Source organism: Phocoena phocoena, chromosome 11, assembly GCF_963924675.1.
Source record: "Phocoena phocoena chromosome 11, mPhoPho1.1, whole genome shotgun sequence".
NCBI lineage: Eukaryota > Metazoa > Chordata > Mammalia > Artiodactyla > Phocoenidae > Phocoena > Phocoena phocoena.
The window spans coordinates 76,230,138-76,302,226 of record NC_089229.1 but is presented as its reverse complement, the minus strand read 5'-3'; the positions used below and the strand labels follow the sequence as shown (position 1 = coordinate 76,302,226).

At 40.2% G+C, this 72,089-nt stretch overlaps 1 protein-coding gene across 1 annotated transcript; it reads left to right on the top strand.

Annotated features, from left to right (window-relative positions):
- Positions 1-23,945: 23,945 nt before the first annotated feature.
- Positions 23,946-33,161, top strand: RESF1 (retroelement silencing factor 1). Its single transcript, XM_065887932.1, has 3 exons — positions 23,946-28,878; positions 30,146-30,229; positions 32,995-33,161. The coding sequence occupies exons 1-3, from the start codon at positions 23,946-23,948 to the stop codon at positions 33,159-33,161; spliced, it is 5,184 nt and encodes a 1,727-aa protein (XP_065744004.1).
- Positions 33,162-72,089: the final 38,928 nt, after the last annotated feature.

Here is a 72,089-nt window from a genome sequence, read left to right as displayed (position 1 = left end):
TGAGCATTCATGTACAAGTGTTTGTACGGGCATACATTTTCAATTCGTGTATGTATATATCTAGGAGTTATATTTTTCTGTCATATCATATGGTAACTATTTTTGACCTTTTGAGAAATTGCCAGACTGTTTTTGATGAACCATATACATTCTCAGTAGTAACAGCAATGCATAGGAGTTCCAGTTTGTCCACATCCTTCTTAACACTTGTCTTTTTGATTGTAGCTATCATAGTGAGCATTAAGTGGCATCCTGTGATTTTATTAATGATGTTGAGCATCTTTTTGTGCATATTGCCTATTTGTATATCTTTGGAAAAACTGTCTATTCAAAACCTCTGTTAACTTTAAATTCAAGTTGTTTTTATATTATTGAGGTGTAAAAGTTCTTTATATATTCTGGATTCTACTTTGTTCCTCGTGATCATATATATGAGGGTTTGTTTTTGGATTCTATTCCATTGATCATTGTCTATCCTAGTTCAGCCCCACATGACTTTGTTTACTCTAGTTTTGGGGGTTTTTTTTTAGCCATTGGTATTAGTTATTATAATTAGTTGTTGCATAATTACCCCAAATATTAGTGGCTTAAAACAGCAAATAGTTATTATCTCATATAGTTACTACTATGGGTCAGGAATCAGGGAATGGCTTAGCTGAGTGGTTCTGGCTCAGGACTTTTCATGAGGCTGCTGTCAAGATATTGGCAGGAGCTGCATACAGTTTTTGAAGGCTTGACTGAGGCTCAGGGATTTGCTTCCAAGATGGCTCACTCACATAGCTGTTGGAAGGAGGCTGTAGTTTTTTGCCATGTGAGTATCTCCATATTTTGCCTGAGTGTCCCAGTGGTGTGACTGCTGGCTCTTCCCCTTCTCATCAGGTCCTTTCAGATGGGCAGCAGCATCATTGGAAACCACAGAGGTTCAAGGTACAAGGAAGGAAGCCTTGCGAGATCATCAGTACCATTAGAGAGAGTGCAAAAAAGCTAAAAAGCCTCTCAGTGTGATGTGCGGCCTTGCTCAGTGGTAGCTCTTCTTATTAATTTGCAATTACTATTTTAAGATCTGCTGGTAGTGGAGGTTCTCCTGCAGATGTGGGAGGGGGGCATGCTGTGGCTCATGGGGACAAGGACGTTGGCAGTAGCAGTTCTGGGAAATACCCATTGGCATAAGGCCCCACCAAAGAGCCTGTAGCAGTTTACTCTAGCTTTGTAGTTTAAAGTTTTGAAATTGGGAAGTGGGAGTCCTTCAACTTTATACTCTTTCTCAAAATGAATTTTAGGGTCAGGTTCTCAATTTCTGCAAAGAAGACATCTGGGACTTTGGTAAGGGTTGTAATGAATCTGTAGACCAATTTGAAGAGTAGTGCCACCTTGAGAGTATCATATCTTCCAGTCTATGAATGTGGGATGTGTTTCCATTTATTTAGGTCTTTAATTTCTTTTGGCAATGTTTTGAAATATTCAGAGTGTACAATTTTCACTTTTCGTTAAATTTATTCCAATGTATTTCTTTCTTTTTGCTGGTACTGTAAATGGACTTGTTTTCTAGATTGTTGTATAGAAATAAATTTGGTTTTTGTATATTGAGCTTGTACTAGGCGACCTAGTCAAACTAGTTCTATTAGTTTTTTATTAGTTGGATTCTTTACAACTTCCTATATACAAGATGATGCCATCTGTAAGTAGAGGTAGTTTTATTTCTTAATTTCCAATATGGATGTCTTTTATTTTTTTTCTTTTTGCCAAGTGCCATGGCTAGAACCCCTCCTACAATGTTGAATGGAAGTGGCAAGAGCAGATATCCTTGTCTTGTTCTGGATCTTGTAAAGGGAAAAACAGGCTTTAAAGCTGTGGCTTTTTTGTAGATGTCTTTTATCCAGTTGAGGAAGTTCCCCTTTGTTTCTAGTTTTAGTGTTCTTATCTGAAAGGGTGTTGGATTTTAGGATGCATTTAATTTCAGTCGTAGTAGATGCTTTTTCTACATGTGCTTGAGATGATCATGTTGTTTATGTCCTTTATTCTATTGATGTGTTATATGACATTGGTTCAACATAAAAAATTAAAAAATCAATCTTGCATTTCTGGGAAAGTACCAGTTGGTCATGGCATATACTTATTTTTATATGCTGTTATATTTGGTTCGCTAGTATTTTGTTGAAGATTTTTGCATCTATATTCATAACAGATTGTTCGGTAGTTCTTTTTTTTCTTTTCTTTTTCTTTTTGCCGGTACGCGGGCCTCTCACTGCTGTGGCTTCTCCCACCACGGAGCACAGGCTCTGGACCAGGCTCTGGACGCGCAGGCTCAGCAGCCATGGCTCATGGGCCCAGCCGCTCCGGGGCATGTGGGATCCTCCCGGACTGGGGCACGAACCCATGTCCCCTGCATCTGCAGGCGGACTCTCAACCACTGCGCCACAAGGGAAGCCCATGGTCTGTAGTTTTATTGTGATTTTATGTATTTATTTATTTTCTGGTTTTAGTATTGGCCTCAAAATTGATTTGGGAAGTATTCCCTCTTTTATGTTTTAGAAGAGTTTGTAGAGTGGGTTTTAAATGTTTAAATTTTTGGCATGAATCACCAGAAAGCCATCGGGGCCTAACCATTTCTTCTTGGGTTGCTTTTTGGTTACTAATTCAATTTCTTTATGGGTCTGTTCTGATTTCCTGTATCTTCTTGAGTCAGTTTTGGTCAGTGTGTCTTTTGGGATTCTCTGCACCCAATTCCAGTGGGTGTGTGTAGGGGGGGATCCCCACCGTACTACCAACAAGCAATTCTCTGGGGACATCAGTTGGGTGTTCTACAATTCAACTTGTTACCAAGTCCAAATTCCCTCTACTTGCTGCACGACAGGCCAGTAAATCGGGAGACGAGGTGTTGAGGCAAGGGATATGACTTAATTCCAAAAGCCGGCAGACGGAAAAGATGGCAGACTAGTGTCTCAAAAGAACCATCTTATCGGGGTTTGGATGCCAGTTTCTTTCATAGAACAGAGACGGGGAGATGAGGAAGTGAAGTAAAAAGGCCATAAGTTTTGCAAATATCCCCTGGAATGGCGAGCCTCAGGGAGGGGATGTGTTAATTTCTTCTTTCTTGCAGCCATCCACAGGTGGACAGGGTCTGGACACTTAATATTCAGGGGTAGGGTTCCCTGAGACAGGCCATTATGTATGGACATTATCCTTTTAGTGAAAAAAAGCAGTGGAAAGCAAAGGTTAAATAAAGTAAAAGAACCAGATCCAACATATAGTTAGATTTGGCTCTTACCTGTTACAAACTCAGTTCTGACACTATCTACCCAGAAATGCCAGCAGATTTCCACAGGTTGAAGCCTCAGTCCCACAAATTGCCTCACCCCCCACTTCACATGCACAAGCCTATATTGTCACCTGTGCTTCTGACTGGGTACAGATTGGAGGTTCCCAGGACCAACCCTCTCTTTTTTTTTTTTTCTTTACATCTTTATTGGAGTATAATTGCTTTACAATGATGTGTTAGTTTCTGCTTTATAACAAAGTGAATCAGTTATACATACACATATGTTCCCATATCTCTTCCCTCTTGCGTCTCCCTCCCTCCCACCCTCCCTATCCCACCCCTCTAGGTGGTCACAAAGCACCAAGCTGATCTCCCTGTGCTATGCGGCTGCTTCCCACTAGCTGTTTTACATTTGGTAGTGTATATATGTCCCTGCCACTCTCTAACTTTGTCACAGCTTACCCTTCCCCCTCCCCATATCCTCAAGTCCATTTTCTAGTAGGTCTGTGTCTTTATTCCCATCTTACCCCTAGGTTCTTAATGACGTTTTTTATTTTCTTAGATTCCATATATATGTGTTAGCATACGGTATTTGTCTTTCTCTTTCTGACTTACTTCACTCTGTATGACAGATTCTAGGTTCATCCACCTCATTACAAATAACTCAATTTCGTTTCTTTTTATGGCCGAGTAATATTCCATTGTATATATGTGCCACATCTTCTATTTCCATTCATCCGATGATGGACACTTAGGTTGCTTCCATCTCCTGGCTATTGTAAATAGAGCTGCAGTGAACATTTTGGTACATGACTCTTTTTGAATTATAGTTTTCTCAGGGTATATGCCCAGTAGTGGGATTGCTGGGTCATATGGGAGTTCTATTTGTAGTTTTTAAGGAACCTCCATACTGTTCTCCATAGTGGCTGTACCAATTCACATTCCCACCAGCAGTGCAAGAGTGTTCCCTTTTCTCAACACCCTCTCCAGCATTTATTGTTTCTAGATTTTTTTGTTTTGTTTTGTTTCTAGATTTTTTGATGATGGCCATTCTGACAGGTGTGAGATGATACCTCATTGTAGTTTTGACTTGCATTTCGCTAGTGATTAATGATGTTGAGCATTCTTTCATGTGTTTGTTGGCAAACTATATATCTTCTTTGGAGAAATGTCTATTTAGGTCTTCTGCCCATTTTTGAATTGTTTGTTTTTTTGTTGAGCTGCATGAGCTGCTTTTAATTTTGGCGATTAATCCGTTGTCAGTTGCTTCATTTGCAAATATTTTCTCCCATTCTGAGGGTTGTCTTTTGGTCTTGTTTATGGTTTCCTTTGCTGTGCAAAAGCTTTGAAGTTTCATTAGGTCCCATTTGTTTATTTTGTTTTTATTTCCATTTCTCTAGGAGGTGGGTCAAAAAGGATCTTGCTGTGATTTATGTCATAGAGTGTTCTGCCTATGTTTTCCTCTAAGAGTTTGATAGTTTCTGGCCTTACATTTAATCTTTAATCCATTTTGAGCTTATTTTTGTGTATGGTGTTATGGAGTGTTCTAATCTCATACTTTTACATGTACCTATCCAGTTTTCCCAGCGCCACTTATTGAAGAGGCTGTCCTTTCTCCACTGTACATTCCTGCCTCCTTTATCAAAGATAAGGTGACCATATGTTCGTGGGTTTATCTCTGGGCTTTCTATCCTGTTCCATTGATCTGTATTTCTGTTTTTGTGCCAGTACTATACTGTCTTGATTACTGTAGCTTTGTAGTATAGTCTGAAGTCAGGGAGCCTGATTCCTCCAGCTCTGTTTTTCGTTCTCAAGATTGCTTTGGCTATTCAGGGTCTTTTGTGTTTCCATACAAATTGTGAAATTTTTTGTTCTAGTTCTGTGAAAAATGCCAGTGGTAGTTTGATAGGGATTGCATTGAATCTGTAGATTGCTTTGGGTAGTAGAGTCATTTTCACAATGTTGATTCTTCCAATCCAAGAACATGGTATATCTCTCCATCTATTTGTATCATCTTTAATTTCTTTCATCAGTGTCTTATAATTTTCTGCATACAGGTCTTGTGTCTCCTTAGGTAGGTTTATTCCTAGATATTTTATTCTTTTTGTTCCAATGGTAAATGGGAGTGTTTTCTTGATTTCACTTTCAGATTTTTCATCATTAGTGTATAGGAAGGCCAGAGAATTCTGTGCATTAATTTTGTATCCTGCTACTTTACCAAATTCATTGATTAGCTCTAGTAGTTTTCTGGTAGCATCTTTAGGATTCTCTATGTATAGTATCATGTCATCTGCAAACAGTGACAGCTTTACTTCTTCTTTTCCAATTTGGATTCCTTTTATTTCCTTTTCTTCTCTGATTGCTGTGGCTAAAACTTCCAAAACTATGTTGAATAAGAGTGGTGAGAGTGGGCAACCTTGTCTTGTTCCTGATCTTAGTGGAAATGGTTTCAGTTTTTCAGCATTGAGGACGATATTGGCTGTGGGTTTGTCATATATGGCCTTTATTATGTTGAGGAAAGTTCCCTCTATGCCTACTTTCTGCAGGGTTTTTATCATAAATGGGTGTTGAATTTTGTTGAAAGCTTTTTCTGCATTTATTGAGATGATCATATGGTTTTTCTCCTTCAATTTGTTAATATGGTGTATCACCTTGATTGATTTGCGTATATTGAAGAATCCTTGCATTCCTGGAATAAACCCCACTCGATCATGGTGTATGATCCTTTTAATGTGCTGTTGGATTCTGTTTGGTAGTATTTTGTTGAGGATTTTTGCATCTATGTTTATCAGTGATATTGGCCTGTAGTTTTCTTTCTTTGTGACATCCTTGTCTGGTTTTGGTATCAAGGTGATGGTGGCCTCGTAGAATGAGTTTGGGAGTGTTTCTCCCGCTGCTGTATTTTGGAAGAGTTTGAGAAGGGTAGGTGTTAGTCTTCTCTAAATGTTTGACAGAATTCACCTGTGAAGCCATCTGGTCCTGGGCTTTTGTTTGTTGGAAGATTTTTAATCACAGTTTCGATTTCAGTGCTTGTGATTGGTCTGTTCATATTTTCTATTTCTTCCAGATTCAGTCTTGGCAGGTTGTGCAATTCTAAGAATTTGTCCATTTCTTCCAGGTTGTCCATTTTATTGGCATAGAATTGCTTGTAGTAATCTCACGATCTTTTGTATTTCTGCAGTGTCACTTGTTACTTCTCCTTTTTCATTTCTAATTTTATTGATTTGAGTCTTCTCACTTTTTTTCTTGATGAGTCTGGCTAATGGTTTATCCATTTTGTTTATCTTCTCAAAGAACCAGCTTTTAGTTTTATTGATCTTTGCTATCGTTTCCTTCATTTCTTTTTCACTTATTTCTGATCTGATTTTTATGATTTCTTTCCTTCTGCTAACTTTGGGGTTTTTTTGTTCTTCTTTCTCTAATTGCTTTAGGTGCAAGGTTAGGTTGTTTATTCGAGATGTTTCCTGTTTCTTAAGGTAGGATTGTATTGCTATAAACTTCCCTCTTAGAAATGCTTTTGCTGCATCCCATAGGTTTTGGGTCATCGTGTCTCCATTGTCATTTGTTTCTAGGTATTTTTTGATTTCCTCTTTGATTTCTTCAGTGATCACTTTGTTATTAAGTAGTGTATATTGTTTAGCCTCCATGTGTTTGTATTTTTTACAGATCTTTTCCTGTAATTGATATCTAGTCTCATAGCATTGTGGTCAGAAAAGATACTTGACACAATTTCAATTTTCTTAAACTTAACAAGGCTTGATTTGTGATCCAAGGTATGATCTATCCTGGAGAATTTTCCATGAGCACTTGAGAAAAATGTGTATTCTGTTTTTGGATGGAATGTCCTATAAATACCAATTAAGTCTGTATTGTTTAATGTATCATTTAAAGCTTGTGTTTCCTTATTTATTTTCATTTTGGATGATGTGTCCTTTGGTGAAAGTGGGGTGTTAAAGTCTCCTACTATGAATGTGTTACTGTCGATTTCCCCTTTTATGGCTGTTAGTATTTGCCTTATGTATTGAGGTGCTCCTATGTTGGCTGCATTAATATTTACAATTGTTATATCTTCTTCTTGGATCGATCCCTTGATCATTATGTAGTGTCCTTCTTTGTCTCTTGTAATAGCCTTTTTTTTAAAGTCTATTTTGTCTGCTATGAGAATTGCTACTCCAGCTTTCTTCTGATTTCCATTTGCATGGAATATCTTTTTCCATCCCCTCACTTTCAGTCTATATGTGTCCCTAGGTCTGAAGTGGGTCTCTTGTGGGCAGCATATATATGGGTCTTGTTTTTTTATCCTTTCAGCTAGTCTGTGTCTTTTGGTGGGAGCCTTTAATCCATTTATATGTAAGGTAATTATCAATATGTATGTTCCTATTCCCATTTTCTTAATTGTTTTGGGTTATTTATTGTAGGTCTTTTCCTCTTCTTGTGTTTCTTGCCTAGAGAAGTTCCTTTAGCATTTGTTGTAAAGCTGGTTTGGTGGTGCTGAACTCTCTCAGCTTTTGCTTGTCTGTAAAGGTTTTAATTTCTCCATCAACTCTAAATGAGATCCTTGCTTGGTAGAGTAATCTTGGTTGTAGGTTTTTCTCCTTCATCACTTTAAATATGTCCTGCCAGTCCCTTCTGGCTTGCAGAGTTTCTGCTGAGAGATCAGCTGTTAACCTTATGGGGATTCCCTTGTGTGTTATTTGTTGTTTTTCCCTTGCTGCTTTTAATATGTTTTCTTTGTATTTAACTTTTGACAGTTTGATTAATATGTGTCTTGGCGTGTTTCTCCTTGGATTAACTTGATTAACTCTTTCCTTTCCCATATTAGGGAAGTTTTCAACTATAATCTCTTCAAATATCTTCTTAGACCCTTTCTTTTTCTCTTCTTCTGGAACCCCTATAATTCGAATTTTGGTGCGTTTAATGTTGTCCCAGAGGTCTCTGAGACAGTCCTTAGTTCTTTTCATTCTTTTTTCTTTATTCTGCTCTGCAGTAGTTCTTTCCACTATTTTATCTTCCAGGTCACTTATCCGTTCTTCTGCCTCAGTTATTCTGCTCTTGATCCCATCTAGAGTATTTTTCATTTCATTTATTGTGTTGTTCATAGTTGCTTGTTTCATCTTTAGTTCTTCTAGATTCTTGTTAAATGTTTCTTGCATTTTGTCCATTCTATTTCCAAGATTTTGGATCATCTGTACTACCATTATTCTGAATTCTTTTTCAGGTAGAGTGCCTCTTTCCTCTTCATTTTTTAGGTCTTGTGGGTTTTTACCTTGCTCCTTCATCTGCTGTGTGTTTTTCTGTCTTCTCATTTTGGTTATCTTACTGTGCTTGAGGTCTCCTTTTTGCAGGCTGCAGGTTCGTAGTTCCCGTTGTTTTTGGTGTCTGTCCCCAGTGGCTAAGGTTGGTTCAGCAGGTTGTGTAGGCTTCCTGGTGGAGGGGACTAGTGCCTGTGTTCTGGTGGATGAGGCTGGATCTTGTCTTTCTGGTGGGCAGTTCCACGTCTGTTGGTGTGTTTTGGGGTGTCTGTGGACTTACTATGATTTTAGGCAGCCTCTCTGCTAATGGGTGGGGTTGTGGTCCTGTCTTGCTAGTTGTTTGGCATAGGGTGTCCAGCACTGTAGCTTGCTGGTCATTGAGTGAAGCTGGCTGCTGGTGTTGAGATGGAGATCTCTGGGAGATTTTTTCTGTTTGATATTATGTGGAGCTGAGAGGTCTCTTGTGGACCAGTGTTCTGAAGTTAGCTCTCCCACCTCAGAGGCACAGCACTGACTCCTGGCTGCAGCACCAAGAGCCTTTCATCCACACGGCTCGCATCACAAAAAGAGGAAAAGGGGAAAAAATAATAAATCTTGCTCTCAAAGTCCTCCTCAATTTGGGATGATTCGTTGTCTATTTGGGTATTCCACAGATGCAGGGTACATCGAGTTGACTGTGGATATTTAATCCGCTGCGCCTGAGGCTGGCTGCTGGGAGAAATTTCCCTTTCTCTTCTTTCACAGCTCCAGGGGGTTCAGCTTTGGATTTGGCCCCGCCTCTGTGTGTAGGTCGCCGGAGGGCGTCTGTTCTTCCGCTCAGACAGGACAGGGTTAAAGTAGCAGCTGATTCGGGGGCTCTGGCTCGCTCAGCCCGGGGAGGGGGGGGCGGGGAGGGGTTAGGATGCGGGGCGAGCCTGCGGCTGCAGAGGCAGCAGAGGCCAGCGGGACGTTGCACCAGCCTGAGGCGCGCCGTGCATTCTCCCAGGGAAGTTGTTCCTGGATCCCGGGACCCTGGCAGTGGTGGGCTGCACAGGCTCCCGGGAGGGGAGGTAGGGATAGTGACCCGTGCTCGCACACAGGCTTCTTGGTGGCAGCATCAGCAGCCTTAGCGTCTCATGCCCGTCTCTGGGGTCCTCGCTGATCGCCGCGGCTCGCGCCCGTCTCTGGAGCTCCTTTAAGTAGCGCTCTTAATCCCCTCTCCACTCTGGACCCCACGGCCACTGGCTGGTCCACTGGGTTCAGGAAATTCAACAGGAACCCTGGGAGCTCCTCAACGTCTGCTAGTATTGGAGGGTGTCCTGCAGAGGCTGGGGGTGGCGCTGTTTCACCGTGGGGAAAAGGACACTGGCAGCAGAAGTTCTGGGAAGTACTCCTTGGTGTGAGCCCTCCCAGAGTCTGTCCCCAACCCTCTCCTTGAACTTCAGACACCAGTCTCAAGCCCAGGTTGATACCTGTATTTCTGATTGATTGGTAAGAGGTTCTAAGACCCCCCCCCTCTGTTCAATTAATTTGCTAGAGAGGCTTACAGAACTCAGAGCAACATTTTACTTACTAGATTACTGGTTTATTGCAAAGGATATTAAAGGATACTGTTACACAGTACTCAACTGAGTAAATTTGAGGAACTAATTGGCTTTTTTCAACAATTCATGAATTGAGAGTAAATTGGAGCTCCAGGAGCTGTACAGAATGGAAGCCTTTTATAGAAACCGGGGCCAGAGAAGGAGGTTATTAGCAAAAGAAAAGAAAGTATTGTTTCAGGCAAGGTTACCTCACTAGTTCTGACCAGGAAATTCCAGAAACTTAAGTCCTGGGAGATATTGAAACTGCAATTAAATCTTAGTTTGCTGTCCTGGGGGCAAGTGGCTCCAACCTAGGGCCTGTTTTCTTTTTTTTTTTTTTTTAACAATAGGAATCATCAACCAGATGGAAGAGATGTGTAGGGTGAAGTACATGGGGGGAAGGGATGTGGAGCTTCCATGCCACTTCTCCCCAGATCATGTGTTCATCAACCCTGAAGCTCCCCAACCCTGTACTTTGCGGTTTTTATGGAGACCTCTTTACACAGTCATGATTGATTAAATCACTGGCCATTGGTGATTGATTCAACCTCCAGCTCCTCTCCCCTCCTGGAGCTGTCAGAGTTTGCAGCAGAGAAAGGTTTATTGCAAGGCCATGCAAGGAGATGAGGAGGCTCATGCCCTGAAAAGTCTTGAGCTCCCTGAAGGGTTTCAGCAAAGCATTTTTAAAGGCCAGGTGATTGGGGCGGGGCTCTCAGGGTATGTGATCAGCTTGCACACAATTCTCTGATCGGCTGATGGTGAGGCAGCAGGGTGGTGTCACAGGGCTTAACCTTATCAGTCCCTCGGTTCCAGAAGGCCTGGGGATACGTGCTCATGATCATCATGTAGTTTGTCCAACAACTCAGGAAATTTGCGTCAAATACTATTATCTAGGTACTTCAGAGAGGAGCTAAAGCAGAGGATATGGGGGAAAGCCTGTCGCAGGAAGGCCCCATAGGGTCCTGCTGTGTTACAGAATCATCTGGTTGGTTCTCCTGGCAACCAGCCTCCATCCTTAGGTGCAGTCAGAAAGTCACCTCAGTGACATAACAAGACACCTTTATCACTCTCACTAAGGAAAATCCGAGGGTTTTAGGAGCTTTGTGCCAGAAATGGGGATGAAGACCTAATAATGTATTTCTTTTTATAAATTACAGTATCACAGGGGTTTGTCCTTTTCATCCAAATGATCTGAATATACTGGCATACAGTTGTTCATAGTATCTCTTTTTAAATGTAAGGTTGGTACTAATGTCCTTATTCCTGAGTTTAGTGTTCTCTCTTTTTGTATTCTTGTGGCTAAAGTTTATGATCGCAAAGGATACAATATAGGACCAATGGCAAAAAGATGTGCATAGGCAAAGTCCATAGAAGTCAGGTGTGCGCTTCCAGATTCTCCCTCCATTGAGAGCTGCATGGACATGCTTTCTCTGCAGCTGGAGACTGCAGGAACACATGGTCTCAGGAAGCAATTACATACAGTAAAAATTCTTAAAGACCCTAAAGAACATTTGTTTATGTAGGTTACATCAATATTTACTGCATTAAAGACTGAAACAGGAATTCTTAAAAACTATTTTATTTAAAAATAACAGTAGGACTTCCCTGGTGGCGCAGTGGTTAAGAATCCGCCTGCCAATGCAGGAACCACGGGTTCGAGCCCTGGTCCGGGAAGATCCCACATGCTGCGGAGCAACTAAGCCCATGTGCCACAACTACTGAGCGGGCGCTCTAGAGCCCGCGAGCCACAACTACTGAGCCCATGTGCCACAACTACTGAAGCCTGCACGCGTAGAGCCCGTGTTCCGCAACAAGAGAAGCCACCACAATGAGAAGCCTGCGCACTGCAATGAAGAGTACCCCCCACTTGCCGCAACTAGAGAAAGCCCGCACTCAGCAACAAAGACCCAACGCGGCCAAAAATAAATAAATGAATAATAATTTTAAAAACCACAGTAAATCCTTACATGTTAATATAAATGTTTTCCAAAACAATACAAAACACTAGTGAAAAGAGTGGCATTGTTTTGTATTTTTGCAAATCTCTTTAATGTCTGGTTAATAGTTGGATTCTTACATCTGCTTCTGCATTCAGTTTCTTGCTACATGTTACTTTAGTTGAAGTAGTTGAAGGATGTTTATTGGATGACAGAAATTCATCTTCAGTAGGTCACTGTTTCATTATGCTCCTAAAGATTCACTGCTACAATTTCTATCAGTTTTTACATTTTCCTTCTATATGATCATGTCATTGGGCAAAGTGTTGTGGCTAGGGTGGCTTAGAGCAAGGGATTATTTACTTTACAACTGAGTGATTGGCATTCCTTCTCATCCAGCAAAACTTGAATGGCTCCCCTATGCTGGTGGGGAAGGAAGACAATACTGATCATGGGGGTAGGGGGCGCTCAGAAACCATTAATCTAATTTACTCCAGACTGTTGCCACCATCTTCAGTATAACTACAGGCCAATGGAAGACCTTAATCTAAGGACACTTAGAAACTCAGCAGCTGCTGACTTTGGGAGTGGATGTCCTTGGAGCTGTGTCCTTGGGCAAAGGCCTGAATACCTCATCCTATTAGTCATGATTTCTCATGGTTTCCTGATTAGAACCCTCTTGTGTACATTTTTTAGACTGTAGTTATGGCTCTGAATTTAACTGCTTGCTGGATCTGTCATCCTTTACTTGACCCTGCTGACAAGAAGGTAGATTCTGTCCTATATGTTTCTTCTGGTACTTGAGGTCTCTTTGCATCATTAATCTTAACCTCCAGTTTTATAGAATCTGAATCTTAACCCCATGACAACAAAATGCCTCTGTTGTAGTTCTTGGAATCCTGTCAACAACCTGGGACTACCAGAGCAAACACTATAATGCGCTTATTATGACAGTGGTAACTAACAGGGAGGAGAAGATTTTTATCAGATTTCTCTTCAGAGGCATTTCAGCATACTTTATGGGAACTGTTCACTTCTACTCAGGGAGTTTGTCTACCTCAAGAGGCACAGAATTGCCTCATTCCTATTGTAATAAGTGATGCCTTTTTCCTAATGCAGTCTGTACCCCAATAGAATACTGTTAAGTAGCTTACACTTGCCTACCAAATATTAATCATCTATACTTGAGGCAGTTGTCAGGGATTTCCAGATACTTGAGACCACTACCCCTCTAATGGGTCGTGTTTCCTTGAGGTGGGAACCTAGAAGGTCCAAATGAGTTGCTTGGCAGAACTCCAAGGAAGGATAACTGACTTCTTCCTGTGTGTGCTCTGTGATCTTTAGTTCCCACTTTAGGGAATAATACGCCTAGAAAAGGTGGTCTGCAATTTGTCTGACCTCTACTATATAAGACACAACAAGCTAGTGTAAACTTTCTAGCCCCAGTGATCATCGCATTGCTCTGAATTGCCTGCTGCCCATCGTGATGAGTGCCAGTACCTCATGCTGTACTGAGATTAATCAATCAGGGAAAGGAGAGCGATTTATTCCTGCTTCTCCCTTCTCCCAGGAGAAAGCCATGTTGCTCTGACTGGTGAACCTTGATGGCGTCTGGGACATATGGGGAACCTGGTTGTGGCCTGGTCATCCTGCTGAGAGTCACTGTCTAGTCACTCTTACCCAGTGTTACCTAAGAGGAAGTATAATTAAGTAGGGTATCTGATTGTGTTGGCCTGTGCTTCTGTATCGAATTTGGAGCTAGGTACCTGAAAGATTGGAGAGTAGACATGTAGGTGAACAACTTCACCATGGGGCTCTGATGACCTTTCTTTTCCTTTAAAAGTCTCACAGGCAAAGCTTAGCTTAATCTCAGTCTGACCCACACCTTGGCAGGACACCCCACAGGTCCTCCTGGCAGCCTCCTGAGAAATGCCACAGTGTGGTTTCTCTTTCTCCCTAGTTCCACTTGCACTCAAGACTTGACAGCCTCCCTTCCCTTGGGGTATAAGTGCAGGCTATGAAGTGACTGCAGTTACAGTTCTCATCTGCCTTGGTATTACCTTGTGGGACTAGGGACACTGAAGTTGGTTTTGCTGTTTGAGTGGGTAAAAAACTACATAGGAATCCATTCAGTCTTGTCTCCTTTCTATCTGCAGCAGTGTAGAGAGCCGACCTAACAGCTGGGATAGTGGCCTTGCCAGCCGCGGCACTCCTGCTTAGGACTGCTTGGCTTCGTGCATTTGTTGTGACCATTAAATGTATTTATTCAATACAGTTCTTGACATAAATTTTCAAGTGTTAGCTGTTACTATTTATAAGTTGTGTTATAAAGGTAAAATTTAGGGTAGTCTATTCTTGAAAGCCTAATTCAAGGACTGATAAAAGCCTTATTTCTCTTAGGACTAAGGACACAAAAAGTCAGAGCTGGAATAGGTTGAGTAAATCTTGATACTTTAGGAATTCCTCAGAAGTGGGTTTTCCCACTTACGTGTTGGTATTTGTGGTTTTGTTGATTTTAAAGAAGAATCTATAGCTTTTTCCATTGGAGATGAGTTTTGCAATGAAAAATACTGGTTTTTCCTCAATTTATTCACATCAGTGGACTCTCCAAATAAACACATTAGAAGTGGAACTAAAGACATAATGGAAGGTTCCAATTTAAAATACCAGAAGAGATATGTTTTTTTCAGGTATGAGAAGAGTACTATACTTTTTAAGAAATCTTGTATTTTTGAGGTACTGAAATGCTTACAGATGAAATCATGTAATGTTTATGGTTGACACAGATGTGAAGGGAGGGGTGGAGACTTTTTCCCATTTGCAGGTTTAAATAGGGACTTCTTGAACTTGGTGTTCAACAGTTATAGATAACGTTTATTCATTTGACAAACATTTATCGAAGCCTGCTAGACAACTGTCTAGATATGCATCTTTTTTTTTTTTTTTTTTAAATTTCCGGGCCATGCCACGCTGCATACTAGTTCCCTGACCAGGGATGGAACCCGTGGCCCCTGCAGTGGACACCCAGAGTCTTGACCACTGTTCTGCCAGGGAAATCCCTAGATATGCATCTTTTGCTTTGCCCTGAGACAGTCTTTTTTTTTTTTTTTTTTTGCGGTACGCAGGCCTCACTGTTGCAGCCTCTCCTGTTGTGGAGCACAGGCTCAGCGGCCCTGGCCATGGCTCACGGGCCCAGCCGCTCCGCAGCATGTGGGATCTTCCCAGACCGGGGCCCGAACCCGTGTCCCCTGCATCAGCAGGCGGACTCTCAGCCACTGCGCCACCAGGGAAGCCCCCAAGACAGTCTTTTTAAAAGCCTATCACTTTTGGCTTTTAATAGCATTGTCTTTCACTATAATAATGTTCCAGTTTCTTTGATAAATGAATGGTTACCCTTGCATATAAAAATATTCTTGATGTGGCTTAATTTGCCCTTTCATGTTCTGTTTCTTACTACTTTGTCTGGCCTAAAGTAAGCCTGGCCATGGCAAACCATAATATAATAGGTCCATTTCAGTAGAGTTTTTTCTGTTGGTGGTTGTAAGTGCTTGTGCATTTGTGTTGAAGATAGATATTAATATGATTATTCTTCACAGGTATGATTTTTAGGTTATTTTTTGGTTTGTAATTTTCTGTAATAAGGCTGACATCAAATAAAGGAGGCTTTCCAGTTAAACCATATTTGCATTGTATGGATATAGAATATTTTAAAATAAAAAAAATCACAAGCCTTTTCTTAACGTTAGTAAGGTCTTTATGAAGATTTTATGTGAAAATCCACATGCATTGTTACATTTATAGTCTACCGCAGCCATTCACTTCCCTTTTTTTCCAGCTTCACTAATTCATCTTAATTTCGCAGTTTACAACTTGCTATTTACAACTTCCTATGCCATGGATTTTAGTGACTTGCTTTCTTCCCACTTTTCTCATAGGAAGTAATAGTAATAATATATATAAGATTTCAATCCAGAGACTGTCAGACCTAAAGGTAGACTTTAGGGTTTTTTTTTAAATTAAAAATTTTAAAAGACTGTTTTTGTGATGACACACAGGAAGCCTCTATGGATTCTTTCTTTGGAATAAGAGTATATTAATTATGACTCTAAATCCCCCCAGTGTAGACCATAGCACTTTATCAATGTCAACACACACGGGCTGCTTGCCTCCCTTCCCAGTGAGGGCCACCACAGTTTATCAGCATCAACATATTAGTATTGCTTGTTCTCCAAACCATAAAGCCTACAGCCAGATGGGTGGCTTAGTAGAGCCAAATTTTGTGTGGCTATATCAAGGATCATTATTTACAGTTTGCTAATTTGCCTATATCTATTCACAGTTAGGAAGATTCCCCACAACAGAATATAAGAGTCCAGTGCATTCATAGCTTGCTGGCACATACACCTGTCACTGGGCTGCTTGCTGACCCTTTTGCCACTTGACAAGAGTACATGAACTATTGGGTCCAAACCATAGTAAATGCCAGAGAGGAGAGAACCTTAAAACTACAAAGCAGCCAATGGACAATTGTGCACTAACCTGCAACCTAAAGTACTCCAGTTTTTTGATTTTTTTTTTTTTTAAATCTGCACTGGAAACTAGAAATGTGGGTGTATATAATATGTTGAAAACTCCTATTTCCTTGTAGATTTTTTTTACCGCCCTCCCCCCCCCCCGCCAGCCGCCAATTCTGTTCACTATTTATTGAAAGTGGGGAATTGAAGTCTTTGACTCTTGGTGGGTTGCCTATTTTTCACTTTGTGTTTTGCTTCTTGTATTTTTTTTATATAAATTTATTCATTTTTAAAATACTTATTTTTGGCTGCATTGGGTCTTCGTTGCTGCACGGGCTTTCTCTAGTTGCAGAGAGCAGGGGCTGCTCTTCGTTATGGTGAGCGGCCTTCTCATTGTGGTGGCTTCTTTTGTTGCAGAGCATGGATTCTAGGTGTGTGGGCTTCAGTAGTTGTGGCTTGAGAAATCTGGAGTGCAGGCTTAGTAGTTGTGGCACATGGGCTTAGTTGCTCTGCAGCATTTGGGATCTTCCCAGATCAGGGCTCTAACCCGTGTTCCCTGCATTGGCAGGTGGATTCTTAACTACTGCACCACCAGGGAAGGTCCCTACTTCTTGTATTTTAATGCTCTCTCTCTGTTTTTAAATTTAATTTTATTTATTTATTTTACTTTTGGCTGTGTTGGGTCTTTGCGGCTGCGTGCGGGCTTCTCATTGTGGTGGCCTCTCCTGTTGTGGAGCACCAGCTCTAGGTGTGTGGGCTTCAGTAGTTGTAGCACACGGGCTCAGTAGTTGTGGGTCACAGGCTCAGTAGTTGTGGTGCATGGGCCCAGTCGCTCCGAGGCATGTGGGATCTTCCCGGCCCAGGGCTTGAACCCGTGTCCCTTGCATTGGCAGGCATATTCTTAACCACTGCACCACCAAGGAAGCCCTTACTGCTCTCTTAAGTGCATATATATTTATAGTTGTTATATCTTGCTTGGTGGACTGACCCTTTTATGGTTATAAAAAGTCCCTCTTTAGTAACATTTTTTGTTATAGTGTATTTTTTCTGAAAATTAGTATAGTCATTCTCCCTTTATTGTGACTATTGTATGCCTAATATCTTTTTTTAATCCTTTTTTAAAATTTATTTATTTATTTATTTGGCTGTGCCGGATGCTAGTTGCAGCTCAAGGGATCTTTGTTGTGGCATGTGGGATCTTTAGTTGCAACATGCAGGATCTTTTAGTTGTGGCATGTGAGATCTAGTTCTCTGACCAGACCTGAGTCCCCTGCATTAGGAGTGCAGAGTCTTAACTGCTGGACCACCAGGGAAGTCCCTCTTTTTTTATCCTTTTATTTCCAATCTGTTTTTATCTTTGACTCAAAGGTATGCCTATTGGAGACAGCATATAGTTAGCTAGCCATTTTTTAAAAATATAATCTGACATTGTCATTTGGATTGTTTAATCCACTCACTTTTTTTTTTTTTGCGGTACGCGGGCCTCTCACTGTTGCGGTCTCTCCCGTTGCGGAGCACAGGTTCCGGATGCGCAGGCTCAGCGGCCATGGCTCACGGGCCCAGCCGCTCCGCGGCATGTGGGATCTTCCCGGACCAGGGCACGAACCCGCGTCCCCTGCATCGGCAGGCGGACTCTCAACCACTGCGCCACCAGGGAAACCTAATCCACTCACTTTTAATGTTATTATGTTATAGTTGGATTTACATCTCCTGTTTGTACTTTTTATTTTCTGTCTCATATCACTTTGTCCCTCACTGTTTTCTTTTGCATTAAGTGAATATTTTGTAATGTAGCATTTTAGCTTCTTTAATAATTTTTTCAGTATATTTTTTTATTTTATGGAATCACAAATTACTTTTATTTATTTTATTTTATTTATTTTTGGCTGCATTGGGTCTTTGTTGCTGCGTGTGGGCTTTCTCTAGTTGTGGCGAGTGGGCCTACTCTTTGTTGCGGTGCACGGGCTTCTCATTGCAGTGGCTTCTTTTGTTGTGGAGCACGGCTCTAGGCACGCAGGCTTCAGTAGTGTTGGCTCATGGGCTCTAGAGCACAGGCTCCGTAGTTGTGGCGCGTGGGCTTAGTTGCTCCATGGCATGTGGGATGTTCCCAGACCAGGGATTGAACCTTTGTCCCCTGCATTGGCAGGCGGATTCTTAACTACTGTGCGACCAGGGAAGCCCACCTTTATTTTTTTTTAATATGTATTTAATTTTGGCTGTGCCAGGTCTTAGTTGTGGCATGTAGACTTCTTAGCTGTGCCATGCATGTGGGATCTAGTTCCCCAATCAGGGATTGAACTCCCGCCCCCTGCATTGGGAGCGTGTTGGAGTCTTACCCACTGGACCACCAGGGAAGTCCCACAAAATTACTTTTTAAAAAATCATATTTGTTTCTACCTTTAAAGGTTTTAAGCATTTAAAATCTGATTTGTTATATTTGTGATTTTTAACCAAGTTAAAAGACTGTCACTGGTGTGTGTGGGGGGAGTAGAGAGCTGAATAATGTAGGGCCCAGTGAGGTTATTTGTTGTGTTTTTTGAGTACCAGTAATACTGGCGTATGTGCATGTGTGTGTGCGCCTGTGTGTGTGTAACTGACTTAATCCAGTTAGAGACAGGTTGATACTGGGAATACAGGGAAAGGGAGTAGGATTTTATCTCTCTCTCTCTCTCTCTTTTTTGTTTTTTGGCTGTGCTGCGCGGCTTGCAGAATCTTAGTTCCCTGACCAGGCATCGAACCCGGGCCCATAGCAGTCGAAGCACTTAGTCCTAACCACTGGACCACCAGGGAATTCCTGGGAGCAGGATTTTAAATGTAGAGATTTGATACTATAAGTACAGACTGCATTTACAAGGCTCTGTCTTATAGATTTGGTGATGGGAGGATGATAGGTAGTGCAATTTTTTTCCCTCTGAAATATAAGCAGCTGAGTAGGGGGAGCATGTGTATGGGTTGGGGTGGTGGGAGGTGAGAAGAATGGAAAAATTAAATTACTTTAATATAAATAAAATTTCAACAAAATGAAGTAGAATTGTCATGCACTGTGGATATGTGCAATGTGTAAACTCATTTTGTTGGCTTGTGTGTTTTTCCCCCAGAAAACTTTGGCCACTCCTGTGCAGAGAGGTTCTTAAGTTCAGCCGTAGCTAGAATTTGTTAGGTAAATGCCATGGCTGTCACAGGTGAGGGGAGATAAGAGGGCAGGGTGCAAATTTGGGAGCAAAAGAGTTAATTTTTCCAAGAAAAATTTAAATGATAGACCATGGAAATCCTGTCTCTGGTTATCTCCATTAAAATATATCTTCAAAAGGTCTAAGAATACATTGTATCTAAAAGTAGAGGCTGCAGTCAGGAAAAAGGTCTTTTTTGTTTTGTTCTGTTTTTGTTTTTGGCTGCAGCAAGTGGCATGTGGGATCTTAGTTCCCCGACCAGGGATGAAACCAGCGCCTCTTGCAGTGGAAGTGTGGGGTCTTAACCACTGGACTGCCACGGAGATCCCTTAATTCTCTCCTTTTAATTTAGTAGTTCAAGGTTGGTTTTCCAAGCTTCAGTTTTTTTCTGTGCCAGCAAAGGAGAGAGAGGGGGTAAAAAACCCAACAACCCCAAATTATTTATAAGGAGCATTTCTCTTCCTACCCATAATCTCTGTGTTAGTCTGTAGGGCTGCCCTAACAAAATAACCACAGCTTGGGTGGCTTAAACAATAAATTTCTGCAGGTCTAGAGTCTGGAAGTTTGAGATCAATGTGTTTGGTTTCTCCTGAGGTCTCTCTTATTGGCTTGCACACAGCTACCTTCTCTGTGTCTCCTCAGATGGTCTTTCCTGTGTGTGTATACACCTAGTTGTCTCTCTTATAAGGACACTAATCCTGTTGGATTAAGGCCCCACCCTTATGATCTCATTTAACCTTAATTGCCTCACTCAAGGTCCTATCTCCAAATATAGTGAACTGGACTTAAGCATATAAATTTTGAGGGAACAGAATTCAGTCTGTAGCAGCCTCCCACCCCCAAGCTCACATAAGAAATAGGGCAAATTATTGGGAATTTATCATTAACTCTTTTGTAATACTGCTACTTGGTAGTACTGCTTTTTACTTTGTATTATACTTCACCCTGATCAGTTGTCTTATTAAGGTGCTTTCCTGGGATAAAGCATGTGAGGAATATACAGATCTTTCTCCTTGGGACCTGTTTTTAAACCAAAATGTGCATGCTGTTATACTGGACAAGGGTGATCTGGCTCCCCGACAAATTAAACTCTCAGAGAGGGAGGTTTCTTTACTACCTTAATCAAATGACAGGTCAGGACAAACATAGAGTTCACCAATGACTTTGACTTTCACATAAGTGAGAAGAAGCAAGCAGAGAAATAGAAAGCAAAAACGTATCTAAAAATTCAGAATGAATGTTAAAACCACTTTGAGCATGAAGTGCTTGTAACGAACCAAGTCCATGCATGCATCCATAATAGAAAAGTCCAGTTGGTCCAAGACACTAGTCTCCTCAGCAAGGCACTCAAGCAGGTCTGGATTACTGCTGGGTCACAAGTGATGAGGTAAAGACTGTCCATTCAGGCAAAGCCTCTGGTGGCCAATGCCTTGGTGAATGGATCCTCGACAAGAGATGAGGTTACAGCAACACTTGTCTCAAATGCAAACAGTCCCAGCTCACCTAATTTTATAGTCCCAGGAGCACGTTATCTCCAAGATAGATGTTCACTTTGGGAGGGGGAGAGTTTCTAATGCCACCTGTGTCGCCTTAGGTCACCTTGGCAGGAGATCCCCCAAATTTCTGCCTCTTCCTACCAGCATGCACAGATCAATCTTGGCTCAGGTACAGCAATGACAAAAAATGAAACCTCTGAAGTCATGGAGTCAGTTTCTAGTCACGGCTTTATTTCATGCTTGACACCAGGCCTCAAAAGGCTCGCTTCTACTGTATTTATGAGCAAATACATAAATAAACATATATATATAATTCCCAGGAATCACATCAACAAATCAAACACATGGTAACATGTGCCTTCTTCAATCTAGTTTGAGTACACTATGATCCATCATGTAATAGATCTAAAAGATCTACAGATTGTTTTGGATTTTCTACATAACGTCTCTTAATAGACAGCTTTATATTTTCCTTCACAATTCTTATACTTTCTAGGATCTCCAGTAAAACAATGAATAGAAGTGGGTGATAGTGGGATCTTTATTTAAGTTATCTATTACTATTAATAATATTACTGTTGTTGGTCTGAATTTTTGAAATTACCACTTATCAAAATTAAGGAAACTTCTTTCTATTCTTGGTTTTATACAATTGTTCTTTTAATGAATTTTAATTGAATTTTATCAAAAGTTCTTGCATCTGTTGAAATGATCATATGATTTTTAAAATGATTATAATGTAATTACTTTGATTAATTTTCAATGACAAACTTTGTATTCCTGAAATAAACTCAGTTTGATCATGATGTTATCCTTTTCATGTATCACCCCATTTGGTTTGCTAACATTTTGTTCAGGACTTTTGTGTTTGTTTCTGTGAGATTGGCTTCTTAATTGTCTTTCTTTTCAGCTTTGGTATGATAGGCTCAGTAAATAAGCTATGAAGTGTTCCCTCTTTTATCCTTTTAAAGAGGTTATATTAGATTATCTCTTCCATAAATGGTAGAACACTCCAGTACAGCCACACGGCCCTGCTGTTTTCTTTGTGAAGATATTTAATTATAGATGTTAAGGTATGTTTTTTCAAGGAATTTCTCCATTCCACCTAAATTTTAAATGTTTGGAAATACTCAAGATATATACATTACCGTTTTAATGTCTGTAAGATCTAGTGATAGCCTCTTTTCCCAATACAGTGGTTTTTTTTTTTTATGATGATCAGTGTTATCAGAGGCTTATTGATTTTTGTTTGTTACCAACTTGTGACTTATTGAATCTCTGTTCTCATTTTATTTCACTCTGTCTTTTCCTTGGATTAACTTATTTTTAACTTTGTATGATAAATACAGAGATTGTTTCCCAGTCTTCTTTTAAATAAGTCTATTTAATGTTATAAATTATCCTCAAGTCATATGTTAACATGGGGTTGGGAGCCCATTATGGACTGAATGAACTGTGTGTCTTGTCCCGCCCCCCCCCCCCCCCCCCCCCCACCAAATGCATATGTTGAAGCTCTGACCTCCAGTGTGACTATTTTTAGAGATGGGGCCTTTAGGGAGATAATTAAGGTAAATGAGGTCATAAGGGTGGGGTCTGATTCAGTAGGTCTGGTATCCTATTGGATAATTAGAGGAAAAGACACCAGAGCTCACTGCATTCTTTATTTCTTAATTATTTGGCAGTTTCCTAGGTCCTTTTTCTGCAATTTCTAGATTAATTCCATTGTGAATTAATCTGAATTATTGTAATCCTTCAAAAATGAGATTTGCTTATGGTCTAGCCATATTGTTACAGATTTGTCCATTTTTAGATATGTCCCTGTACTGTTGGTGAGAGTATAAATTATTTCAGTCTTTTTGGAAGGCAGTTTGTCACTGCTTATGAAAATAATTTGTGTCTTTTGACACATTGATTTCACTTGTAGGAATTTCCAGAAACAGCACAAATATAAAAGCATAAATACAAGAATTCTTAGTATAGGATAGTTTATAAGTGCAAAAACTTAAGAAAACCAAATGTCCATCAATAGAGAAATGGTTAAATGGTGATATACACAGAAAGTGGAATGTTATGCAGACAGTGAGATAGATATATGTGTAGTTGAAATGATAAGATATCCTGGGTATAGTAATGAAAATGAGGCTAACTGTGTAGACAGCATGTTTGGTAGGACTCCATTTGTCTTAAAAGATGAGGTTTTATCTATGTATTGGTGTTTTTTTATATATAGAAATTTTCTGAAAGAAAGGTAACAGTAGGTACCCCTAGGGAGTTAGTTAGATATTGGAGATGGACAGTAGTAAGGGCTTCTTAGTATATGCTTGATTTTTTTTTTTTTAATTTTAATTTTATTTTTTACAGTGATCATGGGTTACTTAGAATAAAGAGCTAGTTAAAATAAGTAAATGCAGAAAGTAATTGTCTCTTAAGTGTAACAAACAAAATACTAACTATATTGGGTGGAATGAATTTCTGTTGAACACACCAGAAAATTTTATTGACATTTGCCATATTTATTATTACATCTTCTTTTGCTGTTCCTCTTATCCAAATCAAAGATGAAGCTTTCTCTAGTCTGAGGTTTCAGGAATTTTGCTAGACATAGTCAGCATTGGTGATAAGGTAAACTAAGAAAATTATCGTAGAAATTCTGACCTGGCAAAACAGATTTTTAATAAAAGATCTTTATTTCCTACAGATTCCTGACATTCAAAACAGCTGGCTTTTCATACACTGCTACTGCATCAAATCAACAATGAACTGGAATGCAAAATCAGAGAGTGTCACCTTACCACCACAGTATCCTAAAAAACAGGCATCTTTTTTGGAGCAAGCTTTAGTAAACACACTTACCACAGCATCTCAAAGTTCTTTAAACCATCCTGGAAGTAACCAAGAACCGTGCCTGTTTCTCAGTAATTTAAATCCAGTTTCACAGCCGCTGCTCAACATCAGAAATTATAAAACTCCTCAACAAATCCCTATTTCTGATATGCATAGTGGGACCATTGTGACCTCACAAACTTCAGTAGAAAGAATAACATATGCAAATGTTAAAGGACCCAAAGAACAAAATCACGATTTGCAAATGTCTTCAGGAGTTACACAGGATGTATGGTTGAACTCACCAGTGAGGAATTCTATGCTTTCTCAAACAGGGGCAACTGTATCTCATCAGACTGGTTTAGGAACGAATACGCCCAATGTACATGCACTACAGAATCAATTTCTAACGTCAGATACCTATTCCATGCAACTACAAATGATCCCTTCTAATTCCGGAAGAGTTCCTATAACTTATCAAGGAAACCCGAGACTTAACCTACCTTTATCAGAGCAACAGGTTGATTGGGCACAGCAGTGTGCATCCAGTGGATTGACTTACCCAGATTACAGGCCACTTCCAAAGCAATATAGTTATTCATCACGAAGCTTTTTGCAGGAGCCTACTCTTCAGAAACAAACCCCTATGTCATCTGTATCATTACAAGTTAAAAATAGTCAATCTCCAAATCCTGCCCTGACTTTACAGTCAAAGCAGATTGCAACTGTACCGTCATATCAATATGCGGTTACTCAAACTGACAGAAGACCTCCTCCTCCTTATGACTGTAGGTATGCAAGCCAGCCTCTGCAAAGTACTCAGCATGTTGTTAAACACACTTCTATGGAAGTTCCTCAGAGTCAAGAAATGCACTTACCTGAAATGAGGAAAGACTTTTGTAGAGGCTTTCAGCAGCAGTGGCAAAACCTTAATGAAAATTTCAGCACAATGGGAAATTCCTGTAACTTGAGAGTAAATACCAATGTCAATCAGCCTTTTAATGAACCTGTTAGATCTTATGTGGATGGTGTTCAGGCTCTTACTCAAAATAATCAAGAGAAAAGAGTGGATTCTCGAAATCTAACTTCAAATCAAGTACTGGACACGAGTGCCACAAAAGAAAAGTTAGTGAGGGATATTAAAACATTAGTAGAAATAAAAAAGAAGTTTTCGGACCTTGCAAGGAAAATTAAAATTAATAAAAATCTTTTGATGGCAGCAGGTTGTATTAAAACAGCTAATACCTCTTACAGTGAATCAGCTCAAAATTGTGGGTTGTCTCTGAAACAAACTGCCAAAATCCAGTCTGGACCACAGGTAACCCTAGGCCCTCCAGATACTGTGGAGGATAAACCACCAACAGTAATGGAATCTGCAGAAGAAACAAATAGAACACACAATACATTGAATTCCAACCTTCAGGACAGAAATTTTAACCAAGTCAGTTCTGTTTTACTAAATTCTGGCTGTTCGCAAGTTGTGAGTTCTTTAAAGACGTCAACTGTTGAGATTACCCAGGCAATATTAAATAACACCCAGTTTTCATCAGGAAATTTAGTCAACGTTGCACAAAATGTGCCACCAAATTCTGAAGCAACTTCTCTTCCTCAGTCTACATCCTTTGAGGAATATGTTTCAAAGTATCCAAATAAAAATAGGCTAATTCTCAGTTTACTTGCATCTGGAAATAAAACTCAGAAGAAATTATTAAAAGATACTAATGAACGTATTCATGATTCTAAACTGCATAGTTCTGAAATGAATCCAAATATCCAGAACACTGGTAACCAAGTGAATTTGAAAACCATGGAAACTCCAGGTACTCCAACTACTTGTAATATAAATGCCAAGATATCAAACAACTCTTCTTGCTTTGAGCATAAATCCTTCAATGGAATGTCTTCTAAAAGTGACTCTCACTTTTCCCTGGAATTGCTAGCAACATGTCTGTCTTTGTGGAAAAAGCAACCTTCAGAACCTACAGAAGAAAAACAGTGTGATGAGTCAAAAAAACCCACAGCAGCAGTTGGAATTTCAAAGCCTGCGGACATCTGTGAGAAGAGTCCATTTTCAGCTGTGGTAAATTCTCAGAATAAAATTGTAAACAGCTCACACGACACAGTTTTATCAACGGTAGCACAGAATTATGAGTCTTCAGGAGCAACTACTACAAAGGGGATTGCTGTAGTATCACCCTTAATTCTTTCGGATGTCAAAACATTGTCTGTCAAAGGTATAACACCTGAAGCTTTACCTGAAACAATGTATCCAGTTATTAAAGAAGGCAGTGTTTGTAGCTTACAAAACAAATCCTCGGAAAATACTGCTGCTTTGAACGTTAATGAACCAGTGACAAGTACCACAAGCACCAAGATCTTCCCACTGATTCAGAAGGATAAGCAAAGTGAGTCAACTAATACTAATTCAGAAGTCACACCTAATACCAATCAAGGAAAGCATAACAAATTAGAACCAGATATCCAGTATCCTGTGAGTGATCAGCAAACCTCATATATATCAAAGGACAGTGATATTGTGGGCAGAGATGTATTACAGATTGGCAGTATTTGTTCTCTTGTTGAAGGTGATACCTCTTATAATTCCCAAATAGCAAAGATATTCAGCTTGCCCTCTTTGCAAAAGGTTGAGCCACAGAAACCTCTACCCAATCACCAAGTAATGAATAGTAGACAAAATGAATTTGACAATATCACTGGGAATAAAGACTTTGACTTTCAAAAAGATAATTTTGTACAGTGCACAGATGTTTCACATAAAATAACTGATCAGTCAGAGTCACTGCAACCTCCAGAACCACCGACTTTGAAGTACATTGGAGCAAAGAGTGGAATTCCAGAGGAAAGCAGTTTGGAGCATATCACTAAAAATGAAAGCATGGCTAATGATATGTGTTCACCAGCTGCTATTCAGCGGGATAGTTACCCTCAGGAAGCAGCCCAGGATCCTACAACAAATGAGAATCTCGAAGATAAGACATCAATCTTATACCTACATGATCAGCTGTCAGAACTTTTAAAAGAGTTTCCCTATGGTATTGAACCTGTGAACATGCCTGAAGGTTTTGTGGTCCAACAAATGGCACACCAAATCTCAAAAGCTCAAACTTGTGATAAAACTGGTTGTGACTGCAAAGACTCAACAGACCAGATACAAATTACAATATTAAATTCAGAGCAAATGAAAGAATTATTTCCTGAACAGGATGATCAACCCAACGAGGTAGACAAACTGACAGAGCCTCAGAAAGAAAAGCCTGTCACAAAAGAAGGGAACCAGTGTGACCCACAAGCACATGCAGTTGAAGAAACCTGTGATTCTGTAATCCTGGATTCAGAAAAAGATGATGTCCGTTGCTGTGCGTTGGGGTGGCTCTCTATGGTTTATGAAGGAGTACCTCATTGCCAGTGTAATTCCACTAAGAACTCAACTTCAAAGGAAGAAAAAGGGAAAGATCCACGTTCTCCTTTGGAGACTAACGGTTATAAACAAGAAGAGAGAACCTCTGACAGAGATGTTCCTATTGCATTTAACAGTCCTCCAAATAATCAGCTGAAGATTCCTCTGACTTGTCCAATTGAGAAAAAATATTTTCCTGAAACAGAGCAAGGCAGGAATGTAAAAGATAAACCCAAATCATCAGAACATAACAGCTCATTAAGGACAGAACAAGAATTATCTGGTCACTTTTTATCTAAAGGTGATAAAAAACCAGATTCTTTGCAGAGTCACAAAAGAAAAAGAAAACTGCAATTTCATGAGGTAACTTTTCACTCCACTAACAAAACTGCAAAATTTTCTCAAGAGAGCCTGCAGAGGAAGCTCATGGCGCAAAACTTACGACCACTAAAACCAAAGATGGGTTTTTTGACAAGTAAAAATAAAGATTTGCATGTGAAGAATGGTTCTTTGGTACAGTCAGTATCACCGGAAAAGAGAAAATTGAAAGCAGGTGGCTCTAAACAAAAAGTTTTGGAAAAGAAGTTAGATGAAGGGAGCATACTTGATTCAGAGATAAAGAAGAAGAAATATGATAAACAAGAGCAGAATAAGAATGTGGGAGGTGGTGCATTTAAATTCTGTAACCTTTTCTCAACCACAGGTGAAAGAGCCAGGATTAAAGAAAAGACAGTGTCAAATGTTAAGTCCTCAGGCTCTATGGATAGCTCATCTAAAATTAATAGAGTTCTATCACCAAAGGAGTATTTATCAAGGCAGAAGCATAAAGAAGCATTAAAGAAAAACTATGTGAAAAATGTACCATGTGATTCTCAGTATATGAGGTCCAATAAACTTTCTACGCGAGTGGGAAGTTGTGGGAGATCAAATGAGAGACACAATGGCAGTGTACAGACCTCTAAGGAATCAGTAAATACTGGTACAAGCCATGGTAAAAACCTCAAAGCCCATCATTCCAAGGAGTCTAGAACATACATTTCAAGGAATATTAAAGGAACAGTTGGTGGAAAGCAACCTGATAAAATGTGGATTGATAAAACCAAATTAGACAAAAATTTAAGTAATGTAAATAATGACGTTGAATTCAGCCAAATGGCTTCCCAAGCAAAGGATCAAAGGAAACTGTATCTGAATAGAGTTGCATTTAAATGCACTGAACGTGAGCGCATTTGTCTCACGAAATTAGACAGTTCACCCAGGAAGCTTAATAAAGAAAAGAGACCAGAAAATAAACCTAAGACCCTTTTACCTGTGAAAGATACCACAGAGAAACTAAGCATGCTGGAGTTTAAATTATGTCCAGATGGACTATTTAAGAATACAAACCCTGTTAAAGACCAGAATGATCTGCCATCTACTCCTAGGAAGGAGCAAGCTCCTGTGCAAGGTCCAGTATGATTTTTTTTGATGGTGTCTGCAACATTGTAATACTGTAGTTCAGCAAGTGACAGAGCATCTCTCCTGACTTCCCTGTAGCTAGGAGAGACTTAAATGCATTTTGCCTTTACTTAGTATTTAGTTTTCTCAGTAAGTTGATGGTTCATTGGGCAATGTTTGTTTTAAGTTTGTGTCCCACTTATTTTAAATTATATTACATTCACATTAAAGGTAAGAGGTGTATAAAATTGTAAGGTTTGCCAAATACAAAGATTTCCTTTTGTGCCAAGAAGTGACTTAGCACTCTTTGTGCTAAGTCAGAAAAGCATCAGGTGTACATTATTTCAGGTCTTGCCTTTGTTCATTCTCTTTTGGGACTTGCAGTTTCAAAGCCCTGTGAATTTGAAATTTTGGTCTAAATGTTAGGAGATATGTAATGTTAATGAAATCTTTTTGTACATACGGAAGTGGTTTGCCTTATAGTCATCTTTGAAGCAGTTGGTGATTGTGTTATCACTAAAGTGGTACCTTCTAGTCTACTCATGAAGTATGCAATGGGAGGATCTTGGAAGCAGTGTTGTCCATTGTTGAGTTACCAAACCCGAATGGAAATCATGACTGTCGGTTAGCCGAAGGATAGAATTCTCAATGTAGTGCAAGATGGAAGGAGAAAATAGAGGACTCATTATTTGTGGTAGAAGGAAACATTTATGGGTTGTGGATAGTATATGTAAAACGTTGTGTTGAGAAACCCAGATTGGAAAACTAAAGGATTTGAATGGAAATCGTAGTTTCTCCTGTACTGTGTTCAGACAGTATCTGTTTGGGTGCATAAAATTACAATGTAAATAAGGTACTTTTTCTTGGAAGTTGGTAGGGATATATGAGTATATAGAGTATAAAATTCATTTTGTAAAGTACTGGTGATTACACTTGGTTCTTAAAACTAGATCCTTAGAATCTGAGGGCCTGGTTGGAAGTGGGTGCAGCAGCAGTGTGAGGTACATTCTGTCTCATGTGCCCTTAGGTATCTTGAGATGTGTTGTTGTTCAGCCCAAGTAGGAGAAACATAATTACATAGTGAAGGTAAACTTTTAAATTGTGAGATTCAGGCACGTCATAGGGGAGAAAGCATTTTTCCATGCCCTTTTCAGTTATGTGTGAATATATCTGATGCCTTCTAAAATCTAATTTAGGCTTACATGGTTTTCCTTCATTATAGTACTAAAAGAGATGAATAGCAATATCTAGAGATCTGAAAATGAATATTTAAATAGTTTCAGGAATAAAAAGTACAAAAGAAGACTGGTTAAAATGTTTGACTGAGGAGAAAAGGATGCCGGAAGCCAACCAAGAAATAGGTAAAACTGTCTATTTAAGTTTTTATTTTACTTACCTGGCACTCTATCATATATAAGCTGGATTACAGTTATGGAAACTTGTGAAGTTTGGTTTTTATCCATATTCTTTTAAAAGATAGTTCAGTGTCTGTATGAGTGGTAGGAAGACATTCTCCTATTTTTTCTGTCATGCTGTGGACAGAGAAGTAGTGATCTATTTCCTTTTAACAAGAGAATTCTCATCACAGTGACTTAAGACAAGGGGTTGGCATGCTTCTTCTGTGTAGATAGGTTTTGCAAATCATAATGTCTCTCCTAAATACTCTAACACTGCAGTGAGAAATGGCTGTAGAATAATGAATGAGCATGGGCTATGTTCCAATTAAACTTTACCAAAACTTGCTAGAGGCTGGGCTTGGCCCACAGGCATACCCTGTTAGCCAACCCCTAGATTAGATTATTTGCAAGTTAGTTAATTAAATTCTCAAAACCAGGGAGACAAAGATGTTCCCATTTATCAATGAGAGGTTAGATCATTTGGCTAAAGTTACATAGCCAGTAACTCAGTAGGGACTTGAACCACATCCCTGTCTTCAAAGTTTATTAAGTGTGGAATTTGAGTTATTTTGATGACGAAAGACTGATGCTCATAGTTTTTTGTTTCGGTTTGGTTTTGGGTTTTTTGGGGTTTTGTTTGTTTGTTTACTGGGAAGGGTTTTGGGCTGAGGGCCAACAAGAAAACCAGAGTTTTTAGTATCTGATTTTTAATTAGTGGAATGAATGTATTTTGTGTTTTAGGGTTTTGCATTGAGAACTGGAACCTAGGGTTCAGGAAATTTAGTTTGGGTTAATTAAATATGAAGAGTTCATAAGAGTCTTTTGAAAATTGGGAGAAGCAGAATTTTGCCATGAGCAGTAATAAAGAGAAGTAAGAGAAGAAGTGTGACAAAGGTTGAGAAGAGCTTATAAAGAATATATTTAAGCAGGCATGTAGAAATGGAGTCTTATACATTGAAGATACATAAAGGGAAAAAGAAACCTGAATGAAAGAATCAAAGGAAGAAGAAATGTGCACTCTTAATTAGAACAGGAAGACAACTGAAAGAGGGGAAAATGAATTAGTGAGAGTAGAAAACACACCCCTAAAGTTGGAACACAGGAAGTGAAATATGAGAAAGATGGAAAATGGGTGTGGAGATTGCAGCAAGAAAGTTCCTTGGAAAAAGGGAGGACCATAAGTTTTGCCTCAGAGAGAGTTGAGAGGCATAACTGGAATCTGAATCTGAAAATACTCAGAAGACAGATACATGCACAGGTTGACCAGAGGCTCAGGGAGCAGCATGAGCTAAACGACAGATGTGAAGATACCTGCGAACAGGATGAGCAATAAACACTGAAGGTGGGACATCAGTACTCAGGATCACTATGAAAATGACACAAAGCAGGGCCCAGGAGCAATGAGAGATGCAGCAGGGTGAGAGAAAAGCTAAGAAGCAAGTCCAGAGCTCTGTCAAGGGTCTTACAAGGGCTTCCCTGGTAGCGCAGAGGTTCAGAATCTGCCTGCCAACGCAGGGGACATGGGTTCATGCCCCGATCCAGGAAGACCCCACATGCTGTGGAGCAACTAAGCCCGTGTGCCACAACTGCTGAGCCTGCACTCTAGAGCCTGTGAGCCATAACTACTGAAGCCCACATGCCTAGAGCCTGCTCGCTGCAACTGGAGAGAGCCTGCGTGCGGCAACAAAGACCCAACGCAGCCAAAAATAAATAAAATTATAATTTAAAAAAAAAGTCTTATGAGACTCAGGGAAATCATGAAAGACAGAACATACCAAGAGGAAGAGGCTGAAGAACTGGAACTCCCAGAGAGCTATAAAAAACACGCTTTAGATAAGCAACACCTAAATTTGGTGACAAAGGTTGGAGTGTAGATGGAGCAAGTCGTGAAGCTATCAGGGTGAGGTAGAAGAAGAGGAGGTGACAGAATCCAGCGGAAAGCAGCTTAGAGGTGCACCTGAGGTATCAGCATTCATAACAGAAAGCTGCTGTGCACAGAGAGGAATTTGAAACAGATAAAGAATTAAGAGTAGCCGTCCCCTGTTAGCAAAAAAAATAAATAAAGAAGAGGACAGAGTGCTTGACCCACCCAGGCAGAAAAAGGTACAAGAAAACTTACTCAGAAAGGAGTGGCTAGAGCAGGAATGTGAAGTACAGGAATTCAGAATTGGAACAGCTTCTGAGATATAGAGGCACATCTAGAAATATACAGAAAAAGGAAAGGCTGGCTGGGCCCGTCAAAAAAGGGATAGTGAGGCTAATAACAGCACTGAAATAGTCTAAAGAAACAGAAAAATACAGATATTTCTTAGAATACCTAGTGCATAACAAGGCCAGAATATGCAAGCTGTACCTTTCATTTACTCTTTGGAACTGGCTTGCATTTGTGCTTTTTGTATTGCTAGTTTAGATGGCTGTTAAGAAAGTCACGTTTATAATAGTATGCAAATAATGAGTTTTTATTGGGCAAGCGTACAGGTAGAGCAGAATAGCCCTGGGCAGTAAAGATGGGAATGACGTTAGAAAACAGCCCCCAAAGGAGAGGCAAGATGTCCTGTGTATTTACTTTATAATTCTGTAGGTAAAGAGCCATAGTTTGTCACACTTAGCTCTTTCCCTAATTTTTTATCCCAGAGAACAACGCATGTTTTCCGTCTCAATTTATATTGATTGTATACTAGTCACTAACATTAAGAGTAATAAAGTAAATAAAATTTTTGTTTCCTTAGATGATAATGTTTTGGCTAATTCAAGACTCTCCAAGAGAAGTTTCAGTGCAGATGGATTTGAGACACTACAAAACCCAGTAAAAGATTCAAAAGCAATGTTTCAAACCTACAAAAAGATGTACATGGAGAAGAGAAGCAGAAGTCTTGGTAGCAGTCCTTTAGAATAATTTTCAGACTTTAATTCTTCTGATGGTTCTCTAATTGCCACAAGAAAATTTCTGCCACTTTCTGTTCAAATTATTTTTCTGGAAATACTCAGATTGCCGTGATAAAATTTCTCAGAGTTTGGTTACCATTTTAGGTTATGTATATCATCAAAGTTACTTAATTAAATTGGCTTGAGAACCTTATTTGTGGGTAGCAGACATAAGAAATAGATGGTATTTGTCAGGGAAACCATAAGGTATTGAATTCTGACATTATTGAACCAAGTTTACCATTATTTTAAAATGAATTATTACACAAATCTTGTTTTGAAATGCTAACTATCCATCCTAAGGGAGACCTGTGCATCACTTAAGGACTTATTTCCTCTGGGACTGTATTTTTGTTTCTAAAACTTATTAGCAAAATTTATTTTTCAGAAATCCTCACTGTGAATGTCAAAGTATATTCTTAAGTATTTTATACTGAATTGTAAACTTTTTGTCAGAGTCTTGTTTTATACTTGTTAAACTGACATAATTTTTGGATAACATCTAAACATTACTTTTCATACTTGAAATAAACATTTATTTTTTAAAAAGTATATCTGAAACAGTTTGATTTGTGTTTGATTTCCTGCCCTCACAACAGAGCACATTTTAGAAAGGTGTTTTTAAAAGGAGAAATGTTAATTAAGCTGTCACAAGTAAATATTTTCATGTTCATTCATTAGAAGAGCAAAAATTTACTAGGTTCAGTAGATTGCAAGGAAGGCAAAATATAACTCTTCAGATGTTTCTGGGCTTTTATGACTACTAGAAGTAGAAATGTGTTGTTTTCATAAAATCTTAATGCTACATAGTTCACACATATTAAAACTATAGTAAACTCTTACATGTATTTTATCACAAGTTTTAAAAATACATTCTGAAGACTTGAGAAGACTGGGCTTCTCAAAATATTAAATAGCATGCTTCCATAGGAAAAGCCATTGTGCTCATCCTGAGCAATGTCAGTAGAAGGATCAGTTAGAAAAGCAATGGTTGGTAGAACTGGCACCATAGCACCAGTCGAGTCAATGCAATGGTTCCAAACTATGAATATTAGTGGTCATTATATTGGTCATTGTGTTCTTTTTTTTTTTAACTTTATTTTACATTGGAGTATAGTTGATTAGTGTTGTGATAGTTTCAGTTGTACAACGAACTGATTCAGTTATACATGTATCTATACTTCTTCAAAATTTTTTCCCATTTAGGTTTTTAAATAATATTGAGCAGAGTTCCCTGTGCTATATTTTTATTGGGGTATAGTGGCTTTACAATGTTGTGTTTGGTTATCCATTTTAAATATAGCAGTGTGTACATGCCAATCCCAAACTCCCTAACTATCCCTTCCCCCCTGGTAACCATAAATTCATTCCCTAAGTCTGTTAGTCTGTTTTTTAAATAAGTTCATTTGTATCAGTTCTTTTTAAATTCCACATATAAGCAGTAACATACGATACTTCTCTTACTTCACTCAGTCTGACTTAATTTCACTCAGCATAACAATCTCTAGGTCCATCCATGTTGCTGCAAATGGCATTATTTCACTGTTTTTAATTACTGAGTAATATTCCATTGTATATGTGTACCACATTTTCCTTTATCCATTCCTCTGTCGATGGACATTCAGGTTGCTTCCATATCTTGGCTATTGTAAACAATGCTGCAATGAACATTGGCGTGCATGTACCCATTCTGACCATGTGTTTCTCCAGATACATGCCCCAGAGTGGGACTGCAGGATCATACGGTAGCTCCATTTTTAGATTTTTAAGGAACCTCCATACTGTTCTCCATAATGGCTTTACCAATTCACATTCCCACCAACAGTGCAAGAGGGTTCCCTTCTCTCCACACCCTCTCCAGCATTTATTGTTTGTAGATTTTTTGATGATAGCCATTTTGACTGGTGTGAGGTGATGTCTCATTGTAGTTTTGATTTGCATTTCTCTAATAATTAGCAATGTTGAACATCTTTTCATGTGCCTCTTGGTCATCTGTATGTCTTCTTTGGAGAAATGTCTATTTAGGTCTTCTGCCCATTTTTTGATTGGATTGTTTGTTTTGATGATATTAAGCCGCATGAGCTGCTTATAAATTTTGGAGACTTCCCTTGTTGGTCACTTCATTTGCAAATATTTTTGTCCATCCTGCAGGTTGTCTTTTCGTTCTGTTTATGGTTTGCTTTGCTCTGCAGAAGCTTTTAATTCGGTCCCATTTGTTTATTTTTATTTTCATTACTCTAGGAGGTGGATCAAAGACGATATTGCTGTGATTTATGTCAAAGATTGTTCTGCGTATGTTTTCCTCTAAGTTTTATAGTGTCTGGTCTTACATTTAGGTCTTTGATCCATTTTGAGTTTATTTTTGTGTATCGTGTTAAAGAATGTTCTAATTTCATTTTTTTACATGTAGTTGCCCTGTTTTCCCAGCACCATTTGTTGAAGAGGCTGCCTTTCCACCATTGCATAATCTTGCTTCCTTTGTCATAGATTGACCATAGGTGCCTGGGTTTATTACTGGACTTTCTAATCTCTTTCTATCAATGGACCCATTAATCTATATTTCTGTTTTTGTGCCAGTACCATACTGTTTGGATGACTATAGATTTGTAGTATAGCATGAAGTCAGGGAACCTGATTCCTCCAGCTCCATTTTTCTATCTCAAGATCGCTTTGGCTATTTGGGGTCTTTTGTGTCTCCATACAAATTTTAAGATTTTTTGTTCTGGGCTTCCCTGGTGGTGCAGTGCTTGAGAATCTGCCTGCCAATGCAGGGGACATGGGTTTGATCCCTGGTCCGAGAAGATGCCGTGGAGCAACTAAGCCTGTGCACCACAACTACTGAGCCTGCACTCTAGAGCCCGTGAGCCACAACTACTGAAGCTCGTGTGCCTAGAGCCCATACTCCGCAACAAGAGAAGCCCGCCCACTGTAAAGAAGAGTAGCCCCCGCTCACCGCAACTAGAGAAAGCCCACGCACAGCAAGGAAGACCCAACTCAGCCAAAAATAAATAAATTTATTTTTTAAAAAAGATTTTTTGTTCTAGTTTGGTGAAAAATGCCATTGGTAATTTGATAGGGATTGCCTTGAATCTGTAGATTGACTTGTGTAGTATAGTCATTTTCACATTATTGATTCTTCCAATCCAACATGATATATCTTTCCATCTGTGTCATCTTTGATTTCTTTCATCAGTGTCTTATAGTTTTCAGAGTACAAGTCTTTTGTCTCCTTAGGTAGGGTTATTCCTAGGTATCAGTATTTTATTCTGTTCGATGCAGTGGTAAATAGGGTGTTGTTAGTGTATAGAAATGCAACAGATTTCTGTGTATTAATTTTGAAACCGGCAACTTTACCAAATTCATTGATGAGCCCTAGTAGTTTTCTGGTAGTAGCTTTAGGATTCTCTATGTATAGTGTCATGTCACGTGCAAACTGACAGTTTTACTTCTTTTACAATTTGAATTCCTTTTCTTTCTTTTTCTTCTCTGATTGCCGTCACTAGGACTTCCAAAACTATGTTGAATAAAAGTGGCAAGAGTGGACATCCTTGTCTTGTTCCTGATCTTAGAGGAAGTGCTTTCAGCTTTTTACTGTTGAGTACGGTGTTAGCTGTAGGTTTGTCTTATATGGACTTTATTATGTTGAGGTAGGTTCCCTCACTTTCTGGAGAGTTTTTATCATAAATGGGTATTGAATTTTGTCAAAAGCTTTTTCTGCATCTATCAGGATGATCGTATGGATTTTATTCTTCAATTTGTTGGTGTGGTGTATCACACTGATTTGTGGTTATTGAAAAATCCTTGCATCCCTGCGATAAATCCCACTTGATCATGGTGTATGATATTTTTAATGTACTGTTGGATTTGGATTGCTGGTATTTTGTTAGGATTTTTGCATCTGTGTTCATCAGTGATAATTGGCCTGTAATTTTCTTTTTTTGTGTTATCTTTTTCTGGTTTTGGTATCAGGGTGATGGTGACCTCATAGAATGAGTTTGGGAGTGTTCCTCCCTCTGCAATTTTTTGGAACAGTTTCGGAAGGATAGGTGTTAGCTCTTCTCTAAATGTTTGATAGAATTCACCTGTGAAGCCATCAGGTCCTTGACTTATTTATTGGGCGCTTTTTAATCACAGTCTCAATTTCAGTGCTTGTGATTGGTCTGTTCATATTTTCTGTTTCTTCCTGGTTCAGTCTTGGGAGATTGTACCTTTCAAAGAATTTGGCCATTTCTTCCGGGTTGTCCATTTTATTGGCATACAGTTGCTTGTATTAGTCTCTTATGATTCTTTGTATTTCTATGGTGTCAGTTGTAATTTTTCCTTTTTCTTGATTTGAGTCCTCTCCCTTTTTTTTCTTGAGTCTGGCTAAAGGTTTATCAATTTGTTTATCTTTTCAAAGAACCAGCTTTTATTTAGTTAAAAAAATTTATTTGACTGCATCGGGTCATACTTGTGGCATGCAGGCGCGTGCAGGATTTTTGTTGCCACGTGCAGGCTCATTAGTTATGGCATGCGAACTCTTAGTTGCGGCATGTGTGATCTAGTTCCCTGACCAGGGATCGGACCCGGGCCCCCTGCATTGTGAGCATGGAGTCTTGTCCCAGAACCTGCTTTTTAGTTTCATTGAAATTTGCTGTTGTTTTCTTTGTCTCTATTTCATTTATTTCTCTGATCTTTATGATTTCTTTCCTTCTAGTAACTAGATTTTGTTTGTTTTTCTTTTTCTTGTTGCTTTAGATGTAAGGTTAGGTGGTTTATTTGAGATTTTTCTTGTTTCCTGAGGTAAGGTTGTACTGCTGTAAACTTTCCTCTTAGAACTGCTTTTGCTGCATCCAGTAGAGTTTGGATCATTGTGCTTTCATTTTCATTTGTCTGTAGGTATTTTTTGATTTTCCTTTTGATTTTTTTCAGTAATCCATGGGTTGTTTAGTAGCCTATTGTTTAGCCTCCACGTGTTTGTGTTTTTTATAGTTTTTTTCCTGTAGTTTATTTCTAATCTCATAGCGTTGTGATCAGAAAAGCTGCTTGATATGATTTTAATTTTCTTAAATTTACCAAGGCTTGCTTTGTGGCCCATCATGTGGTCAATCCTGGAGAATGTTCCATGTGCACTTGAGAAAAATGTGTATTCTGCTGCTTTTGGATGGAATGCTCTATAAATATCAATTAAGTCCATCGGATCTAATGTGTCATTTCAGGCCTGTGTTTCCTTATTGATTTTCTGTCCGGATTGTCTGTCCATTGGTGTAAGTGGGATGTTAAAGTCCACTAATATTATTGTGTTACTGTTGATTTCTCCCTTTATGGCTGTTAGTATTTGCCTTATGTATTGAAGTGCTCCTATTGGGTACATACATATTTACAATCGTATCATCTTCTTGGATTATCCCTTTATCATTTTGTAGTGTCCTTGTTTGTCTCTTAGTCTTTATTTTAACATCTATTTTGTCTGATATGAGTATTGCTACTCCCACTTTCTTTTGATTTCCATTTGCATGGAATACCTTCTCATCCCCTCTCTTTCAGTTTGTATGTGTCAGTAAGTCTGAAGTGGGCCTCTTGTAGACAGCATATATATATGGGCATTGTTTTTGTATCCATTCAGCCAGTCTGTCTTTTGGTGGGCGCATTTAATCCATTTACATTTAAGGTAATTATTGATATGTATGTTCCTATTGTCATTTTCTTAATTGTTTTGGGTTTGTTTTTGTAGGTCTTTTTTCTTCCCTTCATCTTTTATTCTCTTCTGTGGTTTGATGACCATCTTTAGTGTTGTCTTTGGGTTGCTTGTGTGTGTGTGTGTGTGTGTATTGTAGTTCTTGGGTTTGCTATTCCCATGTGGTTTTGATATAGCAGTCTATATGTTCAGGTTGTTTTAAGTTGCTGGTCTCTCTTTCTCACCTAGAGGAGTTCCTTTAGCATTTGTTGCAAAGCTGCTCTTGTGGTGCTGAATTCTCTTTAGCTTTTGCTTGTCTGTAATGTTTTTTATTTCTCCATCATATCTGAATGAGAGCCTTGCTGGGTAGAGTATTCTTGGTTGTAGGTTCTTCCCTTTCATCACTTAAAATATATCGTGCCAATCCCTTCTTTCTGGCCTGCAGAGTCTGTGCTGAGAAATCAGCTGATAACCTTATGGGAGTTCCCTTGTATGTTATTTGTCATTTTTCTGTTGCTTTTAATACTTTTTCATTTTCTTTAGTTTTTGTAAATTTGATTAGTATGTGTCTCAGCGTGTTCCTCGTTGGGTTTATCCTGCCTGGGACTCTGTGCTTTCTGGACTTAGGTGACTGTTTCCTTTCCCATGTTAGGGGAATTTTCAGCTATTATCTCTTCAGATATTTTCTCATGTTCTTTCTCTCTTCTCCTTCTGGGACCCCTATAATGAGAATGTCGGTGCATTTAAAAAAAAAAATTTATTCATTTTGGTTGCACCGGGTCTTAGTTGCAGCACGTGGGATCTTTAGTTGTGGCATGTAGACTTCATATTTATGGCGTGCAGACTTCTTAGTTGTGGCATGTAAAATCTTAGTTGCATGGCGTGCATGCGGGATCTAGTTCCCTGACCATGGATCAAACCCAGGGGCCCTGCATTGTGAGCGCAGAGTCTTACCCACTGGACCACTAGGGAAGTCCCTGTTGGTGCATTTAATGTTGTCCTATAGTGCTCTTAGACTGTTTTCATTTCTTTTCTTCTTTATTCTGTTCCATGGCAGTGATTTCCCGCATTCTGTCTTCCAGGTCACTTATCCATTCTTCTGTCTCAGTTATTCTGCTTTTGCTTCCTTCTAGTGTATTTTTCATTTCAGTTATTGTATTGTTCCTCTCTGTTTGTTTGTTCTTTAGTTCTTCTAGGTCTTTGTTAAACATTTCTTGCATCTTCTCGATCTTTGCCTCCATTCTTTTCTGTGGTCCTGGATCATCTTCACTCTCATTCTGAATTCTTTTTCCAGAAGATTGCCTATCTCCAGTTCACTTAGTTCTGGGATTTTATCTCGTTCCTTCATTTGGGATGTAAACCTCTACCATTTCATTTTGTCAAACTTTCTGTGATTGTGGTTTTTGTTCCACAGGCTGTAGGACTGAAGTTCTTGCTTCTGCTGTCCGCCCTCTGGTGAATGAGGCTATCTAAGAGACTTGTGCAAGATTCCTGATGGGAGGGACTGGTGTTGGATAGAGCTGGGTCTTGTCCCTCTGGACTGGGCAATGCTCAGTAGAACTTTAATCTGCTTGTCTGCTGATGGGTGGGGCTGTGTTCCCTCCCATTTGGTTATTAGGTCTGAGCAACCCAGCATTGGAGCCTACAGGCTGGTGGGACTAATGGTGGCCTCTGGGAGGGCTCACACAGTTAGTACTTCCCAGAACTGGTGCTGCCAATGTCTTTGTCCCCTCCGTGAGCCACAGCCACCCCACCTCTTCAGGAGACCTTCCAATACTAGCAGGTAAGTCTGGCACTGCTTTTTCTCCCCTGGATCCTATGTGTGCAAGACTTTGTGTGTGCCCTTTAAGAATGGAGTTTCTGTTTCCCCTAGTCCTGTGGAAGTCGTCCTGCAGTCAAATCCCAGTGGCCTTCAAAGCCAGATTATCTGGGTACCCCTCCTCCTGTTGCAGGACCCTGAGGCTGGGAAGCCTGACTTGGGGCTCAAAACTTTCACTCTAGTGGGAGATCTTATCTTCTGTGGTATAATTGTTTTCCAGTTTGTGGGTCGCCCACCTGGTGCGTATGGGATTTGATTTTATCGTGATTGCACCCCTCCTGCCCTCTCGTTGTGGCTTCTCCGTTGTCATTGGATGTAGGGTGTCTTTTTTTGGTAGGTTCCAGCGTTTTTTTATTGATGGTTGTTCAGCAGTTAGTTGTGATTCTTGTAAGAAGGGGTGAGGACACATCCTTCTACTCCACCATCTTAGAAGAATGGTCATTGTGTTCTTTAGTGCTGGAATCTTTCAATTAAAAAAAAAAGTTTCCCTTAAGAATGTCTTTGATAAAGTGGTGAAAGTTGTTTATGTTGTTAAATCTCAACCCCTGAATATACATCTTTTAAATATCCTAAGTGATGAACTAGCAGGTACACATAAAGAAATGTATGCATTCCCAAATGATTTGAACCAAGAGAGATACAGAAGCAATGGTTGTGTGATGGTCATTGAGAAGTAGTCCCATGGAACATCATATTTACTGGAAGGAATCATGGACTCGTTTGTCTTGAACTATGTCATCCTGATATTTCAAGGGGAATAAAAATACTTGTTGTCAATGATAATTTGAGCTTTTGAAGAGAAATTAGGATTTTGGAAATTTTGTATCCAAGACACTGAGCTTGATAGCATCCTATTACCTGGATCTCTAGTCAACTCAATGAGAATATTAATGAACACAATTATTTTTGATGTTGTGTGGTAAGAAGTGTCAATATTTGGAAGATCTCTATACCCTAGTGAACCAATATTTCTGATGACCAGTGCGAAGAGATAAGAGATCCTTTCAAAAATGCCACGTAGACCAATGGATTTTAATAAAACTGAAAATTTCTTTGTGGTGACAGCTTCTACATTGCAATTAAATCTTCAGGAAACAATTGCTTGTCAACTTTTGGCACAGTATCAAAGAAGAATAATGCATGATTATCTGAAAAGGCTATGAACACACTCTTTGTTCACATAAAAAGTATGTCTGTATGTGAGATCGGATTTTTTTGGACATACTTCAAGACAACATAGCTCAACAACAGAAGGCAAAAGTAAGAATTCAGCTCAGTGCTTTGTGATGACCTAGAGGGGTAGGATAGGGAGGGTAGGCTCAAGAGGGAGGGGATATATGTATACATATAGCTGATTCACATTGTTGTACAGCATAAACTAACACAGCATTGTAAAGCAATTATACTCCAATAAAGATGTAACAAAAAGAATTCAGGGGTCCACCATAAACTTAGATATTAGAAATTTGCAAAAATGTAGAACAACGGTAGACTTTTATCAAATGTTTTGATAATTATTTTTCATTAAAAAAATTTTTTTTTTTTTGGCCACACCACATGGCATGTGGGATCTTAATTCTCTGACCAGGGATGGAATCCCCTCCCCCTGCACTAAAAGCATTGAGACTTAACCACTGGACCGCCAGGGAAGTCCCATAATGGGTTTAATTTTAAATGAAAAATGCTTTAAAAATGTGTTTCAATTTCTCATGGAATAAATTTTGATAAGTATCTTTTGAGTTTCCTCAGTTTTTAAGATTGTAAAAAAAAAATCTCAGTGTTAAAGTGGTGATTCAAGCACCTTAACCACTGAGGCACAAGCACAATTAGGTGGATATGTTCAGTCTTGCCTTATTACCAAAAAGTCAACATTAAATTTCAAATACTTAAATCAGATAAGTCATTTAGAGTTGCACATGTATATTCAACAATGTTGAATTGGCTGCTATCATTATTCTTTAATTTTTTAATAGTTAATGTTTTCACTTTAGGCATGGTGTTTACTTGTTGAGGCTTGCACCTTACAGGTACCAATGAAGATTTTATAACATCTAATTTCAGTGGTTAATTTCAGCAGAGAATGAAAGAAGACTGCTTTGACTTAAAATTAGTAGAAAGAAATTCGATCTTTTAAGTGTTTGAGGCTCTGGGGAATTGTGTGTAGAATATTCCTTTATGCATAATATGAAAAAGACAAACAAACCCTCAATGAAAGAAAGGATCAAAGAAGAGGTCCTTCAGGAAGAAGGGAATAAAAAATAGAAAGTGAGATGCAAGAGTGAAAGATCAAACAAATCAGTAGGCATCCATGTAAAGAACTGACCACAGAAAGAAAGTGATAATAAGACTAATTTTAGAGGAGAAATATAGAGTGAAAATATCCATCTGAACGGTGACTGTTCTGGAGGGAGAGCCAATAGGACTTGATGGTGGACTGGATAAGGGAGAAGAAGAGGGAGGAATCTTGTTTCTGGATTGTGCTGTGGTGTGGGTGCCACTGAGTGGGTGGAGAGGTCTGCCTTGCCTATGGGAACAGGTGTCTTGGGACTGAGGATTGATTGTGTTAAGCATGTGGCCAGTTTCAGTGGAGCTTTTGCAATGGCCATCTCCTTTTCTTGCAGGCCATGATGGAAGGCAACAATCTTAAATGAGTTAACCCTAACCTCTTTGTGGTTGAGTCACCCAGTATAGATTCTAGAAAGGAATGGAGTCATGAACTTGAACCCAGGGCACCATCTTCCCAGCAGCATTGTTTTCATAGATGGTATTTCAGGATAAATTTTAATGGAAGGAATGTCTGTGGTTTAATATGAGATTTTTATAATTTATCCTAACTTTTGCTTTGCCTAATTAGAATCGATTTGTCTATGAGATAATAGAATTTTTTTAAAAAATAGCCAGAAACCTGGACTATTGACCTGAATGGAAAGAGTTAGAAGGGAAGGAAAGGAAATTTAGCCTTTCCTTTTCTTCTAAGTCCTTTTAGTTGCTTTCCTCCTGTCTTTTATTCTCTGATCTCTCTGTTGATCAACTCCAAGTTGATGATTTGCTTGAGATTCCAGGATGTTGAAATTGTGGGGACCCAGTGATCAGTGCACTGCTGCCATCACAGCTGCATTTTAGGTATGTTACATTCCATTGGTCACTGGGAATTTGCATGCTCTGATTGCTTTGAACTACATATCCAAAATGTGGCTCCTACCTTGTAATACTATAATTTCTTGGGGTCCAAACTCTATTTTTAAGACATCAAAATATCAAATGTAAATCCTATACTTACTCATGGTTGTGTGGCCTGGGCAAAATATCAAGTTAGGCTTGGTGAGAATTATCTTAACTCAGTTCAGTTCCTTTTAGATGCTTCAAAGGATCTTGTAGGAAACAAAATGTGTGGATAGTTAATTTTTCTCTTCAGATTCAAGTACACCCTTTATTAATTAACCCTTACTCATTTCCTCTCATTAATGATAAGTTAATATTCACAGTAAACCAGGAAGTTACATTGTCCTTGTTTTATACATATGAGAACATTGAGCTACAGAAAATTAACTTATGGTCAAACAGCTTTTAAGCTTACCTAAGAATTAATATAATCATCAAACAACTTATAATTTGACCCCAAATACTAAAATCAACAATTACAGTACAGTTACCAAGGAGCATTTCCATTACATGATGCATATCAACACCTGTCCTTTCTCCATGAATAGAAGTACTGGAATAATTTGCCAGAATATGTGTTCTAAGTAATCCCAGCATAGGACTCACACAGACTGCCCTTCAGCTTCCACTTGTATTTGGCTTTGCACTTAAAATTTCTAGTGGCCTTGTGCTTTTTCTGTCGTAACTTCTTCCTGTGTCAGTGTGACCTTAACTTTGCTTACTGCCTCCCTTTTCTTCATTTCTGACTTAGTACCACCTACCAACTTCGTATATTTGAAATATACTATCATTGCTTCTCCTGTTGCAGAATGAAGCTCATTGTTAGATCCCTGTATCCGTTATTGTCATAGTTTAGGGCTTGAAACAACAAGCATTTACTATGTCACAGTTCCTGTGGGTCAGATGTCTGATGTGGCTTAACTGGGTGCTCCTCTTCAAGGTCTGTCGTAAGGCTGCGGTCAAGGTGTTGGCTGGGATCGTGTTCTCATCTGAAGGCTTGACTTGGAAGGATCCACTTCCAAGTTCACTCATGTGATTCTTGGCAGGATTCAGGCTTCTCAAACTGTTAGACTGAGGGCTTCATTTCCTTATAGGCATTGGCCTGGAGCCTCTTTCAGTTCTTTGCGGTGCAGGTCTCTTCATAAGGCAGCTGACTTTCCTCAAAGCGATAGAACATGCGTGTGAGAAAGAGGCAGGATGAAAGTCACAATCTTTTTGTGACGATCTCAGAAGTGACATCCTATCATTTGTGCTATATTCTGTTTGTTAGCAGTGAGTCACAAAGGTCCAGCCTACACTCAAGGTGAGGGGGTAATCCTAGGGTATAAATACGAAGGGGTAGGGATCACTAGGGACCATCCTGGAAGCTGCCTAACAGTCTTTTCCTAAATTAAATCCTAAATTGTTCCTTCTTCATATGGGAATGGAAGGCCTGAATGGACATGTGAACTTTCTGTTTGATTCGAGTAGCTCTGTGCTTATTCTAGGGAAGCCTGGAAGTCAGGCTCTTTGGCCAAGATAAGGATAGACAGTGATACACCTGGTTAACCAGTTGCCTAGACGGGTTTTAGCTACCTGGTGCAGAGTATAAAAGACCCCTGGGTAGACCTGTGCCTCGGCATCCCTGATATTGCAGTATCTCACTCCTGTCTTGGTGGTTCATAGTCCAAAGACTAAGAAGGGGCCCTGGGAGCTGTGTCCAGAAGCCTCAGATTTCTCTATGGCTGTCTATGCTTTTTTTCTTATGCTGTACTACATACTTTTATTTTAAAATTACTTAAGTATATCCTGCAAAGTCACAGGAACCCTTTCAATGATCCAGTCGCATGGAATTGCTGCAGTTGGGCAGTACTATTATCACACTGTGTGCACTTCACATATAGCCACTGTGTCTAAATTCCACTGGTATTGAAGGGGCTTTGGAAACTCTGCTAGCATGAGTCAAATCATCCATGGGGCTGCAAAGAACCTCATTGAATGCTGTTCCCTAAAGTCAGTTTTCTTTTAGGGTTAGACCTCTTTCTGCACTGCTTTCCATGCCATTCTCTCCCATTGCTTCTTTCTTTGTACAGTACCAGCTTGCTGAGTTTTCTACTGCTGTAGGAGTGCTTATTGTATTATATTACAATTACTCTCAATTCCTGGAGAAATTAGGAGCTCCTTGAGTGCAGGGACCCTGAATTAGTTATATTTGTCTTATAGTGCCTATTGTCTAGCATAGTGCTGTCCAGTAGAAATGAAATGTGAGCCACATATGTAATGTTAAATTTTCTAGTTGTTGGGACTTCCCTGGTGGTGCAGTGGTTAAGAATCTGCCTGCCAGTTCTGGGGACACGGGTTCGATCCATGGTCCAGGAATATCCCACATGCCATGGAGCAACAAAGCCCATGCGCCACAACTACTCAGCCTGCACTCTAGAGCCCACGAGCCACCACTGCTGAGCCTGCATGCCACAACAACTGGAGCCCCTTCCCTGAGAGCCCGTGCTCCGCAACAAGACAAGCCACCGCAATGAGAAGCCCACACACCGCGATGAAGAGTAGCCCCTGCTCTCCACAACTAGAGAAAGCCTGCACACAGCAATGAAGACCCAACGCAGCCAAAAATAAAAATAGGGCTTCCCTGGTGGCGCAGTGGTTGAGAGTCCGCCTGCCGATGCAGGGGACATGGGTTCGTGCCCTGGTCCGGGAAGATCCCACATGCCGCGGAGCGGCTGGGCCAGTGAGCCATGGCCGCTGAGCCTGCGCGTCTGGAGCCTGTGCTCCGCAACAGGAGAGGCCACAACAGTGAGAGGCCCGCGTACCGCAAAAAAATTATAATAATAATAAATAAATTTTAAAAATTTTAAATTTTTTTCTAGTTGTCACATTAAAAAGAAATTGGTGAAATTAATTTTAATAATATATTTTATCTAAGTATATTTAAAATGTATTGTCAGGGGACTTCCCTGGTGGTCCAGTGGTTAAGACTCCATACTTCCAATGCAGAGGGCATGGGTTTGATCCCTGGTCAGGTAATGAAGATCCCACATGCTGCATGGCATAGCCAAAAAAAAAAAAAGATATTGTCATCATGTATTGATATAAAAATTATTAATGAGATATTTTACATCTTTTTTTTTTCTTTTCTTGGTACTGAGATTTTGAATTCTGGTGTGTATTTTACATGTACAGCGCATCCTATTTTAGATTAGCATTTCAGGTTCTTTTTTTTTGGCTGTGTTGGGTCTTTGTTGCTGTGCATGGGCTTTCTCTGGTTGTGGAGAGCAGGGGCTACTCTTCGTTGTGGTGCATGGGCTTCTCATTGCAGTGGCTTCTCTTGTTGCAGAGCACAGGCTCTAGGCACGCTGGCTTCAGTAGCTGTGGCACATGGGCTCAGTAGTTGTGGCACGCGAGCTCTAGAGTGCAGGCTCAGTAGTTGTGGCACACAGACTTAGTTGCTCCGCGGCATGTAGGGTCTTCCTGGGCCAGGACTAGAACCCATGTCCCCTGCATTGGCAGGCGAGTTCTTAACCACTGCACCACCAAGGAAGCCGCATTTCAGATTCTTAATAGCCACTTGTGGCCACTAATTGGACAGCACAGGCCAGCACATAAAAGTTGCTCAAGTGTCTGTAGGTACATAGGAGGTCCTCACTTTTTGAGGATTTGTCAAGTGCTCTGCCGATCTATCGCTCATATTATCTTATTTAATACACACACTACCTAGAGATGCAGGTATCATTATCCCCAGTGTGAAACAGGAAAACACTTGTTTTCTTCATCATTGTGTACCCCATTCCTAGCTTATTTTCTTTTTTAATTTATTTTTATTTTTGGATGCCTTGGGTCTTCGTTGCTGCACACGGGCTTTCTCTAGTTGCAGCGAGCAGAAGCTACTCTTTGTTGCAGCGCACGGGCTTCTCGTTGAGGTGGCTTCTCTTGTTGCAGAGCATGGGCTCTAGGTGCGCAGGCTTCAGTAGTTGTGGCACACAGGTTCAGTAGTTGTGGCTCGCGGATTCTAGAGCACAGGCTCAGTAGTTGTGACACACAGGCTTACTTGCTCTGTGGCATGTGGGATCTTCCTGGACAAGGGCTTGAACCTGTGTCCCCTGCATTGGTAGGCAGATTCTTAACCACTGCTTCACCAGGGAAATCCCTATTTTCTTAATAATTATTTATTTTATGACTAAGTAAATGATTATTGAGGAGTGAACATTTGGGCTTAAAAAGGTTAGACAACTTGTGTTACGTGAGTAATAGAACCAGGATTCAAGCCCAGCTCTGACTTGACTCCAGAGCTCTTCACTCTCCTCTCTGCTTCCTCTACAGACAGATGAAAGAACTGATATGTTAATTAAAAACTAGCACATTAACAAGGACATGAAATACAGCCACAAATATAAAAATCCATCATGTAGCACTTATGTGAAGCGCTTGTTGAATCAGAAAATGTTTAAGCGTTAGAACATGTTTAAAAGTGAGGTTATTCAAAAATAAATTTTAAGAGGTACTTGTGGTATGGCATGTGACTAGTAAAAACTGAATTCTTTTTTTTTTTTTTTTTTTTTTGTGGTACGTGGGCCTCCCACTGCTGTGACCTCTCCCATTGCGGAGCCAGACTCCAGACGCGCAGGCTCAGCGGCCATGACTCACGGGCCCAGCCGCTCCGCTGCATGTGGGATCCTCCCGGACCGGGACACGAACCCATGTCCCCTGCATCGGCAGGCGGACTCCCAACCACTGCGCCACCAGGGAAGCCCAAAACTGAATTCTTATCGCAACCAACCTCATTATATCCTACCACTAGAAAGAGAATAACTCTTTTAAATAGCCTTTGAGTTACTAATAGTGCAAAACCCCACAGCACTTTTATGAGCAAAATAAATTCTTGAGTGTAATTAAATATGAAGCAGAGAGAGAGAGGACTGGTTCATTCACCTGTGTAGCAGCTACAAACAGGCATAATCTGGACAGCCAAAACCAAGACTAAGTTACCAGCAGAAACTGTGTAGGGATTGCCTATCTGCTTTGATACACTTTTTTTTTTAAGAAATCAGCATGTCTGAATAATGATTCACCTAGTGTTGTTTTAGATGTTGGGGGTAGGAGTTTATTAATTAATTAATTAATTTTTGCTGTGTTGGGTCTTCGTTTCTGTGCGAGGGTTTTCTCTAGTCGTGGCAAGCGGGGGCCACTCTTCATCACGGTGTGCGGGCCTCTCACTATCGCGGCCTCTCTTGTAGCGGAGCACAGGCTCCAGACGCGCAGGCTCAGTACTTGTGGCTCATGGGCCTAGTTGCTCCGCAGCATGTGGGATCCTCCCAGACCAGGGCTTGAACCTGTGTCCCTGCATTAGCAGGCAGATTCTCAACCACTGCGCCACCAGGGAAGCCCGATACACCTTTTTTTACTTTAACTTTCTCAAAAAATAATTTTATTGGAGTATAGTTGATTTACAACGTTGTGTTAGTTTCAGGTGTACAGCAAAGAGATTCAGTTATACATATACATATATCCTTTCTTTTCCCATACAGATTGTTTCAGAATGTTGAGTAGAGTTCCCTGTGCTATACAGTAGGTCCTTTTTGATTACCCATTTTATATATAGTAGTGTATATATGTTAATCCCAAACTCCTACTTTATCCCCTCCCCCGCAACGTTTCCCCTTTAGTAACCATAAGTTTGTTTTCAAAATCTGAGTGTGTTACTGTTTTATAAATAAGTTCATTGTTATCATTTTTTTAAAATTAGATTCCATGTATGAGTGATATCATATGATATTTGTCATTCTTTGTCTGACTTACTTCATTCAGTGTGATAATCTCTAGTTCCATCCCTGTGGCTGCAAGTGGCATTATTTCATTTTTTTTTTTAATTAGGGTATAGTTGTTTTACAATGTTGTGTTCATTTCTACTGTACAACGAAGTGGAGTTCCCTGTGCTATACAGCAGGTTCTCATTAGTCATCTATTTTATACATATTAGTGTATATATGTCAATCCCAATCTCCCAATTCATCCCACCCCACCCCTTTCCCCCTTGGTGTCCATACGTTTGTTCTCTACATCTTTGTCTCTATTTCTGCCTTGCAAACCGGCTCATCTGTACCATTTTTCTAGATTCCATATATATGCGTTAATATATGATATTTGTTTTTCTTCTGACTTACTTCACTCTGTACGACAGTCTCTAGGTCCACCCACGTCTCTGTAAATGACCCAGTTTTGTTCCTTTTTATAGCTGAGTAATATTCCTTTGTGTATATGTACTACATCTTCTTTATCCATTCATCTGTCCATGGGCATTTAGGTTGCTTCCATGACCTGGCTATTGTAAATAGTGCTGCAGTAAACATTGGGGTGCATGTGTCTTCCAAATTATGGTTTTCTCTGGCTATATGCCCAGTAGTGGGATTACTGGGTCATATGGTAATTCTATTTTTAGTTTTTTAAGGAACCTCCATACTGTTTTCCATAGTGGCTTGGGGGAATTTACATTCCCACCAACAGTGCAAGAGGGTTCCCTTTTCTCCACACCCTGTCAAGCGTTTATTGTTTGTAGATTTTATGATGATGCCCATTCTAACTGGTGTGAGGTGATACCTCATTGTGGGTTTGATTTGCATTTCTCTAATAATTAGTGGTTGAGCATCTTTTCATGTGCCTCTTGGCCATCTGTATGTCTTCTTTGGTGAAATGTCTAGGTCTTCTGCCCATTTTTGGATTGGGTTGTTTGTTTCTTTGATATTGAGCTGCATGTGCTGTTTGTATATTCTGGAGATTAATCCTTTGTTTGTTGATTCTTTTGCAAATATTTTCTCCCTTTCTGAGGGTTGTCTTTTTGTCTTGTTTATGCTTTCCTTTGCTGTGCAAAAGCTTTTAAGTTTCATTAGGTCCCATTTGTTTATTTTTGTTTTTATTTTATTTACTCTAGGAGGTGGGTCAATAAATATCTTGCTGTGATTTATGTCAAAGAGTGTTCTTCCTGTTTTCCTCTTAGAGTTTTATAGTGTCCGGTCTTACATTTAGGTCTTTAATCCATTTGGAGTTTTGTATATGGTGTTAGGAAGTGTTCTGATTTCACTCTTTTTTGTGTAGCTGTCCAGTTTTCTCAGCACCACTTATTGATGAGACTGTCTTTACTCCACTGTATATTCTTGACTCCTTTGTCATAGATTAGTTGACCATAGGTGCATAGGTTTATCTCTGGGCTTTCTATCCTGTTCCCTGTTCCATTGATCTATATTTCTGTTTTTGTGCCAGTACCATATTACCTTGATTACTGTAGCTTTATAGTATAATCTGAAGTCAAGGAGTCTGATTCCTCCAGCTCCAGTTTTGTTTTGATTTTCTTCTCAAGATTGCTTTGGCTATTCAGGTTCTTTTGTGTCTTTATACAAATTTTAAGATTTTTTGTTCTAGTTCAGTGAAAAATGCCATTGGTAATTTGATAGGGATTGCATTGAATCTGTAGATTGCCTTGTGTAGTATAGTCATTTTCATATCATTGATTCTTCCAATCCAGCAACATGATGTATCTTTCCATCTGTTGGCGTCATCTTTGATACCTTTCATCAGTGTCTTATAGTTTTCTGAGTACAGGTCTTTTACCTCCTTAGGTAGATTTATTCCAAGGTATTTTATTCTTTTTGTTGCAGTGGTGAATGGGATTGTTTCCTTAATTTCTTTTTCTGATCTTTTGCTGTTAGTGTATAGGAATGCAGGAGATTTCTGTGCATTAATTTTGTATCCTGCAACCTTACCAAATTCATCGATTAGTTCTAGTAGTTTTCTGGTGGCATCTTTAGGATTTTCTATGTATAGTATCATGTCATCTGCAAACAGTGACAGTTTTACTTCTTTTCCTATTTGGATTCCTTTTATTTCTTTTTCTTCTCTGATTGCTGTGGCTAAGACCTTGAAAACTATGTTGAATAATGGTGGCAAGAGTGGACATCCTTGTTTTGTTCCTGATCTTAGAGGAAATGCTTTCAGTTTTCACCATTGAGAATAATGTTTGTTGTGGGTTTGTCGTATATGGCCTTTATGATGTTGAGGTATATTCCCTCTGCCCACTTTCTGGAGAGTTTTTATCGTAAATAGGTGTTGAATTTTGTCAAAAGCTTTTTCTCCTTCTGTCTAGATGTTCATATGGTTTTTATTCTTCAGTTTGTTAATATGGTGTATCACATTGATTGATTTGCATATATTGAAGAATCCTTGTATCCTTGGGATAAATCCTACTTGATCATGGTGTATGATCCTTTTAATGTGTTGTTGGATTCTGTTTGGTAGTATTTTGTTGAGGATTTTTGCATCTATGTTCATCAGTGATATTGGTCTGTAATTTTCTATTTTTCTAATATCTTTATTTGGTTTTGGTACCAGGGTGATGGTGGCCTCATAGAACAAGTTTGGGAGTGTTCCTTCCTCTGCAGTTTTTTGGAAGAGTTCTTTTTTATGGCTGAGTATTATTCTATTGTGTATATGTACCACATTTTCTTTTTCTGTTCCTCTGTCACTGGACGTTTAGGTTGCTTCCATGTCTTGGCTATTGTAAATAATGCTGCAGTGAACATTGGGATGCATTTATCTTTTTGTGTAATGTATGTTTATTTATTTTGGCTGAATTGGGTCTTAGTTGTGGCATGCAGGATCTTTAGTTGTGGCACATGGGATCTTTTTTTAGTTGCAGTGTGCATGTGGAATCTAGTTCCCCAACCACAGATCAAACCTGTGCCCCTGCCCTGGGAGCACGGAGTCTTGTTCACTGGACCACCAGGGAAGTCCCAGGGGTGTGTGTATCTTCTTGAATTATGGTTTTCTCTGGATGTATGCCCAGGAATGGGATTGCTGAGTCATATGGTATTTCTATTTTTAGTTTTTCAAGGACTCGCCTTACTGTTCTCCATAGTGGTTGTACCAGTTTACGTTCCCACCAGCAGTGTAGGAATGTTCCCTTTTCTTCACACCCTCTCCAGCATTTATTGTTTGTAGACTTTTTGATGATGGCTATTCTGACTGGTGTGGGGTGATACCTCACTGTAGTTTTGATTTGCATTTCTCTGATAATTAGTGACATTGAGCATCTTTTCATGTGCTTTTTGGCCATCATACCTCACTGTAGTTTTGATTTGCATTTCTCTGATAATTAGTGACATTGAGCATCTTTTCATGTGCTTTTTGGCCATCATACCTCACTGTAGTTTTGATTTGTATTTCTCTGATAATTAGTGACATTGAGCATCTTTTCATGTGCTTTTTGGCCATCAGTATGTCTTCTTTGGAGAAATGTCTATTTAGATCTTCTGCCTGGTTTTTGCTTTTTTTTTTTTTTTGACAAAAAGCTTCATGAGCTGTGTGTATATTTTGGAGATTAATCCCTTGTTGGTCGCTTCATTTGAAAATATTTTCTCCCATTCTGTGGGTTGTCTTTTCATTTTGTTTATGGTTTCCTTTGCTGTGCAGAGGCTTTTAAGTTTAATTAGGTCTCATTTGTTTATTTTTGTTTTTATTACTCTAGGAGGTGGATCAAAGAATCTATTGCTGCAATTTATGTCAAAGAGTGTTCTATGTCCGGCCTTATATCCAGGCCTTTGATCCATTTTGAGTTTATTTTTGTATATGGTATTAGAAAATGTTCTAATTTTATTCTTTTACATGAAGCTGTCCAGTTTTCCCAGCACTACTTATTGAAGAGACTGTCTTTTCTCCATTGTACATTCTTGCCTCCTTTGTCATAGATTAATTGACCATAGGTGCATGGGTTGTTTTGATAGGCCTATAGGAACCTTGTCGGTTAGCTAATTAGGGAGATATCACTGGCTGCTCCAACTCTGACTTTATAGCAGTACTGTTCAGTAGTTCTGTATCTGACTGACAGTGTGGGTGCTAGCCACATATATCTATTGAGGAACTGAATTTTTAACTCTTTAATTTTAATTAATTTAAACTTAAATAGTTCATGTGGCTATTTGGCCATATGTTCCTTACTGGATAGTATAGTGTTATAGGATGGGTGGAAAATTCCAAGTGAATCTCTCAGTCATTAGGATCCCCAAAGGCTTTTGCCAGACAGGCATAAGACCTAGTATAGCCTGTCTGAGGCCTTATCTAGGTTCCCTTGTGGGCTAACTGAGCACCTGGCTGCCCTGTAGCCTCCTGATCTTAATTCTTTCAACTTCTATGACATCGACCAGTAACAATGTGTATACTTGGTTGTAGCTTAGACATCTGCTTTCAAGTGTTTTGCTTTTCTGTTATAGAGTGAAATTTGTCATATTGACATCCTAGAGAACACTGGTCCATTTTCTTGATGATATGTTAATTGGACCTGACAAGTAGAAAATAATAAGCATTCTCTAAGACTTAATAAAGCACATGCACACCAGAGGATGTGAAATAAACCTTTTAAAAAATTCAAGGGCCAGCCACATTAGTTACGTTTTGAGGGCCTGGTAGTAGTCTGGTGCAAATTGCACAAGTTACAGAGAAGAACAAACCTGACTCCATACTGGATCTGTTCCTTTACCTCTAACTTTTGTGCTCTGTTGCCTGTGCTTAGTCATGCTGGCTCTGCACCTTTGTCTAAAAGAATGTTGCCTATAACCTGAAATGTACATGATAGCCCATTTTCAAGACTCTGCCTCCCAGGCTTGACCTTTAAAGGTGTAATACTTTTCATTCATATGGAGATAAAAAGTTGCAGAACAGAATAACATTTGTCTTGTTGGAGGTTTACAGGAACATGGTGACCAGACCTATGTGGATAGCTGCAAGAACAAAGGATTATCACGTCCCTTCCGGGGTCTGGTCTGCACCAAGAAGTCTGCAACAACCAGCCATACTCCCTCCCCTTTTAATATAAAAGAAGTCTGAATTCTAACTCGGGTAAGATGTTTCTTTGGGACTGTAGTTCACCATCTTCTCAGTCTGCTGGCTTTCTAAATAAAGTTGCTATTCCATCTCTCAATTTATTGGCCTGTCATGCAGCAAGCAGTATGAGCTTGGACACCACCACAAAGAGGCATGATATTTGATAGGTCTCTGGATGTGCTGTCCTAAGCAGTTTATATCATAACTCACAGGACTCCAGTTGTCTGTGAGGCCCCAGGCAAGAGAAAGTTCCCCAGCAGACCCAGGCTGTGGTGCAAGCTGCCCTGCCCCTCAGGCCTAGTGGCCCTGCAAGCCCAGTGATACAGGGAGTTTCCGTGCTGTCTGTAGCTTCTCACAAACATCTTTTAGGAGAATCCTAGCAAAGCCCCTAGCACCATGTCCTCCTTTGCTAACACGTGTTCTCCATTAGAGAAGAAGCTCCTAGGTTGCTACTGGGCCGTGTTCTGAGGACACGAATTGACTTTGACTATGCAACCTGAGCTGCCCAGGAGTACAGTGTTATCTGATTCACAAAGCTCCATGATTGGACTGGTGCAGCAGCATTTCACAGTTAAGTGAAAATAGTATGTACATTACTAGTCCACGCAGGTCTTGAAGGCATAAATAAAACATATAAGCAAGTAGCCCAGCATTCTCTCATACCTGCTCCTTCTGCACTGGCTTTCCCTCAGTCCACACATATGGCCTTATGAGAAGTGAACAGAAGGAAAGAAAGTAGGGTCCTGGTTTACCAATTGGTTTGTACAATATGCTGACTCCAACCAGAAGTATTTTATAGCCCTACTCAGAGATGATACGAAATGACAGTGATGAAGCCAAAGTCATTATAGCCTGCCACTAGGAACAGGGGAGAATCAATCCTCTAAATCGTTTTTAGTTCCTTATACTCTAACACTTTACAGCCTTTACAAGAGCAAATTCTTGGTTGTAATTAAATGTGAAGCAGACACAAAGTACTGCTTCATTTACTTCTGTAGCAGCTATAAACTAGTCCAGACAGACCAAAACCAACATTAACTACCAGAACATATGTAGAAAATGCCATATCTGGTTTGATAAACCTATTAAGCAAGTGGCAGAGTGGCTGAAGAGCCAGTGTATCTGGTTATTGATTTTGGAAATGGATGCATAAGTATCCTATGTATGAAGCAGTGTTGATTCATGGACAAGTGGCTAATGGGTTGACCTGCTGAATGGAACCTTAGGAAGAACAAGGTTGGAAAATTGGTGAAGTCTGGGGGAAAAGTTATGTGGGGGACCTCTCAGAATGGGCATGTATGACAAATCTGTAACCCATATCAATGCTCATCAGAGAGCATCTGCTGCAGAATAGCCTCTCAATAATCGGATGGACAGTACATTCTGTCCTATGGTAACAGGCAACCTGTTTCCCCAGCTGCCTAGTACTTGCTTAACAGGCCCATTTATAAAGTGACATGGCAACAGGAAAGGAGGCTGTGCATGGACTTTTCTTCACTGAGGCTTATCTGGCTTCTGCCTCTGCCAGGTCCTCAGGTGTTAAGAGTCAAGGCCATGCTGAGCCCCTGATTGAACACACCGTTCCGCGGGGAACCAGTGAGCCATTTGGAGGCAAATTGATACATTGGACACTTTCCATCATGGAAGGAGCAGCTACTTGTCCTCTCGGGAATAGAAACATACTCCAGATATGGATTTGCCTTTCCTGCCTAAAATGCTTCTACTGGCACTAAACAGAAGGCCTCATTCATTGCAGTCCATATTCCATTCATTCATATTCTACACAAATCACCTCAGACCGAGGAATTTGTTTACAGGGAGGGACATAATGAAATGGAATTATACTCACAGAATTAACTAGCATTATCACAAGCCCCAGAAACCCAGAAGCGTCTGGCTTGACAGAGTGGTAGAATGGCTCAGTGACTACATCAGCTAAAAGAAAATTACCTTACAGGATTGGGGTGCTGTTGTACAGGATGAATATGTGACTTAAACCATTAGAAATACATGGTGACATCTCCCGCACAGCTAAATACATGAGCCCAGGAACCAAGTGGAGGAGGTTCAGAAAGGTCCTATTCACTTCTCCCCCTTGCTTTTTAAAAATTGAGGTATAATTCACATACACATATAATGTGTACAATTCAGTGTTTTCACAAAGTTGTGCAACCATAACTACTATCTAATTCCAGAACATGCTCCTCACCTCCAAAAGCCACCCCATACCCTTAGCAGTCCCCTCCATTCCCCTCCCCTGAGCCCTAGGTAACCACTAATCTACTTCCTGCCTCCATGGATTTATTTGCCTATTCAGGTTATTTCGTATGAATGAAATCATGTAATATGTGGCATTTTGCATCTGGTTCCTTTCATTTAGCATGATGCTTTCAAGGTTCATCCATGTTATAGCATGTACCAATACTTCATTCCTTTTTATGGCTGAATAATATTCCATTGTATGGCCTTCTGCTTTCAAAAATAATAATCCACTTAAGGAAAGTTTTCTTTCCATTCTATAATCATTGGGCTCAGAGGGTTTGGAGGTCCCAGTGTCCAGTGAAAAGAATGTTTCACTAGTGAGCGCTGACATAGTTCTGTTCATTTAGGAGCAGATACTCCCTCCTACAATGTTGGGTTTCTCATGCTACTTAAACAACAAGCAGAGAAACGGGCCACACAAATGGCTGGGAAGTTGATCCTGATTACCAACGGGAAATTAGGTTGCTGCTGACTAATGGGGGAAGGAGGTCAGTTCATGTCCAACTCGTGGAAATGGGGATGAGGGAACAGATTTAAGAAGTGTAGAGGAGGTTGTATCACCAAGACTTTGTGATTGATGAGCTCTAGGGATTGAGGACAAGGAAGGACTCATTGTCATTCTTTCTTTGTTTTCTATATCTTGTTCTGTTTGCTTGCTTTTCTTTTTTGGCTGCTACAGGGCTTATGAGATCTAAGTTCCCTGACCGGGGATTGAACCCAGGCCCTTGGCAGTGAGAGCATAGAGTCCTAACCACTGCACCACCAGGGAATTCCCTATCTATTTTTCTATTAGTTACTGGGAGGGGGTGAAAAAATAATTGAAAACAATAGCCAACAATAATTGAGAAATAGCCAAATTCTCTCAGTTTTTTCACTTTTGTTCCCATGTAACAGTCTGTTTTGAAACTATTATTATTATTATTTATTGGCTACGTTGGGTCTTCCTTGCTGCGTGTGGGCTTTCTCTAGTTGCAGCAAGCAGGGGCTACTCTTCGTTGCAGTGCGCAGGCTTCTCATTGCGGTGGCTTCTCTTGTTGCGGAGCACGGGCTCTAGGCACGCGGCCTTCGGTAGTTGCGGCACGCGGGCTCAGTAGTTGTGGGTCACAGGCTCTAGAGTGCAGGCTCAATAGTTGTGATGCACGGGCTTAGCTGCTCCCCGGCATGTGGGATCTTCCCAGACCAGGGCTCAAACCTGTGTCCCCTGCATTGGCAGGCGGATTCTTAACCACTGCGCAACCAGGGAAGTCCTGAAACTCTATTATTAAGTGCATATATATTTAGGACTGTTAATGTCTTCTTGAATCCTTTTATCATATGAAATATATCTGTCTCTCTACTAATATTCCTTGTTGTGAAGTCTGCCTGTCTGATATACACAGCCAATCCAGCTTTCTTATCACTAGTATTTGCATGGTATAACTTTTTTCATGCTTTTAATTTTAACCTATTTGAGTCTTCACATTTAAAGATTATGTGAACAACATGTAGCAGCATATATTATTAATATTGTTCTTTATATATTAAGATATTAATCCTTTATTATACTTGCTGCAGTTATTTTTCTGAACCACATCCCGTTGATCTCTTGTATTAGTGGATTTTATTTATTTTTTGGCTGTGCCACGCAGCATGTGGGATCTTAGCTCCCTGCCCAGGGATTGAACCTGCGCCCCCTGCATTGGAAGCACAGAGTCTTAACCACTGGACCGCCAGGGAAGTCCCTGGATTTTAAAAGGAGAATTTTTTAAAGGAAAGTGAAAATAGAGACTACTTGCCTTAATTCTTTGTTCCATGAAATTCTTATCTAGGAAGATAGGACTGCAAAGAATTAATAACTTCACTGCTTACCTTAGGATATGTCTACCAAGCAGTGTATCTGGGCAGATCATCCACAGAAATAGCTATCCTATTAAAATAACAGCTTGCTCACCTGGACAAAGAGCTTGCTTCTCTCACACCAGTTTGTTTATCAAAAACTACTCAGAAATCTTCACTTTGCTGTCATAAACTTTGCCCAGTTCCAAATAAGTCTCTGCCTTGAAGGACCATCTTTAAACCACAACTCTAGGGCTTCAAACTCTTGATCCTCAGTAGTCCTACCCTAATCTGCACCCTCACTCCTGAGTCACAGTTAAGTCAAGGTGGCCTCTCCTCCGCTGCAGTAAAATTATTAAACTCAGCTTGACTGAGTAGATTTCGGAAGTTGAGAAAATTTTGAAAGGAAAATGACTTGCCATTTTTTTCACAATTTTTAGGTAAATAAAATTCTCTGTCAAATATAGAATCTATAATCATTCCTACTTTTATATCCTACTTTCATTTCTTCCTACTGCTCACTTATCTAAATCAGATTAAAATGACAACACTTGGGGAATTCCCTGGCATCCCAGTGGTTAGAACTCCACACTTTCACTGCTGAGGGCCAGGGTTCAATCCGTGGTTGGGTAACTAAGATCCCGCAAGTGTTGCGGCCAAAAAAAAAAAAAAGAAATAAAAAATAAAACGAGGAGCTTCCCTGGAGGCGCAGTGGTTAAGAATCCTCCTGCCAACGCAGGAGACACGGGTTCAAGCCCTGGTCCAAGAGGATCCCACATGCCGCGGAGCAACTAAGCCCATGCGCCACAACTACTGAGCCTGCACTCTAGAACCCATGAGCCACAACTGCTGAGCCCTGTGCCACAACTACTGAAGCCCGTGCACCTAGAGCCCCTGATCCCAACAAGAAAAGCCACCACAATGAGAAGCTTGCACACCACAGCGAGAAGCTTGCACACCACAGCGAAGAGTAACCCCGCTCTCCACAACCAGAGAAAAGCCCGCCTGCAGCAACCAAGATCCAACACAGCCAAAAATGAAATAAATAAAATAAATTTATACAAAATAATAAAATGATAACACTTGCTTGGCATTTTGAGCCAACCAAAATAATACAAATTTGTTAACATTCTGAACATCAAATTCTTATTTTGCCATATAATTATTAGTATGCTCTCAACATAAGTAAATATATTTAATCAAGGGTAGGACTTGCGGGATTTCCCTCGTGGCACAGTGGTGAGGAATCCACGTGCCAGTGCAGGGGACATGGGTTCGAGCCCTGGTCTGGGAAGATCCCACATGCCACAGAACAGCTAAACCCGTGCTCCACAACTACTGAGCCTGTGTGCCACAAATACTGAAGCCCATGTGCCTAGAGCCCATGCTCTGCAACAAAGAGAAGCCACTGCAATGAGAAGCCCGCACACCACAAGGAAGAGTATCCCCTCTTGCTGCAATTAGAGAGAAAGCCCGTGTGCAGCAACGAAGACCCAATGCAGCTAAAAATAAATTAATTAATTTTAAAAAAGATTAGGACTTGTATCTTTGAATGGAGAAGCTGAACAATTACTTTTACCTCTGTTGTTACATCTACAATATTCCTAGTTACTTTAACTTAATGTGAAAATTTATAGAAAATAGAATATGGTAGGTTTGTTACACTTTGATTCTTCATATCTTCAGAGCAATGTTTTGGCGTGCAAATATGATCATGTCAGCACCCTGTGCATCATTTCTAATGCCTTTCTATTGCTCCAAACATCCTTAGTACAGGTAAAAGGCGCTGCATCCTGTGGCTCCTGCCTAAGTGTCAGTTTTCATGTCTCAGCGTACTTTTCTCTCACTGTTTCCCAACGCCCAAGCTTCCCTCCTTTCTTTGAGCACCCCCAAATTCCTCTAACATTCAAGGCCTTCACATTTGCAGTGCCCTTTCCTGGAACATTTCCCCCTTTCCCTTCTACATTCCTTTTTTCTCCTCTAAGCCTCATCTTTTAGATTTCAGCTTAAATAGCACTTGCTAGGACTCATCCCCAGGCTTCCTAATCTAGGTTAAGTCTTTCTTTTATAATTTTCTTTGGACTCTGCCTTGTCCCTCCTGGCACAAATTTCAGTTGTAAGTTTATGGCTATTTGCATGTTTGTTCCATGTTGTCTTTCCCACTGGGCTCTAAGTTCTTTGAAGCACTTTGTTTACTGTACAGAACAGTGCCTGTCTCAGAGCAGGACTCCATGGGTATTTGTGGAGCAGATGAATGAATTTATAAAACTGACTTTTAAACTACTGTTTTTCTTTATAATCACCCTCTCAATATAGAAAGTGTTAAATAAAGTAACGTGGGACTTCCCTGGTGGTCCAGTGGGTAAGACACCACGCTCCCAATGCAGGGGGCCTGGGTTCGATCCCTGGTTGGGGAACTAGATCCCCCATGCATGCTGCAACTATGAGTTTGCATGCCACAACCAAGAGTCCGCATGCCACAACTAAAGATCCTGCATGCTGCAACTAAGACCCAGCATAACCAAACTAAATTAATTAATTTTAAAAAGAGTTGTTTATTAAAAAAATGATAGGACTTCCCTGGTGGCTCAGTGGTTGAGAGTCCGCCTGCCGATGCAGGGGACGTGGGTTCGTGCCCCGATCTGGGAGGATCCCACATGCTGCGGAGCGGCTGGGCCCGTGAGCCATGGCCGCTGAGCCTGCGCGTCCGGAGCCTGTGCTCCGCAACGGGAGAGGCCGCAACAGTGAGAGGCCCGCGTACCGCAAAAAAAAAAATAATAAAATAAAATAAAATAACTTATTTTTTTTCCATGCCAAGGTCCTGACAAATTTTAAGACAAATTAATTATAGCTACAGCTTTGCTTCCCAGTGCCTATTTTTATTTATTTAACAAAAACTCATATATAATTTCCAATGTGCAAGGCATTGCCTTAAGTGCTTTACAATTGGGCACTCATTTTGTTGTAATAATAATGCTCTGAGTTAAGTACTATTATTATCGCCCGTTTATTATTTTTATTTTATTAAAAATTTTTTTATATTTGACTGCACCACTCAGCTGGCAGGTTCTTAGTTCCCTGTCCAGGGATGGAACCTGTGCCCTCGACAGTGAAAGCACAGAGTCCTAACCACAGGACTGCCAGGGAATTCCTGTTATCGCCCTTTTATAGATTAGGAGAGTGAAGCACCAAGAGGTAAAATACATTGTCCGAGGTCACACAGCTAGTAAATGGCAGAGCTGGGATTTGAACTCAGGGAGGCTGATTCCAGAGTCTGTACTTTTGACCATGATTCCATGCCGTGAAGAATAGTGCCTGGCACACAGTTGGTGCTCAATGAATGCTTGTTGGATGAAAAGTGTTTTTCTGTAATCTTTCTTTGCCCAGGTTCCAGCTAGTGTTTGCTTTCAAGGCAGAAACTACATCTTTGAATTCTCTCTCAGTGCCTAACAGGCACAACCTATCAGCTAATTGGAAGGGCAGGATGAAATCACTACTCCCTGACTCTAAATCCTAGATTCTTTAACTCCTACTGAAGTTGGGCTTACAGGCCATTGTGAGGGCGAATGGCTTTATAGTGCATGAATCAGATTGAAATCTTTGAAAAACAGGTTTAATTTGTCAAATGCTTTTTCTGCATCTATTGAGATAATAATATAATTTTTATCCTTCATTTTGTTAATGTGGTGTATCACATTGATTGATTTGCGAACATTGAACCATTCTTGCATCCCTGGAATAAATACCACTTGATCATAGTATATAAACCTTCTGGTATATTGTTATACTCAGTTTGCTAATAATTTGTTGAGGATTTTTGAATCTATATTTATCAGGGATATTGGCCTGTAATTTTCTTATTGTCCTTGCTTGCTTTTGGTATCAGGGTAATGTTGGCCTTGTAAAATGAGTTTGGAAGTGTTCCCTCTTCTTCAGTTTTCTGGAAGAGTTTGAGAAGGGTAGGTTTATATCTTTTTTGAATTTGGGGGAGAATTCACCTGTGAAGCTGTCTGGTCCTGGACTTTGTTTTTTGGAAGATTTTTGATTACTGTTTCAATCTCTTTACTAGTGATTGGCCTGTTCAGATTTTCTGTTTCTTCATGATTCAGTCTTGGAAGGTTGTATGCTTCTAAGAATTTATCCATTTTTCTAGGTTGTACAGTTTGTTGTCATATAGGTGTTCATGGTATTCTCTTGTAATTCTTTTTATTTCTGTGATATCAGTTGCAATTTCTCCTCTTTTATTTCTGACTTTATTTATTGGAACCTTCTCTCTCTCTTTTTTTGTTAGTGAGTCTAGCTAAAAGTTTGTCAATCTTATTTATCTTTTCAAAGAACCAGCTCTTAGTTTCATTGATCTTTTTTTATTGTCTTTTTAGTTTCTATTTTATTTATTTCTGCTCTGATCTTTGTATTTCCTTCCCTCTACTAACTTTGGGCTTTGTTTGCTCTTCTTTTTCTAGTTCTTTTAGGTGTAAGGTTAGAGTGTTTATTTGAATTTTTTCTTATTTCTTGAGGTAGGCCTGTATTGCTATAAACTCTCCTTGTAGTACCACTTGCTGCATTCCTTAGATTTTGGTATGTCATGTTTTCATTTTCATTTGTCTTCAGATATTTTTTATTTCTCCTTTGGGTTCTATGTTGACTCAATAGTTGTTCAGTAACATGTTGTTTAGTCTCCACATATTTGTGATTTTTCCAGCTTTATTCTTGTAGTTGATTTCTAGTTTCAAACCACTGTGGTAGGAAAAGATGCTTGATATGATTTCAATCTTCTTAAATTTATTGAGACTTGTTTTGTTTTCCAACTTATGGTCTATCCTTGAGAATTTTCCATATGCACTTGAGAAGAACTTGTATTCTGATGCTTTTGGTTGGAATGTTCTCTATAATTCTATTAAGTCCATCTAATCTAATGTTTTTTGTTTGTTTTGCTTTTTTGCAGTGCGCAGGCCTCTCACTGTTGTGGCTTCTCCTGTTGCGGAGCACAGGCTCCGGACACGCAGGCTCAGCAGCCATGGCTCACAGGCCCAGCCGCTCTGCGGCATGTGGGATCCTCCTGGACCGGGGCACGAACCCGCGTCCCCTGCATCGGCAGGCGGACTCTCAACCACTGCGCCACCAGGGAAGCCCTAGTCTAATGTTTTATCTAAGGCCACTGTTTCCTTGTTGACTTTCTGTCTGAATGATCTATCCATTGATGTACGTAGAGTATCAAAGTCCTCCTCTATTATTGTGTTGCTGTCAGTTTCTTCCTTTAGATCTGTTAATAATTGCTTTCTATCTTTTTGTGCTCCTTTGTTAGGTGCATATATATGAATAATTGTTATGTCTTCTTGATGAGTTGTCCCTTTTATCATTATATAACATCCATCTTTGTCTCTTGTTGCCTTTTTTGGCTTGAAGTCTATTTTGTCTGATATGAGTATGGCTACATCTGCTTTATTTGTCCGCTATTTGCTTTGAGTATCATCTTTTATCCCTTCACTTTTTTTTTTTTTTTTTTTTGCGGTACGCGGGCCTCTCACTACTGTGGCCTCTCCCGCTGTGGGGCACAGGCTCCGGACGCGCAGGCCCAGCCGCCATGGCTCACGGGCCCAGCCACTCCACGGCATGTGGGATCTTCCCAGACCAGGGCACGAACCCACGTCCCCTGCATCAGCAGGCAGACTCCCAACCACTGCGCCACCAGGGAAGCCCTATCCCTTCACTTTTGAGCCTATTTATGTCTTTAGAGCCGAGATGAGTCTTCTGGAGGCAGCATATAATTGGGTCTTGTTTTTTTTTTTTTTTTTTTTTGCAGTATGCAGGCCTCTCACTGTTGTGGCCTCTCCCATTGCGGAACACAGGCTCTGGACGCGCAGGCTCAGCGGCCATGGCTCACGGGCCTAGCCGCTCCGCGGCATGTGGGATCTTCCCGGACCAGGGCACGAACCCGTGTCCCCTGCATCGGCAGGCGGACTCTCAACCACTGCGCCACCAGGGAAGCCCGGGGGGGTCTTGTTTTTTAATTCATCAGCCACTTTGTGTCTTTTGATTCATGAATTCAGTCAATTTACATTTAGGGTGATTATTGATAAATGAGAACTTAGTACTGCCATTTTATCTTTTATTTTCTGGTTGCTCTGTATCTCTGTTGTTTCTTTTTTTGTGTGTTTGTCTGTCTGCCATTTTATTTTCATGGTTTTCTAGGATGTTTTTCTCAGTTTCCTCTTTTTATATGTTTTGTGTCTCTGCCCTAGACTTAAGTTTTGTAGTTACCATGAGGTTTGTATCAAATGTCTCATAGATAAAATAGTCCTTTTTCTGTTGATAACATGTTATCTTCATTTGTCTATATGAGTTCTGTCCTTTTTCTCTTCCCCTTTTATGTTATTGTTGTCTTAAATTATCCTGTTTTATATTGTGAGTTTGTTAACAAATTGAAGTAGCTATAGTTATTTTTACTGCTTTTTTTCCCCTTTTAACTTTATGCTATAATTATTTAACAACCTGTACTGATATGGAGTTACAATTTTCTGATTCTGACTCTCTCTTTATCAACTCAAAGTTTTGTGTACTTTTGCCTTTTTCTTTCAGGTGCAAGAGCTCTTTTCAACATTTCTTATAAGGCACAACAAGTGTTGATGAACTCCCTCAGCTTTTGTTTGTCTGAGAAAGGCTTTATTTCTCCTTATCTGAAGGATAACTTTGCTGGATATTCTTTTTTTTTTTTAATAAATTTATTTTATTTATTTATTTTGGCTGTATTGGGTCTTCGTTGCTGCGTGTGGGCTTTCTCTAGTTGCAGCGAGGAGGGACTACTCTTTGTGCAGTGTGTGGGCTTCTCATTGCGGTGGCTTCTCTTGTTGCAGAGCATGGACTCTAGGCACACAGGCTCAATAGTCGTGGCGCACAGGCTTAGCTGCTCCACAGCATTATGGGGTCTTCCCGGACCAGGGCTTGAACCCATGTCCCTTGCATTGGCAGGTGTATTCTTAACCACTGCACCACCAGGGAAGCCCTGGATAGAGTATTCTTTGCTGACAGTTTTTACCTTTCAGTTTTTTTAAAAAAAATGTTTATTTATTTATGTATTTATTTAGCTTCACCAGGTCTTGGTTGTAGCACACGGGATCTTTAGTTATGGCATGCAGGCTCTTAGTTGAGGCTAGCAGGATCTAGTTCCCTAACCAGGGATCGAATCCAGGCCCCCTACATTGGGAGCTCAGAGTCCCAACCACTGGACCACCAGGGAAGTCCCTATCTTTCAGTGCTTTGAGTGTGTTATTCTACTCCTGGCATGTAGAGTTTCTGCTGAGAAATCTGCTGACAGCCTAATGTTTTGTTTGTTTGCTTTTTGGGTTTTTTTATAGGTTACCATCTTTTTTTCCTTGGTTTCCTTTAAAATTCTTTCTTTATCGTTGACTTTTGATAGTTTTATTAGAATGTTTCTTTGAGGAGGTCTTTTTGCATTGGGGTAATTAGGTGTTCTCTTAGCTTAGTGGACTTATATATCTGGTTCCTTCCCCAGGTTGGGAAGTTCTCAGCAATTATTTCTTTAAATAAACTCTGCAATCTTCTCCCTCTCTTCTCCTTCTAGAATACCCATTATCCTTATGTTGCCTTTCCTAATAGAGTTGGATGTTTCTCATAACATTTCTTCATTATTTTTTAAATAAATTTATTTGTTTTATTTATTTATTTTTGGCTGCATAGGGTCTTCATTGCTGCATGTGGGCTTTCTGTAGTTGCAGCGAGCAGGGGCTACTCTTTGTTGTGTTGTGTGGGCTTCTCGTTGCAGTGTTTTCTCTTGTTGTGGAGCACCAGCTCCAGGCTCACAGGCTTCAGTAGTTGTGGCACGAGGGGTAAGTAGTTGTGGCTTGCGGGCTCTAGCATGCAGATTCCATAGTTATGGCGTATGGGCTTAGTTGCTCCATGGCATGTGCATGTGGAATCTTCCCGGACCAGGACTCAAACCCGTGTACCCTGAATTGGCAGGCTGATTCTTTTTTTTTTTTTTTTTTTGAGGTTTAATTATTTTCTTTTTTTTTTTTTTTAAACGTCTTTATTGGGGTATAATTGCTTTACAATGGTGTGTTAGCTTCTGCTTTATAACAAAGCGAATCAGCCACACATATACATATGTTCCCATATGTCTTCCCTCTTGCGTCTCCCTCCCTCCCACTCTCCCCATCCCACCCTTCCAGGCTGTCACAAAGCACCGAGCTAATATCCCTGTGCCTTGCGGCTGCTTCCCCCCAGCTATCTACCTTACTACGTTTGTTAGTGTGTATATGTCCATGACTCTCTCTCGCCCTGTCAAAACTCACCCTTCCCCCTCCCCATATCCTCAAGTCCGTTCTCCAGTAGGTCTGCATCTTTATTCCTATCTTACCCCTAGCTTCTTCATGACATTTTTTCCCCTTAAATTCCATATATATGTGTTAGCATACGGTATTTGTCTTTTTCTTTCTGACTTACTTCACTCTGTATGACAGACTCTAGGTCCATCCATCTCATTACAAATAGCTCAATTTCATTTCTTTTTAAGGCTGAGTAATATTCCATTGTGTATATGTGCCACATCTTCTTTATCCATTCATCCGATGATGGGCGCTTAGGTTGTTTCCATCTCCGGGCTATTGTAAATAGAGCTGCAATGAACATTTTGGTACATGACTCTTTTTGAATTTTGGTTTTCTCAGGGTATATGCCCAGTAGTGGGATTGCTGGGTCATATGGTAATTCTATTTGTAGTTTTTTAAGGAACCTCCATACTGTTCTCCATAGTGGCTGAACCATTTCACATTCCCACCAGCAGTGCAAGAGTGTCCCCTTTTCTCCACACCCTCTCCAGCATTTATTGTTTATAGATTTTTTGATGATGGCCATTCTGACTGGTGTGAGATGATATCTCATTGTAGTTTTGATTTGCATTTCTCTAATGATTAATGATGTTGAGCATTCTTTCATGTGTTTGTTGGCATTCTGTATATCTTCTTTGGAGAAATGTCTATTTAGGTCTTCTGCCCATTTTTGGATGGGGTTGTTTGTTTTTTTGTTATTGAGCTGCATGAGCTGCTTATAAATTTTGGAGATTAATCCTTTGTCAGTTGCTTCATTTGCAAATGTTTTCTCCCATTCTGAGGGTTGTCTTTTGGTCTTGGTTATGGTTTCCTTTGCTGTGCAAAAGCTTTGAAGTTTCATTTGGGTGCCATTTGTTTATTTTTGTTTTTATTTCCATTACTCTAGGAGGTGGGTCAGAAAGGATCTTGCTGTGATTTATGTCATAGAGTGTTCTTCCTATGTTTTCTTCTAAGAGTTTGATAGTTTCTGGCCTTACATTTAGGTCTTTAATCCATTTTGAGCCTATTTTTGTGTATGGTGTTAGGGAGTGATCTAATCTCATACTTTTACATGTACCTGTCCAGCTTTCCCAGCACCACTCACCGAAGAGGCTCTCCCCTCTCCACTGCACACTCCTGCCTCCTCCATCAAAGACAAGGTGTCCACATGTGCGTGGGTCCATCTCTGGGCTTTCCATCCCGCTCCACCGATCTATCTTTCTGCCTTTGTGCCAGCACCATACTGTCTTGACCACTGTTGCCCTGTAATATAGTCTGAAGTCAGGGAGCCTGACCCCTCCAGCTCCCTTCCTCGTTCTCAAGACCGCTTCGGCTATTCGGGGTCCTCCGCGTTTCCATACAAACTGCGAAATTCTTCGCTCCAGTTCTGTGAAAAATGCCAGTGGTAGTCCGATAGGGACTGCATTGAACCTGTAGATTGCTTTGGGTAGTAGAGTCATCCTCACAATGCTGATTCCTCCCATCCAAGAACATGGCATATCTCTCCATCTATTTGTATCATCTTCAATCTCCCCCATCAGTGTCCTACAATTTTCTGCATACAGGTCCTTCGTATCCCCAGGCAGGTTTATTCCTAGACATTCTACTCTCTTTGTCGCAATGGCAAATGGGAGTGTCCTCTCGACTTCACTCTCAGATTCTTCATCATTAGTACATAGGAATGCCAGAGAGGCAGGCTGATTCTTAACCACTGCGCCACCAGGGAAGTCCCCTTCATTATTTTTTAGACCTTAGTTCTCTCTCCTCTTCTACCTATATCGTTTCTCAATTTCTGTCTTCAAGCTCACTAATTCTCTCTGCCATATGGTCTGCTATATTTCCAGTGCTTTCTAATGCATTCTTCATCCCAGCTCTAGCATTTCTGTTCAGCTCTTTATAGAGTTTCAACCTTTTTTATAAAGTATTCTTTCTGTTCATTAATTTTATTCCTAAGCTCATTGAACTGCCTTTTTGAATTTTCTGTAGCTCATCAAGTTTCTTCATGATAGCTATATTGAATTCTCTATCAGTTAGATCCCAATATTCTATGAATTTAAGTTTGTTTCTGGCAAATTGTCTCTTTTTTGTGTGATACTGTGTTACTGTGGTTTTTCATGGTGCTTGATGACTTGTTTCTCTGCTGGCACATTTGAAGTAGTGAATACCTTTCTTCTTTAGGTAAAGTTTTTTTTTACATAATACTAACAATACATAGGTTAATAATTAGAGGCCTTTCTTTTGTTTTTCAGTAAGTAGTGCTACAGCATAAGTTTTTGGTTTTTCTTAACCTGAGCTGCTTCTGGCTATATTTGAGAATCAGCATTTTCCACCCTCCACTGCCTCTGCTAGAGGTATCACAGGCACCTTGTCTTCACTACTTGTGCCCCAAGCATCACTGGTGCCTTACTGCTGTCAGTGTTGCTGCTGTTGCTAGTGTCACCACATGTGGCACTGGGATACTGGGTGCCTCTGCCACATGTAGGGTCACCTGGGTCACAGGCTCTGCCAATGTGGGGAAGGAGAAGTGGGGGGAGCTGGGTCATAGGCATATCTGCCACATGGGGGTTGTCAGGTTTACAGGCACTGCTGTTGCAGGCAAGGGGGCCAGAGTTGCAGGCACCTTTGCATCTGGAGGGACAGGGACCCAGGCCCTGCTGCTGCTGCTCAGTTTCCTGTGGTGACAGGTGCTGTCATGGCCAGCGGGCTGGTGTCTTGTGCTCCCCCTTCCCTGCTGCTACCAGGTTCTCTGAGTCTGCAGGGTCAGTCACTGTGGTTGGGGGGCTAGGATCGCAGGCACTGCCTCCTCTCTTCCCCTGGTTCTGCCTTCACTATGTGTTCCAGTCCACCCACCTTTTGATGTGCAGATGTGTGGAACTCTCCAGTGTCCTGGTGTGTTGGTCAGAGGAACCTTTGTTGAGTTATGAATGTTTTACTGATTGTAGATTGAAGGGGAGAGAAAAAGGAGGGTGTCATGCCACTATGATGCTGATGTCACTCCAAGACTTTATATTTTAGTAGATTTAAGTTCACATCAAAACTGATAGGAAAGTGGGCTTCCCTGGTGGCGCAGTGGTTGAGAGTCCACCTGCCAATGCAGGGGACACGGGTTTGTGCCCCGGTCCAGGAAGATCTCACATGCCGCAGAGCGGCTGGGCCCGTGAGCCATGGCTGCTGAGCCTGCACCTCTGGAGCCTGTGCTCTGCAACGGGAGAGGCCACAACAGTGAGAGGCCCACGTACCGCATTAAAAAAAAAAAAAAATTGATAGGAAGGTACAGAGAGTTCCCATATACCCTCTGCCCACACATGCATAGGCTCTCCCATTGCCAACATCCCCACCAGAGTGGTACATTTGTTACAACTGATGAACCTGCAGTAATATATCATAATAACCCAAAGTCCACAGTTTACCTTAGGGTTCACTCTTGGTGTCGTACATTCTATGGATTTGGACAAACGTATAATGACACGTATCCATCGTTACAGTATCATACATAGAATTTTCATTGCCTTTTCCAGAATGTCATAGTTGGAATCATACAGTAGGGATTAGGCTTTTCAGGTTGGCTTCTTTCCCTTAATGATATACTTTTAAGATTCCCGCATGTCTTTTTATGGCTTAGTCGCTCTTTTTTTTTTTTTTCTTTAAAGCATTGAATAATATCCCATTGTCTGGATGTACCATTTTTTCTGGTGGGGGGCTGCTGCGTTGAGCCTTCATTGATGTCCGCGGGCTTTCTCTAGTTGCAGCAAGCGGGGACGACTCCTCGTTATGGTGCATGGACTTCTCATTGTGGTGGCTTCTCTTGTTGCAGAGCATGGGCTCTAGGCACACGGCCTTCAGTAGTTGCAGCATGCAAGCTCAGTAGCTGTGGCTTGCGGGCTTCAGAGCACAGGCTCAGTAGTTGTGGCGCACGGGCTTAGTTGCTCCGCAGCATGTGGGATCTTCCCACATCAGGGATCAAACCCATGTCCCCTGCATTGGCAGGTGGATTCTTAACCACTGTGCCACCAGGGAAGTCCCTGGATATACCATTATTTATCTATTCACCTACTGAAGGACATGTTTGTTGCTTCTAAGTTTTCACATGAATAAAGCTCCCATAAACATCTGTGTGCAGGTTTTCATGTGGACATAAGTTTTCAACTCCTTTGGCTAAATACCAAGGAACATGATTGCTGGATCATATAGTAAGAGTATGTTTAGTTTTGTAAGAAACATCCAAACTGTCTTCCAAAGTGGCTGTGCCTTGTTGCATTCCTACCAGTAATACATGAGAGTTCCTGTTGCTCCAAAGCCTTTCCAGCATTCGGTGTTGTCAGTATTTTGGATTTGGTCCCTCTAATAGGTGTATAGTGGGATCTCGTTGTTTTAATTTGCATTTCCCTGGTGACCTATAATGTGGAGGATCTCTTCATATGCTTATTTGCCTATCCATATCTTCTTTGGTGAAGTGTCTGTTGAGGTCTTTGACCCATTTTGATAAATCAGGTTGTTTGTTTTCTTATTGTGGAGTTTTAAGAGTTCTTTATATATTTTGGATAACATCACTTTATCAGATGTGTCCTTTGCAAACCTTCTCTCCCAGTCTGTGGCTTGTCTTCTCGTCCTTTTCATGTTGTCTTTTATAAAGCAGAAGTTTTTAGTTTAAATGCAGTCCTGCTTATCAATTATTTCTTTAATGGATCATGGCTTTGGTGTTGTATCCAAAAAGGTATCACCACAACTAAGGTAACCTAGGTTTTCTCCTATGTTATCTTTTAGGAGTTTTATAGTTTTGTGTTTTACATTTAGGTCTATGATCCATTTTGAGTTAATTTTGATGAAGGATATAAGGTCTATATCAAGATTCATTTTTTTGCAGGTGGATGTCCAGTTGTTCCAGCATCGTTTGTTGAAGAAAGTATCCTTGCTCCATTATATTGACTTTGCTCTTTTCTCAAAGATGACTATATTTATGTGGATCTACTTCTGGTCTCTGTTCTGTTCCATTGATCTATT

Coding starts and splice junctions, on each gene's coding strand:
- RESF1 (XM_065887932.1), top strand. CDS start 23,946: ATGAACTGGAATGCAAAATCAGAGAGTGTCACCTTACCACCACAGTAT. Junction 28,879..30,145: donor GGAGCAAGCTCCTGTGCAAG/GTCCAGTATGAT, acceptor ATATTTAAATAG/TTTCAGGAATAAAAAGTACA. Junction 30,230..32,994: donor GGAAGCCAACCAAGAAATAG/GTAAAACTGTCT, acceptor TTGTTTCCTTAG/ATGATAATGTTTTGGCTAAT.